Consider the following 72,089-nt stretch of genomic DNA (forward strand, 5'->3'; position numbering starts at 1 on the left):
TTAACCAGATACCCGCGAACCTGCAACTTCCCGTGATGATCTTTGCCCCCTAAACCCCCCCCCCCACCGACCACCATACACCCCTGGCCTCTCTCTTTATAGGTATTTGTAAAGAGCACAATCCACTACATCTCTGCTCAATCTCATTAAGAATGGATCTGTCAAAGTACTCACAAAATGAGCTCCGATCTTCAATTTGATTCATACAGTGCCGACATCATATGTATTTCACTCCTGTTGCATTGTTTCTTCATTTATTGTTGATTTGTTTGACCTAATTCTCACTCGATTACATTCATGTTGCATCGTTTCTTCGTTTATTGTTGATTTATTTGACTTAATTTGCACTCGATTACACTCCTATTGTTGCATCGTTTCTTCGTTTACCACCGGTGACGGCGGCCGTTATGGTGATGGTGGTGTTGGGTTTCCGGTGGTAGTGAAGGTGCTAGAAGTGGTCAGCGGTGGCGTTCGGTTGTGAGTGGTGGTGTAATGGTGCTGGATTGTTGAAAAGAAAAGAGAATGACCATAAACCAAGCAACAAATCGTGCTTCTATCTTTAAACCCAAAGTCGCCAAAGCGGGTTTACCGGTCACCGGAGCTATTGACTGTAACTACACAGGTGGTTTGGGTGGGTGGGGGTTGGGGATGAAGATGAGGTTAATATTTTTTTAAGATAAGGGTATTTTTGTAATTTCACATCCATTTAACAGAGAAAATTAACCTCCATCCACTTAAGGGACTATCCGAGTAACAACTGGTCAAATCACAGGGAGCATGAGTGTAATTTCAAAAAGTTGAGGACTAAAGGTGAAATTTTGACAAACCACAGGGACTATCCGGGAATTTTACTCTTATTTAAAATACCAAACAAACTCATAAAATTATGATATTTTAACACAACATGCCACTTAGTCCCCTAATACTTGTTTATTTTTCTCATAACCTGAATACTTACAGAAAATCACTAAAAATCATTCTTTACACCTGGGTATGATTTACAACATTCTCATGATAGTTTACGCCAAAAATCATTTAAAAATCCTTGTTAACTCTTTTAACGAAATTCCAGTGGGAGATTTTCAAAACCTCCTGGAAATATCTATGGTAAAATTTTTAGGCAATAACTCAATTCCTACGTTGAGTTATGGTATTCGTAATTAGCTGCAAATTCTGACAGAAAACACAACCTGGACCTTTGTTACGGAATAATTCATTTAAAATATCAAACGACGTAGAAAAAATGCAATTCTAGTGGTGTTTGAAAGTTATTTCCTAGAACTACGTCATATAATCAAGAAACATCAGGCTTTTATAAAATTTGACCCGATTACTCTGGACAGATTCTGATTAGTTATGCGAACCCCAAAAACGATTACCTAAAGGACCAACCAACTTACAATCATCAAGCACAACATATTTTCATCACAAATTAGATCATATAACAATTGATTTATCATTAACCGCACGATTTAACCCATCAACAAAACCTAAGAAACAAAACCAAACCCATGATCCATCATTACCCTAACAATACGATTTCCTCAACCTTTAATAGTCTAATGCATACATAATAAAAATACCCCCAAAACATTACTAATACAATCCTAAAAATGATGATAAACACGTAAACTCGTGATTGTTGTTTGATTTTCTGATAGTAGATTAAATAACCAAATATCTTAAAAAATCATCAGGTTATTAATTAAGAGTTTATTTTTGTGGGCCATTAAAAATTTATACTTTTAGACAAGCTCAAATGGATAAATAGTTATATCTTACAATCACGTCCACACATATATTGTAACACCTTGAAATTTTGTGTCCAATGATGTGTTGACACGTGTCATGAGCTTACACGTGGCATTAAATACTAAATAAAGGACTAAAGTTGATGAACCTTGAAAGTATGTAAATTCGAGGGTTAAAAATGTCAACGAGGGGTAAATATACTGTATAGTAACCCTAAATGATGGCCGTACCTTCAAACGAATAAATCATGGATCATACGGAGCGAAATGCGGAAGAAAGTGAGAGATTACAAACTACAGGGGTCAAATGTGTCAACATGTTTAATTTATACCTCTGAGTGACCCTTTGACGAACCCGAGACTTTGTAACAGTAAAATACGCTCACTAGAATATACGATATAAATTCCACGAAGTTCCGTTTTAAAACGAGAAAGTTATGATCAAATTCATATGCGAGGGGTTAAAAGCGTCAACAATGAAAGTTAAGGCTTTTCGGATAGTAATTAAACTAACCGGGGACTTAACAATGCGGGTAAAAGTCACGAGGCCCTTAATTGTAAATAATCGAGGGCCAAATCGCAAAGTTACCCCTTCGAAACCGAAAGGTCAGGTTAATGATTACAAAAGATTTGAAAATCTTGGAAATCAAGCCCCAGGCGGGCCGTGTCACACCCCCAAAATCCACCCGCGGAGTACCACCGCTTGGGAGCGTGACTGACCAGGATCAAGCCATCAATCATATCAAACATAGCATTTAATAATAATAGTAGATACGACTGATGTTCAAAACCAAACGTTATATATGTAGCGGAAGCATTAAATGTAAAACCCAAAACATAAGTATCAATGTGTGAATGTAAAAGTGTTTAATAAGCATTCACGTGTTCTTGCCCACAACGCCCCGCTTCTCCTCTGGTGCAAGCTCCAAGTATACCTAAGGTCCTGCAAGGCATGCAGCAAATAATCAACAAACTAGTTGAGCGAGTTCACAGAAAGTAAATTCATAACATAGTGCATAAGTATAACTAGTGGGGGCTTCCCATACTAGTGTGTACTAAAGGTGGGGGCTTCCCAAACCTTGTGTTTATATTACTGGTGGGGGCTTCCCACGTTTATCCTTACTAATGAGGGCTTCTCACTAATGGTACTTACTAGACTAACTTCCAACCATGTGTTCTTCTTTACCGAGAACAGGAATACGTACTGGGTCACGTAGGCTTTACGTGACGTGCCCTTCCCCGAGGACAGTGGTACGCGTGGGGGGCTACGTAGGCTTTACGCAGCGTGTCCTTCCGACCCGGAAGACAGTAGAAGGTATTGGGTTACGTAGGCTTTACGTAACGTGTCCTCCCGACCCGGGAGACAAATGGCAAATACTGGGTTACGTAGGCTTTACGTAACGTGTCCTGACTATCCTGAGGACGATGGTCTATAGTCTAGTGAATGCGTAAGTACGAGTAACTCTTTCAATATCAACATATCCAACCCAATTCCCAACCCGGGAATCCCATGCCTTGGCTGTGTGAACTCACCTTGGTTTGCTCGGCAGATACACAAATAAAAGACTCTTGAACTAAGGGTGGTCAACCACGTCCTAACAGGGTTACCACACAAGTCAGGTTCGGTTCAAATAGTGCACGTATACATCATGGCAAACACGTATGCACGTAAACAGTCAACACATTAAATACACCACTTGTGCGATTCGGATGGTTGGGCCAAAGAGCTTGTGCGAGCCCAACCATCTTGTGCGATTACATGACTAAGCCCAATCTATACCCGGCCCATCATACACATAAGCAGTTTGAACATTCACGGCCCAAAACACCAAATACATAACATTCTTGTGCGACCAAAGATATTAGTCCAACAAACAAGTAACAACTTGACATATACGGCCCAATTAACATAACAGTCAACTTGTGCGTTTACAATGAACTTGTGCGATCAGCTTTGTTATCCAGCCCAGATGTCTACGGCCCAACAGACTAACTTAAAGATATGTTGTGCGATCTAATACCCTTGTGCGAGTGAGCTGGATTGTGCGACTAGCTTTTGGGCTTGTCCGGCCCAAACAGCATAATGGCTCACTTGTGCGATTAGAGTGAGCTTGTGCGTCTGGTAACAGCTTGTGCGAGTGGGTCTTGGGCCTTACGGCCCAACCGGTAAGATAAGCCCAACAGTTGAACAATTGGACAACTTGTGCGATTGCATCAACCCTTGTGCGACCGGTGAACAGATTCCGTGAATCATGCATTCGGTTACAATTATTCCTATGTTTCCAAGTTTACCACTTACCAATTAACACAATTCCATAAATCAGTTAACCAAAATATCGATCAAACAGGCAGTTTCATCTCAATTCATATGAACCCTAGTAATCCCACTTATGAACAATAACAACAATCATAACACTTAATCATATTCTGATCCGATTTCATGAACATACGACCAGTTTAAATGTCAAATCTTAAACACTAATATGATAATCGAACCCCAACAATCAGTAGCATATCCGTTTGACTATAACATAAATCCACACGCACACACAAGCCGATTTCAAGAACACCAATTCAATGATTAATCATACATCAACACTAAATCATAAAGTAATACATGCAATCCAACATATTAACAATCATATATTCAAGGTGACACACTAACCGGTTAAGGGGTGATCCGAGAAAGGAATGATGGCCGTCGAGTTCCAAAGCAAAACGAGAGAGAGAGGGACTAGGGTTTTGTGTGTGTAAAGTATGTTGTAACAAATGAGGTGAAACCAAGTCCCTAAAGGTGTATACACGGTTTAGAGGGGTGGGCCGGCCCCTTAGCTCGGGCTGCCCTTGAGTCCGTTTACAAGTGATATGGCCCAATGGCCTTGTGCGGTCGAGTGGATGTGTGATGTTGTGCGATCGGGTTAATACATACATACATACATACGTTACATCATGCACTCAATAACGAAATATTCATTAAAACACACATGTCACATAACATTCAATAAATATTCGCTTAATCAATCAAGTTCATGTAGTCGTGTCATGTTCCTGAACGTTACACAAAAATAGGTCTAAAGTTCGAGTTCTCACATTATCCCCAACTAATTGGAAATTTCGTCCCGAAATTTGGTATGCACTCACTGAGGAAGCTAGGTAAACTGTATTGTTCACTGATTTTCCTGGGGTGTCACATCCTCCCCCCGTTGATCTGGAATTTCGTCCCGAAATTCCGAAGTAGTAGCTTCAGCCTCAGCAGTGGTTGTACTGTTCGCGAACAATTGGGGGTACTTTTCTGTCATCCTGTCTTCGCGTTCCCAGGTGTACTCTGGGCCACGTTTGGAGTTCCAACGAATTCGAACAAGAGGGATTCTCTTGTTTTTTAGGACCTTCACATCCCGGTCCGTGATTTCAACTGGTTCCTCGACGAACTGCAACCGCTCGTCGATAGTGAGTTCCTTAAAAGGAATGATGAGGTTTTCATCTGATAAGCACTTCTTTAAGTTCGACACATGAAAGACATTGTGAACTGCCCCGAGTTCAGCTGGTAGGTTTAGCTTGTATGCTACTTTGCCAATCTTTTCTATGATTTCGAATGGTCCGACGTACCGCGGATTTAGTTTGCCCCGTTTGCCAAAACGAACCACACCCTTCCAGGGTGAGACTTTCAATAAAACCCGGTCCCCGACCTGAAATTCCAAAGGCTTTCTACGCTTGTCCGCGTAGGCTTTCTGACGGTCGCGTGCTGCCGCCATGCGTTGTCGTATCTGTGCAATCTTTTCTGTGGCGTCCACTACAATCTCTGGACCCGTGATCTGACTATCCCCCACCTCTGCCCAGCAGAGGGGTGACCGGCATTTACGCCCGTACAATGCCTCGAATGGAGCGGCTTGAATGCTGGTGTGATAACTGTTATTGTACGAAAACTCCACCAAAGGGAGGTGCTTTTCCCAGCCGTTGCCGAAGTCTATAACGCATGCCCTAAGCATGTCTTCAAGTGTTTGAATCGTTCGCTCAGACTGCCCATCCGTCTGAGGATGATATGCTGTGCTCATGTCTAATCGTGAGCCGAAAGATTTATGCATCGCTTGCCATAATTCTGACGTGAATCGTGCATCGCGATCCGAAATGATAGACGTGGGCACCCCGTGCCTTGAAACGACTTCTTTAAGATAGACGTCTGCTAGAGTGGAGAACTTATCCGTTTCCTTTATAGGTAGGAAGTGTGCAGACTTGGTGAGTCGATCCACAATCACCCATATGGTATCGTTCCCACGCTGAGATCTTGGTAGGCCTGTAACAAAATCCATGGAAATTTCTTCCCATTTCCATTGAGGTATCTTAGGCTGCTGAAGTAGGCCAGCTGGTTTCTGATATTCAACCTTGACTCTTGCACAGGTCAAGCATTTTCCAACGTACGTAGCGATGTGGGCCTTCATGCTAGGCCACCAATAAGTAGTGCTGATGTCGTGGTACATTTTATCCGATCCTGGATGTACCGAATAGCGAGACTTGTGTGCTTCGTCCATCACAAGTTCGCGTAGACCGCCATAAAGTGGGACCCAAATACGCCCCGTTACCTAGTAGGCGCCGTCTGCCTTCTGTTCCATTTGCTGACGTGAGCCGTAAGGCTTCAGCCTTGACGTTTTCGGGCTTCAATGCTTCTGCCTGAGCATCTCGTATCTGTGCAGGAAGGCTAGACTGAATCGTCAGCTGTAGCGCTCGCACGCGCCGTGGTAGAGTGTCTTTCCGACTGAGGGCGTCAGCCACAACATTGGCTTTGCCTGGATGGTACTTGATGGCGCATTCATAGTCATTCAGTAATTCAACCCATCTTCGTTGACGCATGTTCAAATCCTTCTGCTTAAGAATATGCTCGAGACTCCTGTGATCGGTGTAAATCGTGCACCTGGTACCGTACAGGTAGTGTCGCCATATCTTAAGCGCGAAAACAACAGCTCCCAGCTCTAAATCGTGCGTCGTGTAGTTGCGTTCATGAACCTTTAGTTGACGAGAGGCGTAAGCGATAACCTTGTCGCGCTGCATTAACACACATCCAAGTCCCCGAATGGATGCATCACAATATACCACGAAGTCGTCTGTGCCCTCAGGCAAAGAGAGGATAGGTGCACTGCAAAGTCTATCCTTTAGGTGCTGAAAAGCAGTCTCCTGGGGCTCTCCCCAGCGATAGGTAACACCCTTCTGTGTCAGTAGCGTAAGCGGCTGAGCAATCTTTGAGAAATCCTTGATAAATCGTCTGTAGTAACCTGCCAAACCCAAGAATTGGCGTATTTCCGTTGGCGTTCGCGGTGCAGGCCAGTTCCTGATCGAGTCTACCTTGGATGGATCGACATGGATCCCATCCTTGTTCACCACATGGCCTAAGAAGTGGACTTCACGAAGCCAGAAGTCGCATTTCGAAAACTTAGCGTACAGCTGTTCCTTCCGAAGAAGTTCCAAAATAAGGCGTAGATGCTGCTCGTGTTCCTCCTGACTCTTGGAGTAAATCAGAATGCCGTCGATGAATACTATGACAAACTTGTCAAGATAGGGTTTGCACACCCTGTTCATAAGATCCATAAATACAGCAGGCGCGTTCGTTAAGCCGAACGGCATGACAAGAAACTCGTAGTGGCCATAACGAGTTCTGAATGCAGTCTTGGAGACGTCCTCATCCCGGACTCTCAGCTGATGGTACCCCGACCTCAAATCTATCTTCGAATAGTAGCACGACCCTTGCAACTGGTCGAATAAGTCGTCTATGCATGGAAGAGGATAACGGTTCTTCACCGTCACCTTGTTCAGTTCACGGTAGTCTATGCACATCCTGAACGTACCGTCTTTCTTTTTCACGAAAAGTACTGGAGCTCCCCAAGGCGAAGAGCTTGGACGAATGAAACCCTTTTCCAAGAGCTCTTGTAGCTGCTTTGACAGTTCCTCCAATTCTGATGGAGCTAGACGATATGGTGCGCGAGCTATGGGTGCTGCTCCTGGAGCGAGCTCGATTTGGAATTCGACCTGACGATGAGGCGGTAAACCAGGTAAGTCTTCAGGAAACACCTGAGGGTAATCGCGTACAATTGGAATATCCTCCAATTTCTTTTCCTTCGTCGATGCATCTAAAACAAGAGCCAAAATGGCTGTGTGACCCTTACGTAAGCATTTCTGAGCCTTCAAGAAAGAGATGATGCCGACCACTGCACCACTCTTGTCACCTTGAACTTCGAGAGGTTCCTGACCAGAACGAGGAATGCGAATATTCTTCTCGCTGCATAAGATCTCTGCTTGATGTTGGGACAACCAATCCATCCTAATCACAACGTCGAAACTACCCAAAACTATGGGAATGAGATCGATAGAGAAAGCTTGACCAGCTAGGATAAGATTACAACCCTGAACTACGTGCGTGGCTTCTAGACTTTTACCGTTAGCTAACTCTACTACATGTTTGGTGGGTAAAAGTGTTGGTGCACGTTTTAGCAGTTGACACATTTTCACAGACATATAGCTTGTATCCGCACCCGAATCAAACAAGACAGTAACGTAAATATTGTCGAGGAGAAACTTACCCATAACTACGTTGGGATCGTTCACTGCGTCGCCTCGACCTAGTACGAATGCACGACCACGAGCTTCATTGCCGTTGTTGTTGTTTCCCCCGTTGTTGTTCCCGTTGCCCTGATTGTTGTTGTTGTTGCGGTTCTGGTTCAACTGAGGGCAATCGCGTTTGTAATGACCTTCCCACACTGGAAACATCCCCGGTTTCCACGCTGTGGCTGCTGCTGCTGCTGCTGGTTTTGCAGAGCTGGTAGCTGAGGCTGCTGATTCTGATTCGCAGGCCGTGGACTCCTACAGTCTTTGGCCTCGTGACCCATCTTAAGACACCTTTGACAACGACCCTTGTTACACGGGCCATTGTGATGTCTGTGGCAATTGTGGCACTTAGGTTGACTTCCCTGATATCTCCTCTGTCTGTGACCACCAGAGGATTGCTGACTGCGGCTCTGGTAGTGGTCAATCTTCTGCTGCTGAGCTTGTGGCTGAACAGTCGCTGAACCCCTGCTGGAATCTCCATCCCATTTTCTTTTGCTTTCGCTAGTAGTAGCAGGAGTAGCTGAAGGAGTGACTGTAGCAGTAGCGTTGACACGCTTAGGCAGTTTATTCTGATCCACTGCCTGGTCGGTGATGCGATGAGCGAGACGCTGGATTTCTTGGATGTTGTCGAGGTTAGCCGAGGTAACATGGCTCTGGATTTCTGGTGCCAATCCCTTGAGATACATCTCAATGCGCTTGTATGGAGGGTCTACCATAGTTGGACACAATACGGCCAACTCATTCGACCGTTTAGTATACGCTTCGATCTCTAACCCAACCATTTTCAGGTTATACAGCTCGTCTTCCAACTTGTGAATATCTTCACGCGTACAATACTCACGCTTGATGAGTTCCTTGAAATCGTTCCAGGGTGTGGCGTTAGCAGCTGCCAACCCAAGAATTCTGCACCTGCGCGTTCCACCAGGTTAGCGCGATTCCTTCTAAGGTGCCGGTGGCAAACTTGACCTTGCGAGCCTCAGGGCACTCGCACATTTTGAATACTGATTCTAGCTTTTCAAACCAATGGAGGAGTCCCACTGCCCCCTCTGTGCCACTGAAGGAATTTGGACGACAGTCCATGAAGTTCTTGAATGTGCAGACAGGCTGCTGCGCGTGTTGACCTATTGCGTACGAATAGGACGAAGTTAAATACGAGAGTTAATGTAGGATCTAAAGATCCTAGTGTGTGCCTATACTGCAGGATATACTACCTGCTTGAGCTGCTGCAACTGCCGCAGCAACTTGAGCTTGAACGAGAGCCTCTAGCTGGGCTTGTGTCATGTTGATTCGTCCAGACATGATCTTCATTGTAACAAGTAGCGTAAGTAAGAATGGTTCGCGAATAGGGCGATGACAGAAAAGAGTAAGCACGTAGGGATTCTCATGCTATGGTATCATGTGTATCTAAGCGTAATGCGAGCAAAGTTCTAAATAGTTCTAGCAAACAGGCAATAAACATAAACCTTATTACCTAGGATGTCGAGTCTTGCACGTGGAGCGAAGCGTCGTTGTGGATCGTTGAGAGCACTGTTCTGGTTATAGTCTGGTTTTAATAAAAACATTTTCCCATATTAAAACCAAGTTCTCTATAACCAATGGCTCTGATACCAATCTGTCACACCCCCAAAATCCACCCGCGGAGTACCACCGCTTGGGAGCGTGACTGACCAGGATCAAGCCATCAATCATATCAAACATAGCATTTAATAATAATAGTAGATACGACTGATGTTCAAAACCAAACGTTATATATGTAGCGGAAGCATTAAATGTAAAACCCAAAACATAAGTATCAATGTGTGAATGTAAAAGTGTTTAATAAGCATTCACGTGTTCTTGCCCACAACGCCCCGCTTCTCCTCTGGTGCAAGCTCCAAGTATACCTAAGGTCCTGCAAGGCATGCAGCAAATAATCAACAAACTAGTTGAGCGAGTTCACAGAAAGTAAATTCATAACATAGTGCATAAGTATAACTAGTGGGGGCTTCCCATACTAGTGTGTACTAAAGGTGGGGGCTTCCCAAACCTTGTGTTTATATTACTGGTGGGGGCTTCCCACGTTTATCCTTACTAATGAGGGCTTCTCATTAATGGTACTTACTAGACTAACTTCCAACCATGTGTTCTTCTTTACCGAGAACAGGAATACGTACTGGGTCACGTAGGCTTTACGTGACGTGCCCTTCCCCGAGGACAGTGGTACGCGTGGGGGGCTACGTAGGCTTTACGCAGCGTGTCCTTCCGACCCGGAAGACAGTAGAAGGTATTGGGTTACGTAGGCTTTACGTAACGTGTCCTCCCGACCCGTGAGACAAATGGCAAATACTGGGTTACGTAGGCTTTACGTAACGTGTCCTGACTATCCTGAGGACGATGGTCTATAGTCTAGTGAATGCGTAAGTACGAGTAACTCTTTCAATATCAACATATCCAACCCAATTCCCAACCCGGGAATCCCATGCCTTGGCTGTGTGAACTCACCTTGGTTTGCTCGGCAGATACACAAATAAAAGACTCTTGAACTAAGGGTGGTCAACCACGTCCTAACAGGGTTACCACACAAGTCAGGTTCGGTTCAAATAGTGCACGTATACATCATGGCAAACACGTATGCACGTAAACAGTCAACACATTAAATACACCACTTGTGCGATTCGGATGGTTGGGCCAAAGAGCTTGTGCGAGCCCAACCATCTTGTGCGATTACATGACTAAGCCCAATCTATACCCGGCCCATCATACACATAAGCAGTTTGAACATTCACGGCCCAAAACACCAAATACATAACATTCTTGTGCGACCAAAGATATTAGTCCAACAAACAAGTAACAACTTGACATATACGGCCCAATTAACATAACAGTCAACTTGTGCGTTTACAATGAACTTGTGCGATCAGCTTTGTTATCCAGCCCAGATGTCTACGGCCCAACAGACTAACTTAAAGATATGTTGTGCGATCTAATACCCTTGTGCGAGTGAGCTGGATTGTGCGACTAGCTTTTGGGCTTGTCCGGCCCAAACAGCATAATGGCTCACTTGTGCGATTAGAGTGAGCTTGTGCGTCTGGTAACAGCTTGTGCGAGTGGGTCTTGGGCCTTACGGCCCAACCGGTAAGATAAGCCCAACAGTTGAACAATTGGACAACTTGTGCGATTGCATCAACCCTTGTGCGACCGGTGAACAGATTCCGTGAATCATGCATTCGGTTACAATTATTCCTATGTTTCCAAGTTTACCACTTACCAATTAACACAATTCCATAAATCAGTTAACCAAAATATCGACCAAACAGGCAGTTTCATCTCAATTCATATGAACCCTAGTAATCCCACTTATGAACAATAACAACAATCATAACACTTAATCATATTATGATCCGATTTCATGAACATACGACCAGTTTAAATGTCAAATCTTAAACACTAATATGATAATCGAACCCCTACAATCAGTAGCATATCCGTTTGACTATAACATAAATCCACACGCACACACAAGCCGATTTCAAGAACACCAATTCAATGATTAATCATACATCAACACTAAATCATAAAGTAATACATGCAATCCAACATATTAACAATCATATATTCAAGGTGACACACTAACCGGTTAAGGGGTGATCCGAGAAAGGAATGATGGCCGTCGAGTTCCAAAGCAAAACGAGAGAGAGAGGGACTAGGGTTTTGTGTGTGTAAAGTATGTTGTAACAAATGAGGTGAAACCAAGTCCCTAAAGGTGTATACACGGTTTAGAGGGGTGGGCCGGCCCCTTAGCTCGGGCTGCCCTTGAGTCCGTTTACAAGTGATATGGCCCAATGGCCTTGTGCGGTCGAGTGGATGTGTGATGTTGTGCGATCGGGTTAATACATACATACATACATACGTTACATCATGCACTCAATAACGAAATATTCATTAAAACACACATGTCACATAACATTCAATAAATATTCGCTTAATCAATCAAGTTCATGTAGTCGTGTCATGTTCCTGAACGTTACACAAAAATAGGTCTAAAGTTCGAGTTGTCACAGGCCGCGTGAAGGAAACAAGCAAGCTAATGCGGGCCGCGCGCCATATGAAGATCCGTTTACTGACATGAGGATTCAGGCGGCCCGCGTCCATGTTGCCTGATCTCTAATGCGGGCCGCGTGACAGTCCCAGATGCAGAAAACATGGGCAGATTCACTGTTTGAGCTTGTGAACGATCTTGTTTGCATTAATTGAAGCATGGGCGCCCTCTACATGTCCCCTAGCACTATAGGACACCTGCTGATCATCCAGGAACAATTGTAGGATGAGTTGTAATGATCTTGTGCATCATTTTTCACTATAAAAGGCAATGTGATGCACCAATGTTCAACACACCTCAAACCTGCCTTCTAGTTCACTTCTGGAGCTCTAAAGCATTTCTCTAACATCTCTAGTCGTGCACCAAGCTTCTGTAAGTATGCCTACCCTTTTGTGGCTTAGTTTTTGCATAGTTTAGCTTAAAAGTCAATCCGTCGTAATTAACGATTGACTTTGCGATAAATCACAAATGGTCCAGTGGTTTGTCGAATCAAAGGTAGTTATGCGTTGGTAATCATGTGGGCTTTAAACCCCTAAAAGGGCACCCTCTGATTCCCACTCTAACTAGTCCGAATGTCGAGTCAAACGTGCTTAGAAAAAGTCAACAAAAATGCTATTTTGCGATTTTATGCATAATCAGTAATGGAGATGGTGTGTAACCTGTTTTAACACTCATAAAACATGATAATAAGTATATTAACTAGTCTAAGCTTGTTTGATCCGACCATTTACTGTTTTGACCCGGTTCGGAGCCGAAAGTCGCAACACTTTGACTTTTGCTTTGACTTCAGTTCTGACCCGTTAAAGTATGATTTAGATATGCCTTAGGACTCTCTTAGAACCAGGTTACATGATGGTATAACCCTCTGTGACCGGTTCGTTGTTTGTCCAAGTCTTTTACACCTTTCCGTTAAATGCTTAAAAGTTGACCGTAACGCCCTTTTTTAATTTAAAACGAGAATTTCGGACACGTGAAAGGACCATAACCTTGGTTACTGATTTCTAAGCATGTCCCTAAAATTTCACGTCAATCCGAGGTCCAGAATAGGGGTTATGCTAAATAGCGCAAATTACGGAAACTTTAGTAATTAAATAGCGCAATTAGCATAACGCCTATCTAAACCCAGATTTCGACACCAACCCTTTTACACATTGATGTAAAATAATATTTTGGGATTTTTAAAGATTTTTAACCTGCTCATAACCTGCGGTTATGGCATCGGTTCGGTAATTACCGAATATACCCTTTTCGGACATAACTTGAGTTCTACAAGGTCTTTTGACCCGATTCCAGTTGCTACTGATTTTAAATAATAAATAGAGTATTTTGAACTTTATAAACTGTTCGGAAAACTCAGATTTCCTGCAGAACTCAGAAACATCTTTTACAATCTTTAAAATGACCGAAATACCCCTACGGGGCATAAAATGGATTTAAACTCGTTACGGGCATTATGGAAGGTATCCTACTGATACCACAACCTCTTTAAAGCATATTGACTTAGGAAACCTGTGTAGGACTCTTACGGTTACCCGTTACGCCTTTTGCGCGCACGGTTCGGTTTATGTAACTAGTTTACATAAACTAGCCGAAACGGGTCAAACCTTATTGTTTTGACCCCAAAATCCAGAGTGTGATTATTATACCCATATAAAACAAGTCTTCAAACTTGTTGGGTCCAAATCACATTCCATTCCCGGTTTTCGCCTTTCACGCGATTAAACCGTAACTATCCTTTGAAACTAACCGGTCTAAGCTACGGCTAAATTAAAGACCCGTTAGGATTCTAATAGGTTATTTTAAACCTTCGTTCCAGAATAGGAGACCAGTAAAAGCTATTTTCAATTTATTCGATTAAGGATTTATACTTGCAAAGGTAAATACTTTTAACTTATTTTCCGTTATACGGGCTTGGGTTACGGTATTTAAAATACCGCTTGGTCGGGCAATTGACCCTAACTCATTAGTAGTTGGGTATTATCAATGTGACCCGTTTAAAAATTGTTTTGTTGGCTTTACGCCTTTGGGAGCTTAATGACCATGTCCCGGATATCCTTGGCAGCATTTTACGAAATGTCCACGACCTTGACATCCAGGTGTAGGCGTACACCCGGCATTATGTCCATAATTATAAAGGTATAGCCGTTGGTTTTCCTGCCACGGTTTTATGCTATGTGGTGCGTCTATTAATCTTTAACCCGGCATGACCCGGGCGACCGAACGCATAGTAAACATGTAATTCGTTACAAGATTTAATTATAAATTATCCCAAGTTATAAAGAGTTTGTGCCTTGAGCATTCAAATCAATTTTATTAAACATTTTACAAAAGTGTCGGTTGAATGTATTTACCAGTGTAAACTGACGTACTTTCCCAAAAGACTAAATGCAGGTACTAAGCGTAATTGGCTGGATATTTCTCCTTAGCATCAATAAAGAGTCTCGCAAGCTTAAGATGCCTACGTCTATTGAACAATACTTATATTTTTATTTGATCCCCTGTGGATACTTTTCGACTATTCGTAATACATTGATATTACAAGCAATGGTTGAAATATAATTATCTTTATGCTTCCGCTGTGCATTCATATAATTGTGTGGTTTGACTATATTGTTGCCAACTACGTCACGGTAATCCCCCGCCGGGCCCACCGGTGAGAAACACGTGGAAATCGGGGTGTGACAGGTTGGTATCAGAGCCAACGTTGAGTGAATTAAACACTATCCTTATGTGTTTAATCTCAATGACACAATTGCACATACTTGAGTCTAGACAAGAACATAGGACAAATTCGAATTGTTATTCCAGTTGTCTTTTTATTGTTTATGGTGAATTAAAGTTTTGAAAATAGGAAATATGCCACCAGCAATTAGAAGAGGAAGAGGAGGAAGAGGCAAGGGCCGATCATTACTCACAATGATCACGACGTCGGACCTTCGAACATGCGAGCTCCTTCCAGTACAAGGAGTGAAGAACCTCAGAGACGTAGAAGAAACCTCTTTGAGCCTACAAGACATTCTACCTCGCACAGTTCAACACCTTCATACCGTCATTCTTTTGGACCAAACTCAGAAAATGAACCCAATAACCCTCAACCTTCGTTTATACCTCTCCAGCGATATGCTTCGCACCGTTCTTATGGCGATCCTTCTTCTTTCTTCGTAGGACAATTCAACCCAGCGGATTATGTCCAAGAACCAATAGGTTATAACCCTTTAGGACCAGAGGATCACTTCTCTGAAGATAACGCGGTAGATATGGATGAAGACACGGATCCCATAGAACCTGCAAGAGGTACTCCCAACCATCCAATCGAGATCTCTGATGGGTCATCCTTTCATGGAACACCCTATTAAGGTCCCGATAGTTATCAGGCGAGGTTTGACCAATGTAATTGGTACTTCACACCATCTCATCATTTCTCGCCTCATGACCAACAGCAACAACAGGATCCTTCTGAGGATTCGCGGTTTGTGGCAGTTACGCCACCACCACCAGTTCAACCAGTACTTCCTGATTCGCCAAGGCGTAGGAGATCAGGCGCGCGGATGTCCACCCGAGGAGGGGAATTCCATTTCAGCACCCCTCGCCACTCGAGTGCGAGTCACTTTCCGTCAGTGCCTGAAGAACCACAATTAGGTGAACCTTCGGGTCACCCTGCAGAGGTGAATTCTGCACCAGTTGCACCACCTCCGCCACCTTTCGGCTATGATAACCCTATACCAGCATATGGCGGTTCCACCGCATACAATCCGTTTGAGCAGCCGACTCACACGCACTACAACTATAACTTTGATGCCGATCCATACGTGGTAGCGGCTAATTACAATGCCCTCCATGGAACCTCTTGGAGACCAGATTACTCAGCTCATGGGTATCCAATACCTCCTAGACCTCCGGTTCAGCAACCGTCACAACAGCCACGTTTTTCTCCACCGGAGCAAGAAGAAATCCTCCACCGTCTAAACCGAGTGGAACGAGACTTCGAACAAGAATGTAAGAGTAATCGTGGATTCCTTAAAGGCCTAGCAAACCTACTAAAAGGAAAGAAGAAGCGAGATCATTAGTCTCTTTATGTATTACAGTATTTACTATTACAAGCAAAATCCCTGCGAGGACATTTATTTAGAGTATTTTAGTCCCTGCGTGGACATTTATCGTGTTTAGTCCCTACGCGGACAATTACTTTCAGTTCCTGCGTGAACTTATCTTTTAGTCCCTGTGCGGACATCTGTCTATGTACTTGGTCCCTGCGTGGACTTGTTTTCTGTAAACCACGGTGTAGGTATTTATTTAGTTAAAAAGTCCCGTTTAAGGCAGCGTGTAATCATTATTATAATTAATGGAATGTTATGTTATAAATTTCATTTTGTTATATTATATATGAAATAAATCAAAAATTCATTCCTTTTAAATTAATCTGCCTAAATAAAGAATCTTAATGGTGAAACCTAGCCAGGTGTCAGTATAAGACCCGGCCAAGATGGTAAGACCAGATTAAAAGATTCAGATTCCCTGTTAACCTCTGTAAACATGTTAACGTTCTTGGCAGATGTGATTCGTTAAAATCGCACGCGTCATTCTTATATAAGAATCCTTTTAAGGATTCCAAAGCCCAAATTAATGATTTGTAAATCATGGGTTAAATCGTCAATAAAGATTATCATTTATTAAACATCCATTAACGATGTAGTGCCTACGAACCAAACTATTTAAACATCCATTAGTGATGTAATGCCTACGGGCCATATTTATTGTCATATAAGACAAAAGGCAGTGGTAGTCTATGACTCCCTGTCAGAAGAGGTAAAAGGACTACGGTTCAAACTTCCATGCCTTGATTCTCCGTAATCCCGGCTTATATTATAAAAACGTCCTTGTGACCAGGGGCGGACTTAGAGAGTAATTAGCCGTAGCACGGGCTACGGCTCAACTTTATACCGGTAGTGTAAAATTTTTATTTTTTTCGATTTTTATACAAAGGACACCCCTAAAAAATTGTAAGCCCAGATTGCAGTTGTAAATAACAAGCCCAAATCAGTTTATTAAAGCCCAGTTATGAAGAGTAAGCATTCAATAATGAAGATTGTATATAATAAGCCCAACCAATTGTTATTAAAGCTCAGTTATAATTTTATATGTTAGCCCAAACCAGTTATAATGTTATGTGTTAGCCCAGTTATAATGTTATATGTCGCAGGGATACCAAACGTCGACTCAGAGGGCTGTGATTGTCAAACGGGAACACATAGTTCTTGTCCTTCAGTTTATCGGGTAGTGAAGCTAGCTAGCTTTGCTTTTACCGGTTGCAACCGCAACCGTTAAAAGATGTTTTACTTTATTTATTTATTGTCGTTTTTTAGGTATTTGTTTTATTTTATTTATTTCTTGTCGGTTTTTTTTAATATTGTATGATTGCACGGTGAAAAATTTTTTTAGGATACCCTTGAGTTAATGTTCTAGTTCCGCCACTGCTTGTGACCAGGCTTTTGTGCCACTAACAATATTATTTTGTAAATAGGATAAGTTATAATCAAATCCTAAATAAAAGTGAGTAACAAATTAACCGGATATGGTCTATGTTTACCATGGTTAATGAATTGCCATAAAAGACGATTCCATAATAAACTTCTAAAACTTTGTCATCATCTTCTGTAGCAGATTCAAGTTGAAATGGCTGACCCAAATGAAGTGAATAGTCATACGAAAGAAGATGAAAATGATAACGCCCAGATTCATATCACGGGCGCGGAATTGAAAGCTCTTGTCGACGGCGCTGTTAAGGCAGCCTTGGATCGACAATACGAAGAGTACACTGAGTCCCGGAGCAGAACCATATCTAAACCACACTCAAAGCCGAAAACCCACTCAAAATCTCACAGCAAACCACCCTCGACTCCGTCTAAGCCCAAAAAGGACGACGATAAACACTCATCTAATGAAAACAGTGTACGTCCTAAAGAGAAAGTGTTTACTGATGCATCTCGCGCTAGGGGTTGCACCTACAAGTATTTCGTATCTTGCAAACCCCGAGATTTCACTGGGGAGAAGGGCGCGGTAGATTGCATGACTTGGTTAGACGAGATGGACACTGTGGTGGACATCAGTGGTTGCGCAGAGAAAGATGTGCTAAAGTTTGTTTCACAATCATTCAAGGGCGAGGCCCTGGCTTGGTGGAGATCTTTGGTTCAGGCCTCGGGGAAGGCTGTTTTGTACAGCATGACATGGGAGGAATTTATTTCTCTCATCGAGGAAAATTACTGCCCTCAACATGAGGTTGAAAAGATCGAGTCCGAGTTCCTATCGTTGGTTATGACAAACCTTGACTGTCAAGCTTACCTCACGAGCTTCAACACAATGTCCCGGTTGGTTCCGTATCTGGTAACCCCGGAACCAAAGAGAATAGCTCGTTTTATCGGTGGTTTAGCCCCCGAGATAAAGGCAAGCGTAAAGGCTTCTCGGCCAGCTACCTTTAGATCTGTAGCTGACATATCTTTGTCCCTCACTCTGGATGCGGTCAGACAAAGATCGCTGAGGAACAAAGAAGCTGAGAAGAGAAAACGTGAAGATGATACTTCTCGAAGGTCGAGCAAGAAGCACCGTGGAAACGATGATAACAAGAGGGGGTCTGAGTCAAGGAGAGATGGGCAACAATCTGGTGAGAAGCCCAGGTGCAAGATTTGCAAGAAACAACACTTTGGAAAGTGTAGACTCGAATCGAACTCGCAGACTCAGTCGAAGTCATTTGCTTGCGGGATATGCAAGTCCAAGGAACACAAGACCTTGGATTGCAAAAAGCTGAAGGATGCAACTTGCTACAGTTGCAATGAGAAGGGGCACATTAAAACCAACTGCCCTAAATACGCCAAGAAGCCTGAAGAGACCAAGAAGACCAATGCAAGAGTCTTCAGGATGGACGCGAAAGAAGTTGTGCTAGACGATAACTTGATCACAGGTACTTTCCTTGTAAATGATATCTTTGCAAGAGTACTTTTTGATTCGGGCGCTGATAAGTCTTTCGTAGATCATAAATTTTGCAAATTGCTGAATATGCCTGTCAAAACCTTGAGTATAAACTATGAGGTAGAGTTAGCAGATGGCACCATAGAAACCGTCTCTACTGTATTAGATGGATGTGTGATATCCATTAAGAACCACTCTTTTCCTCTATCTCTACTTCCCTTTAATTTGGCCGGTTTTGACATAGTATTGGGTATGGACTGGCTATCTCACAACCAGGCCCAAATCGTCTGCAACAGAAAGCAAGTAGTGTTAAAGACTCCGACTGGTGAATCGCTTACCGTTCAGGGAGATACCCAGTATGGGCTGCCTGAGCAAGTGACTATGCTCAAGGCTTCAAAATGTTTAAAGAAGGGTTGTGTCATTTACATGGCCCAAGTGATATTTGATGAGCCTAAACCGAAGATAGAAGACATTCCCGTCATTTCTAAATACCCAGAAGTTTTTCCGGAAGATCTACCTGGTTTGCCACCAGATAGGCAAGTGGAATTCAGGATTGATATCATCCCTGGAGTAGCACCTGTTGCTAGAGCACCTTACAGGTTAGCACCAACTGAAATGAAAGAGTTGAGGACACAACTAGATGAACTACTAGCTAAAGGTTTCATTAAACCTAGTTCGTCTCCCTGGGGAGCACCAGTCCTGTTTGTCAAGAAGAAGGATGGATCGATGCGTCTGTGCATCGATTATCGCGAGCTTAATAAAGTCACGATAAAGAATAGGTATCCTTTGCCGAGGATCGACGATTTATTCGATCAGTTACAAGGGGCAAGTTATTTCTCGAAGATTGACTTGAGGTCAGGCTACCATCAACTGAAAGTCAGAGATGAAGACGTACATAAAACCGCATTTAGGACTCGTTACGGTCATTATGAGTTCCTAGTGATGCCTTTTGGGCTCACTAATGCACCGGCCGCATTCATGGATATCATGAATCGCGTTTGCAAGCCGTACTTAGACAAATTCGTTATCGTTTTCATCGACGACATTCTTATCTACTCTAAGAACCAAGCTGACCATGAGAAACACCTTCGCTGTATTCTCAAACTCCTGCATCATGAGAAACTCTATGCCAAATTCTCTAAGTGCGAATTCTGGCTTCGAGAAGTCCAATTCCTTGGACATGTTGTCAGCGAGCGTGGTATCCAAGTGGATCCCGCTAAAGTGGAAGCTGTCATGAATTGGCAAGAGCCAAAGACGCCTACAGAGATTCGTAGTTTCCTGGGATTAGCAAGATATTACAGGCGTTTCATTGAAAATTTTTCAAGGATTGTTGCGCCCCTAACTTCCTTGACCAAGAAGAAAGTAAAGTTCGTTTGGGGCCCTAAGCAGTAAGAGTCCTTTGATATTCTGAAGCAAAAGTTGAGCAACGCTCCTGTACTGACATTGCCTGAAGGTACCGAAGAGTTCGTAGTTTACTGCGATGCATCCCACACTGGCATGGGATGTGTGCTTATGCAGAGAGGCAAGGTTATTGCCTACGCTTCAAGATAGTTAAAAGTGCATGAAAAGAATTACACCACCCATGACTTGGAGTTGGGTGCCGTTGTGTTCGCACTAAAACTGTGGAGGCATTATCTGTGTGGTATCAAGTTTGTGATCTATTCTGATCATAGAAGCCTTCAACATCTGTTTGATCAGAAGGATCTAAACATGAGGCCGCGCCGATGGATGGAGACTTTAAATGATTATGATTGTGAAATCAGATATCATCCCGGCAAGGCGAATGTAGTCGCTGATGCCTTAAGTCGAAAGGAAAGGGTGAAACCCATCCGAATCAATGCCAAGAGCATTGAAGTGAAGAATAATTTGATTGAAAGGTTGTTAGCTGCACAGAGAGAAGCTGTGTTGGAGGCTAACTATCCTAAAGAAAAGCTAGGAGTAACTGAGGAGCAGTTAACTCTTAGCAAGGACAGAATTTTACGATTAAACGGACGAATATGGGTTCCAATTTACGGAGGATTTCGAGATGTCATCCTCCAGGAAGCCCATAGGTCTAAATACTATGTTCATCCTGGAGCAGATAAAATGTACCAGGATCTAAAGGCAAATTATTGGTGGATAGGCTTGAAAAAGTCTGTAGCCGCTTATGTAGCCAAATGCTTGACTTGTGCGCAAGTCAAAGCTGAGCATCAAAAGCCGTCAGGCTTGCTACAACAGCCTGAACTTCCCGAATGGAAGTGGGAAATGGTAACCATGGATTTTATTACCAAGTTACCCAAGACGAGGAAAGGAAATGATACAATATGGGTTATAGTTGATAGACTGACTAAGTCAGCACATTTCTTACCCATCAAGGAGACTTATAGCTCTGACATGTTAGCTCAGTTATACGTTGATAAGATTGTAGCCTTACATGGCATACCTGTGTCTATTATCTCTGACCGAGATACTAGATACACGTCTCATTTTTGGAAAAGCTTCCAGCAATCTTTTGGCACACGTTTGAATTTTAGTACGGCTTACCATCCTCAGACAGACGGTCAGAGTGAGCGTACTATTCAAACGTTGGAAGACATGCTACGTGCATGTGCGATCGATTTGGGTGGTAGTTGGGATAAGAACCTACCACTAATCGAATTCTCCTACAACAATAACTACCATACCAGCATTAAGGCTGCGCCCTTCGAGGCATTATATGGTAGAAAGTGTAGATCGCCCGTGTGTTGGGCGGAAGTTGGAGATATCCATTTATCAGGACCAGAGATAGTCTTAGAAACAACGGACAAGATTGTCCAGATTCGAGACCGTCTCAAGGTTGCCCGAGATAGGCAGAAAAGTTACGCAGATCCAAAGCGTAAAGATTTTCACTTCGAAGTAGGTGAAAAAGTGTTACTCAAGGTATCACCCTGGAAAGGGGTGATGCGTTTCGGTAAGAAAGGCAAATTAAGCCCGAGATATATTGGACCATTCGAAGTAATCGAACGTGTCGGATCGGTTGCCTACAAGTTAAACTTACCGGAGGAGCTCAGTGGAATTCACAATGTGTTCCACATCTGCAATCTAAAGAAGTGCTTCGCTGATGAATCACTGGTAATACCACATACAGATGTGCACATAGATGAGAGCTTAAAATTTGTGGAAAAACCTGTGTCGATTGAAGATCGACAGGTGAAGAAGCTTCGAAGGAAGCATGTACCTATTGTTAAAGTCAAATGGGATGCCCGTAGAGGTCCCGAATTCACGTGGGAGGTTGAATCCACGATGAAAGAAAAATACCCTTATTTGTTTCAGTAAATCTCGGGTCGAGATTTATTTTAAGGGGGTGAGGATGTAACACCTTGAAATTTTGTGTCCAATGATGTGTTGACACGTGTCATGAGCTTACACGTGGCATTAAATACTAAATAAAGGACTAAAGTTGACGAACCTTGAAAGTATGTAAATTCGAGGGTTAAAAATGTCAACGAGGGGTAAATATACTGTATAGTAACCCTAAATGATGCTCGTACCTTCAAACGAATAAATCATGGATCGTACGGAGCGAAATGCGGAAGAAAGTGAGAGATTACAAACTACAGGGGTCAAATGTGTCAACATGTTTAATTTATACCTCTGAGTGACCCTTTGATGAACCCGAGACTTTGTAACAGTAAAATACGCTCACTAGAATATACGATATAAATTCCGCGAAGTTCCGTTTTAAAACGAGAAAGTTATGATCAAATTCGTATGCGAGGGGTTAAAAGCGTCAACAATGAAAGTTAAGGCTTTTCGGATAGTAATTAAACTAACCGGGGACTTAACAATGCGGGTAAAAGTCACGAGGCCCTTAATTGTAAATAATCGAGGGCCAAATCGCAAAGTTACCCCTTCGAAACCGAAAGGTCAGGTTAATGATTACAAAAGATTTGAAAATCTTGGAAATCAAGCCCCAGGCGGGCCGCGTGAAGGAAACAAGCAAGCTAATGCGGGCCACGCGCCATATGAAGATCCGTTTACTGACATGAGGATTCAGGCGGCCCGCGTCCATGTTGCCTGATCTCTAATGCGGGCCGCGTGACAGTCCCAGATGCAGAAAACATGGGCAGATTCACTGTTTGAGCTTGTGAACGATCTTGTGTGCATTACTTGAAGCATGGGCGCCCTATACATGTCCCCTAGCACTATAGGACACCTGCTGATCATCCAGGAACAATTGTAGGATGAGTTGTAATGATCTTGTGCATCATTTTTCACTATAAAAGGCAATGTGATGCACCAATGTTCAACACACCTCAAACCTGCCTTCTAGTTCACTTCTGGAGCTCTAAAGCATTTCTCTAACATCTCTAGTCATGCACCAAGCTTCTGTAAGTATGCCTACCCTTTTGTGGCTTAGTTTTTGCATAGTTTAGCTTAAAAGTCAATCCGTCGTAATTAACGATTGACTTTGCGATAAATCACAAATGGTCCAGTGGTTTGTCGAATCAAAGGTAGTTATGCGTTGGTAATCATGTGGGCTTTAAACCCCTAAAAGGGCACCCTCTGATTCCCACTCTAACTAGTCCGAATGTCGAGTCAAACGTGCTTAGAAAAAGTCAACAGAAATGCTATTTTGCGATTTTATGCATAATCAGTAATGGAGATGGTGTGTAACCTGTTTTAACACTCATAAAACATGATAATAAGTATATTAACTAGTCTAAGCTTGTTTGATCCGACCATTTACTGTTTTGACCCGGTTCGGAGCCGAAAGTCGCAACACTTTGACTTTTGCTTTGACTTCAGTTCTGACCCGTTAAAGTATGATTTAGATATGCCTTAGGACTCTCTTAGAACCAGGTTACATAATGGTATAACCCTCTGTGACCGGTTCGTTGTTTGTCCGAGTCTTTTACACCTTTCCGTTAAATGCTTAAAAGTTGACCGTAACGCCCTTTTTTAATTTAAAACGAGAATTTCGGACACGTGAAAGGACCATAACCTTGGTTACTGATTTCTAAGCATGTCCCTAAAATTTCACGTCAATCCGAGGTCCAGAATAGGGGTTATGCTAAATAGCGCAAATTACGGAAACTTTAGTAATTAAATAGCGCAATTAGCATAACGCCTATCTAAACCCAGATTTCGACACCAACCCTTTTACACATTGATGTAAAATAATATTTTGGGATTTTTAAAGATTTTTAACCTGCTCATAACCTGCGGTTATGGCATCGGTTCGGTAATTACCGAATATACCCTTTTCGGACATAACTTGAGTTCTACAAGGTCTTTTGACCCGATTCCAGTTGCTACTGATTTTAAATAATAAATAGAGTATTTTGAACTTTATAAACTGTTCGGAAAACTCAGATTTCCTGTAGAACTCAGAAACATCTTTTACAATCTTTAAAATGACCGAAATACCCCTACGGGGCATAAAATGGATTTAAACTCGTTACGGGCATTATGGAAGGTATCCTACTGATACCACAACCTCTTTAAAGCATATTGACTTAGGAAACCTGTGTAGGACTCTTACGGTTACCCGTTACGCCTTTTGCGCGCACGGTTCGGTTTATGTAACTAGTTTACATAAACTAGCCAGTGTGATTATTATACCCATATAAAACAAGTCTTCAAACTTGTTGGGTCCAAATCACATTCCATTCCCGGTTTTCGCCTTTCACGCGATTAAACCGTAACTATCCTTTGAAACTGACCGGTCTAAGCTACGGCTAAATTAAAGACCCGCTAGGATTCTAATAGGTTATTTTAAACCTTCGTTCCAGAATAGGAGACCAGTAAAAGCTATTTTCAATTTATTCGATTAAGGATTTATACTTGCAAAGGTAAATACTTTTAACTTATTTTCCGTTATACGGGCTTGGGTTACGGTATTTAAAATACCGCTTGGTCGGGCAATTGACCCCAACTCATTAGTAGTTGGGTATTATCAATGTGACCCGTTTAAAAATTGCTTTGTTGGCTTTACGCCTTTGGGAGCTTAATGACCATGTCCCGGATATCCTTGGCAGCATTTTACGAAATGGCCACGACCTTGACATCCGGGTGTAGGCGTACACCCGGCATTATGTCCATAATTATAAAGGTATAGCCGTTGGTTTTCCTGCCACGATTTTATGCTATGTGGTGCGTCTATTAATCTTTAACCCGGCACGACCCGGGCGACCGAACGCATAGTAAACATGTAATTCGTTACAAGATTTAATTATAAATTATCCCAAGTTATAAAGAGTTTGTGCCTTGAGCATTCAAATCAATTTTATTAAACATTTTACAAAAGTGTCGGTTGAATGTATTTACCAGTGTAAACTGACGTATTTTACCAAAAGACTAAATGCAGGTACTAAGCGTAATTGGCTGGATATTTCTCCTTAGCATCAATAAAGAGTCTCGCAAGCTTAAGATGCCTACGTCTATTGAACAATACTTATATTTTTATTTGATCCCCTGTGGATACTTTTCGACTATTCGTAATACATTGATATTACAAGCAATGGTTGAAATATAATTATCTTTATGCTTCCGCTGTGCATTCATATAATTGTGTGGTTTGACTATATTGTTGCCAACTACGTCACGGTAATCCCCCACCGGGCCCACCGGTGAGAAACACGTGGAAATCGGGGTGTGACATATATGTATGTATGTTTGTGTTTTATTTGAATAGGATCGAATAACCGAAAATTAAATTCAAATTCGACTTATTTGTTCGATTCGAATGAGCAGAAACTCGAATTCAACTTGTTTATGCAAACTCGAATAGAATATCGAGTTATTCAAGTGCGATTCGAATAATCAACACCCTCATTCTCGGCCGAGGGGTAAATTTGTGTGCACAAATATTACATAAATATGCATATGGTATTATAAATAATTGCACAATAATATATAACCAAATACGCACAACAATTACGTAACATATTTCGCAAATTATTCGAATAATTATGTAACACACACACACACATATTTATAGGGTAAGGATAGTGTAAAAAGGGCCTAATGTGTTAGAAGTGTATTATAACACAATATATAATACTATATAACACCATATAAACACCGTATAACAATATGTAACACCATATAATACCATATAACACTATGTAACACTATATAACAAATATAACACTATACATCTATCATAGACATGCTATCAGACAAACTATAGTGTTATATTTGTTATATAATGATATATAGTGTTACATAGTGTTATATGGTATTATATGGTGTTACATATTGTTATACGGTGTTGATATGGTGTTATATAGTATTATATATAGTGTTATAATACACTTCTCACACTTTGAGCACTTTTTACAGGATCCTCTACCTATATATATATTGATGTGTGTAAAATGAAACATATAAATTACATCAAATAAGGCATAAAACTAACCCTTTTTAAGTACTAATGTTGGAAAAAGTGTGTTTTTGTCTTCCATTTGTATTTTCAGGATTAAATGAGCTCTAATTAACAAAAGAAGCAAAAAGGCAGCTAAATTGAACATAAATACAAGAAAAGGAACAAAAGTGGATTGCCCGACCCCTCGACAGCATCCTCCCAAGCAAAACAGAGAAGGCAGAAGACTGAACACGCCCCGTGCTCGGCGAGCACGGGGCCGTGCCCAAGAAGCAGCAGAAAAGCCAAACCTATAGAAGCTTCTATTGCTCACCACGGGGGCGTGCCCAGTGAACACGGGGTCGTGCCCAAAGTACTGCATGCGCATTAATTGTAATTGCGAATTACAATTAATGAGGAGAGATAGTGTCAGACAGGCACGGGGTCGTGCCCAGGCCTCTGTTCAGCCTATAAATAGGAGTGCTTGGCTTCATTGCAACTCATCCCTTGGCACCACCTCTCTCACACTTCATCCACCACCATCACAACACCATCATCCACCACCATCATCCAGTGTCCATCATAGAGTGTGTGAGTCGTCTCGGGATCCAAGATTGATCGTAAGAGTTCTTGACAATCAAGGCCATGTTTGCCTAAGTCTCTTACATCACTTGGTGAAGACAAGTGTTTAGTATAATACTTTTTAGTTTTAGTCTTTTGCACTTTTTATTTGGTTTTGTATTAATGACTTTAATAACTAGTTGCTTATGTTGAAGGTGACTTTTCCTTATCGTTTGTCCGTGGTGTCTTGGCATTATTTTACTGTCTATATAAAATAAAAGATTTTCACCATTCATATCTCCACGGTCTATATGGAGGTATGTTGGCTACCTGGTCGGGGGTTAAGGGAACGGTTTGGTAAGGGTCTTGCCCTTGTTCAGCGTTTAGAGGTCCTGCAAGGGACCTGGGTAAAATTTAGTAGGATCTCCTTTAATACCCAAAGGTATTAGATGGCAGGGATCCAAACTCTTTGACCCCCTCATAAGTTAACTACTATTAATACTATAACCCGTCTATTTAGGACTGTATCCCAGCTGACTCAGACTACTTAGTCGAGGGTAACGTCACCTCCAAAAGAGGGGCCTACCATAATTTGCATTAATAACTTAATTCATTATCTTTCAATAATCCGACCCTTTAGGATTGTATCCTTGCTGACTCAAACTACTGGGTTGAGGGTAACGTCGCCTTCAAAAGAGGGGCCTACTACAATAACTAAGATAATCTCTTAAACAAGTGCAAAAGTGCGAAAATAATCAAAGGTTATACTAATATACGAGTTGGATCCAAGTGATTCATCTTGTCTATCTGTTTTTATTTTTATTTTATTTTTCAGCATTTAGTTAATTTTATTTTCTTAGTTAAAATCTTTTTTCTAACATTTTGATTTCATTAGACGTTGAGGATAAACCGGTACTAAAAGCTCTTGTGTCCTTAGACGACCTCGGTATCTTACCAACACTATACTACGTCCACGATGGGTGCACTTGCCCATATGTGTGTTTAGTGTTAGTAAATATCGTGTTTTATAAATTTAAAACTTGGCTAAAAAGTGTAAAAGGGCTTAAAATATATACCAAAAATATATTACACTACACGCACATCAAGTTTTTGGCGCCGTTGCCGGGGACACAAGGATTTTAAGAAAGTTAGGAATCAACGGCCTAATCATTTTTTTATTTTCTTTTTACGATTTTCTTAGTTTTTCAGCTTCTGCAGAGCTCAGCACGGGTCGTGCCTGGTCGGACACGGGCCGTGCCTAGCGTTGTTACTGGCAGTTTTTAGTTTTCCAAGTTACAGAAGGCTGACCACGGGGCCGTGTCGGTGCAACACGGGGCCATGTCCAACTCTCCAGTAACTGGGATCTGGAAAACAATCACTGTAACTCCGACCACGGGCCGTGTTCATTGAGCACGGGGCCGTGGTGAACCTTCTGACCAGCATTCTTTTCTGTTTTTGTTGCAGGACTTGGAACCAAACGCCAACCCTACGTGGTGTATGGGCTCCAGTTCTAATAAGGACATAAAAGAACCTCTAGAAGAACCCGAACGCTTTCTCAGAAAAAGACTAAAAGCCAAAAACCAAGAGAAGGTTTCGGGAAACCCACTTCCAATGGCGGACCAACGTACCCTCATGGATTATCTACGACCCACCGTAGGTAACCTCGGCGCCGCCATCAATGCACCAAATGTTGAAGCCAATAACTTCGAACTTCGGCCGCATTTGATACAAATGCTTCAGAACTCCGCAACCTTCCATGGGCTTGCGGACGAGGATCCCCATCTACATATTACTAATTTCTTAGAAATATGTGATACCTTTCGGATCAATAGAGCATCAAATGACGTCATCCGCCTCCGAATATTTCCTTTTTCACTAAAAGACCGAGTAAAAGCTTGGCTTAACGCCCTCTCAGGAGGATCGGTAAACACCTGGGATGAACTAGCCCAAAAATTTCTATATAAGTATTTCCCTCCCGCTAAAACGGCTAAATTAATGACTGAAATTAATACATATTCACAAGAGGACGGGGAATCCTTGTATGAAACTTGGGAAAGGTTCAAGGAGCTATTGCGAAAGTGTCCACATCACGGCCTTGCGATATGGCAACAAGTGTCCACTTTCTATAATGGGTTGTTGCCACACACAAGGCAAACACTAGACTCTAGCTCCGGGGGACTTTTAGGTAATCGTCGCCCGCATGAAATATATAATCAAATTGGGGAGATTGCTCAAACCAATTTTCAGTGGCACACTCCCCGAGGCAATAAATCCATTGCCCCGGGCGCCCATAAGGTTGGTGAAAGCACTTCTTTACAAGCCCAAATCGAGGCCCTTTCTTCAAAAATAAAAAAATTGGAAATGACAAAAACGGTCTCGGTTATGGCTTGTGAAGGGTGTGGTGGGCCACATGAAAATTGGAGTTGTATGAAAGAAACAAACGATCAACAAGAATCGGTAAACTACATTGATAATAGACTTAGGCCGTCGGGTCCTCCAACGGGCACCTACAACCAAGGATGGCGAAATCACCCTAACCTTGGTTGGAGAGAACCCGGCAATGGTAGTAACCAACAAAACGTAAACTAATGAACAAACTTTCAACAACCAAGAAATGAGTCACAAAATTTCCCTCAACAACAGAGTGGACGAGAAAGGCTTGAAGATACTATATCTCGCCTCATCTCCGACACTGAAAAGAAAAACTCGGATAGATTTCTACAATTAGAATCAAATTTTAGAAATCAACAAGCTAGTATTCAAAACATCGAAAAAAAAACAAGTCAACTAGCACAAAATTTCTCCGAGAGACCACAAGGCGCGTTACCAAGCAATACCGAAACAAACCCAAAGGCGCAAGTTCATCTCATAACACTACGGAACCGCACCGTGGGTCCTACGGAAAGCCCGCCGCCTACCGAGGAGACCGTAACACCGCCCTTACAAGAGAAAGGTTCCCCTCCCTCATCAGAGCCTACCAAGACTCCTCGAGTTCCGTACCCCGGTAGGTTAATCCGACAAAAGACCGATGAGCAATTCGCAAAATTCGAATGTCTACTAAAACAATTGCATGTCAATATTCATTTCATTAATGTCCTAACCCAAATGCCTAAATACTCTAAGTTCATGAGGGACTTCCTCACTCATAAAAGGAAAATTGAAACATTGCAATTAGTTAACCTAGGCGAAGAATGCTCTGCCCTCGTACTCAACAAACTCCCCCAAAAGAAAATCGATCCCGGAAGCTTCACAATTCCTTGCTCAATCGGTGACTCCCCCGTTCGTAATGCACTAGCCGACCTTGGAGCTAGCATTAACCTCATGCCCTCATCAATGTTCAAAAGACTCGGCCTAGGAAAAACGAGTCCTACAAAAATGAGTATACAACTTGCTGATCGATCCGTCAAATTCCCGCAAGGAATCATTGAAAATATCCTAGTCAAGGTCGACAATTTCTTCTACCCGGCCGACTTTGTCATACTTGATATGGAAGAAGACACCGAAGTCCCCCTTATATTAGGGAGACCATTTCTCGCCACCGAACAAGCAGTGGTAGATATGAATGACGGAACACTTACTTTGAAATACGGGGATGATGAAGTAAAGTTCGGGGTTGAGAAGAGAATAGAGGACGATGACCCGGTCAATTACATGAAGGTTATTGATTCAAGTTTGGATGATGCTCTCCGACGGTACAACATGGGATGCAAAACATCCCGCTCAGAAAACATATAACCTTGCCTTGGGTCTAGCCAAGGGCCCTTATAAACGTGGCGCACCACGGAGGCAATCCGCGGAACTATCCTTAGTTTAAGTTTAATCTTTTAGTTTTAATTTGCAGGAATAAAACACACTCATGGTGGTCAAGGATAACAAGGGAGACGAGAAACATAAACCCATGCACAAAAACAAGGCCACCCGACAACAATTTCTCCATTACAGTAAGTTCAGCACGGGTCGTGCCCAGCCAACACGGCCCCGTGCTGAACACCCTGCAGGCAAATGCCCAGTTCAGGTAACTGGACACGGGCCGTGTTCACCGAACACGCCCCCGTGTCCAGGCTTTTGTTTCTTTTCTTTAATTATTGTTACTGGCACCTGAACACGGGGCCGTGTCAGGTCCCCACGGGGCCGTGTCCAGACTGCCAGTAACATAAATTTTTGCTTTTAAACACAATGTTACACATTCAATCAACCTAAAAATTTATTTTTGAGACACATTGAGGACAATGCGTAATTTAAGTGTGGGGGGATGCTAAAACCTTGAATTTTGCAAGTCCTAATAACAAGCCTTACACAAAACTCTATTGGAACCGCTAATCACCCCAAATTTTTTCAAAATTTTTTTATTTTATCTTGTCTAAGTTTAAGTTGGGAATTCTAAGACTAACAAGGTTATATTTTTATAAGCTTACAACCGATAGCGTCGTGATAAAAAGAACCAACATAAGAAAATTATTAAACGGCATGACAAGCTTAGTTAAAATTCGATTATATATACTCGATCACATAAAAAAACCTATTCCCACAAAAGTGAGTTTTTGAGCCTTTATTGAGCATACAAATATACATCTTTACGCTAAATGCTCATTTTTCGTTTCTTGTGTGAATAGCCACTTGGTTCTTACGACTCTAGAACTTGCCACACCAATTCATTCCCGGTCCTTACCAACTTAAACCCAAGTAAGTAAATGATGGAGGCATTAGGACTAACCCTTTTTCTTTCAACACCATTATTTTTATTTTTCTTTTCACCTACCCAAAAAATTCCCCCTAGTTAACCCCTTTGAGCCTAAACCTTTTCATTTCTTAACCCAAAACCCTTTTTACCCACCAAAAAACCCTTTTTATTTTTACCTTTTATTTTAAGTAACAAGCTCGGTTTTCATGTGACTAATATATATATATATATTACAATGAAGTTAGAAATAAGCAAACAAAGCTCCTCAAACAAAAGCTTGTTTGGCTAAATACTTCATTTAAAATAAAAAGTCACAAAAACAAAATGTTTTACGAAAACCGACGCTTTTTACGACTTTCGCCCTTTTCTACTAACCACTAACCCAACTACCCACCTTTAACCCAAGCCTAACCCTTCACCCAAAAAGTCCTCTTGATATTTACAAAGGTATAGAGTTAAAGAGGAGGAGGATTGATTGTTTGGCAAGCTTATGGTAGGAATAAGTTCCATGCCGCTCTCGAGTGATTCACTAAAAATACACCTTCGGCCGAGTGTGAGTGATTTCTCCCGTGAGGTATGTGAACTTGAATATAAATGGAATTTTAGAAAGGCATGTTATGCCTTAATAAGTAATTTACATTATGAAAAGTTCTTAATAAACCATGACGAATAGGATTGTAAATAAGTAAAAATAAAACCTAAACCATCTTGGAAAATCCCGACACTCTATGACAAACCCAAAACCTTCTCTTCTACCCATTCTATTTGGGAGTGTAAGCCACATTAAAGAGTTTTGCTTGAGGACAAGCAAAAATTCAAGTGTGGGGGTATTTGATGTGTGTAAAATGCAACATATAAATTACATCAAATAAGGCATAAGACTAACCCTTTTTAAGTACTAATGTTGGAAAAAGTGTGTTTTTGTCTTCCTTTTGTATTTTCAGGATTAAAGGAGCTCTAATTAACAAAAGAAGCAAAAAGGCAGCTAAATCTAACATAAATACAAGAAAAGGAACAAAAGTGGATTGCCCGACCCCTCGACAGCATCCTCCCAAGCAAAACAGAGAAGCCAGAAGACTGAACACGCCCCGTGCTCAACGAGCACGGGGCCGTGCCCAAGAAGCAGCAGAAAAGACAAACCTATAGAAGCTTCTATTGCTCACCACGGGGGCGTGCCCAGTGAACACGGGGGCGTGCCCAAAGTACTGCAGGCGCATTAATTGTAATTGTGAATTACAATTAATGAGGAGAGATAGTGTCAGACAGGCACGGGGCCGTGCCCAGCGGACACGAGGCCGTGCCCAGGCCTCTGTTCAGCCTATAAATAGGAGTGCTTGGCTTCATTGCAACTCGTCCCTTGGCACCACCTCTCTCACACTTCATCCACCACCCACCACCATCACAACACCATCATCCACTGTCCATCATAGAGTGTGTGAGTTGTCTCGGGATCCAAGATTGATCGTAAGAGTTCTTGACAATCAAGGCCATGTTTGCCTAAGTCTCTTATATCACTTGGTGAAGACAAGTGTTTAGTATAATACTTTTTGTTTTTAATCTTTTGCACTTTTTATTTGGTTTTGTATTAATGACTTTAATAACTAATTGCTTATGTTGAAGGTGACTTTTCCTTATCGTTTGTCTGTGGTGTCTTGGCATTATTTTATTGTCTATATAAAATAAAAGATTTCCCACCATTCATATCTCCACGGTCTATATGGAGGTATGTTGGCTACCTGGTCGGGGGTTAAGGGAACGGTTTGGTAAGGGTCTTGCCCTTGTTCAGCGTTTAGAGGTCCTGCAAGGGACCTGGGTCAAATTTAGTAGGATCTCCTTCAATACCCAAAGGTATTGGATGGCGGGGATCCAAACTCTTTGACCCCCTCATAAGTTAACTACTATTAATACTATAACCCGACTATTTAGGACTGTATCCCTGTTGACTCAGACTACTTAGTCGAGGATAATGTCACCTCCAAAAGAGGGGCCTACCATAATTTGCATTAATAACTTAATTCATTATCTTTCAATAATCCGACCCTTTAGGATTGTATCCTTGCTGACTCAAACTACTGGGTTGAGGGTAAGGTCGCCTTCAAAAGAGGGGCCCTACTACAATAACTAAGATAATCTTGTAAACAAGTGCAAAAGTGTGAAAATAATCAAAGGTTATACTAATATACGAGTCGGATCCAAGTGATTCATCTTGTCTATCTGTTTTTATTTTTATTTTATTTTTCAGCATTTAGTTAGTTTTATTTTCTTAGTTTAAAAATATTTTTTCTAACATTTTGATTTGATTAGACGTTGAGGATAAACCGGTACTAAAAGCTCTTGTGTCCTTGGACGACCTCGGTATCTTACCAACACTATACTACGTCCACGATGGGTGCACTTGCCCATATGTGTGTTTAGTGTTAGTAAATATCGTGTTTTATAAATTTAAAACTTGGCTAAAAAGTGTAAAAAGGACTTAAAATATATACCAAAAATATATTACACTACACGCACATCATATATATATATATATATATATATAGATTGAGGATCCTGTACATTAATCCAGAAGTGTGAGAAGTGTATTATAACACTATATATAACATTATATAACACCATATAAACACCGTATAACAATATGTAACACCATATAACACTATGTAACACTCTGTAACAAATATAACACAATAGTTTGTCTGATAGCATGTCTATGATAGATGTATAGTGTTATATATTGTTATATAGTGTCATATAGTGTTACATAGTGTTATATGGTGTTATATAGTGTTACATATTGTTATACGGTGTTTATATGGTGTTATATAGTGTTATATATAGTGTTATAATACACTTCTCACACTTCTGGATTAATGTACAGGATCCCTAGCCTATATAGATATATAATTAAACATCATATGTTTATATTTATGCACACTCGTAATTACGCACATTGCATCGAGCTCAAATGAACAAAAGAAGCAAAAAGGAAGCTAAATCTAACATAAATACAAGAATAGGGATAAACGTGGCATGCCCAACCCCCCGACAACATTTTCCTAAGCAAAAACAAGAGAACAGAAGGCTGAACACGCCCCGTCCTCAGCGAGCATGGGGGCGTGCCCAAGTGTCTGCAGAAAAGACAAAGTTGTAGAAGCTTCTATCACCCACCACGGGGGCGTGCCCAGCGGACACGGGGCCGTGGTCAACTCTAAGATTCGCAGAATCTGAGGAAATCTTGATAGTACAGATACGCTTCTGCACACGGGGTCGTGCCCAGCGGAGACGAGGGTGTGGTCAACTAATGCAGACAAACTGCATTTAATGAAGAAAGAGAATGAGGATGGACACGGGGTCGTGCCCGAGCTGCTATTCAGGCTATAAATAGGGGTGCTTGGCTCATTTGCAAACCATCCCTTGGCACACCACCTCTCTCACACTTCACCCACCCACCACCACCACCATCACAACACCATCATCCACCACCATCATCCATCATCCATCATAGAGTGTGTGAGTCGTCTCGGGATCCAAGATTGATCATAAGAGTTCTTGACAATCAAAGGCCATGTTTGCCTAAGTCTCTTACATCACTTGGTGAAGACAAGTGTCTAATGTAATACTTTTTATTTTTAATCTTTTCGCACTTTTTATTTGGTTATGTATTAATGACTTTAATAACTAGTTTCTTATGTTGAAGGTGATTCTTCGTTATCATTTGTCTGTGGTGTCTTGGCATTATTTTACTGTCTATATAAAATAAAAGATTTTCACCATTCATATCTCCACAGTCTATATGGAGATATGTTGGCTACCTGGTTGGGGGTTAAGGGAATGGTTTGGTAAGAGCCTTGTCTTGTTCAGTGTATAGATCCTGGAAGGACCTGGGTCAAATTTAGTAGGACCTCCTTCAATACCCACCGGTATTGGATGGCGGGGGTCCAAACTCTTTGATCCCCTCATATGTAAGCTATTATTAAAACTTTAACCCGGCTACTTAGGACTGTATCCCTGCTGACTCAGACTACTTAGCCGAGGGTAACGTCACCTTCAAAAGAGGGGCCTATCATATTATGCATTAATAACTTAATTAATTATCTTTCAATAATCCGACCCTTTATGATTGTATCCTTGCTGACTCAAACTACTGGGTTGAGGGTAACGTCGCCTTCAAAAGAGGGGCCTAATACAATAACTAAGATAATCTCTTAAAAAGTGCAAAAGTGCGGAAATAATCAAAGGTTACACTAAACATGAGTCGGATCCAAGTGATTCATCTTGTCTATCTGTTTTTACTTTTATTTTATTTTTCAGCATTTTAGTTAGTTTTATTTTTCTAGTTTAAAAAACCTTTTTCTAACTTTTTGATTTGATTAGACGTTGAGGATAAACCGGTACTAAAAGCTCTTGTGTCCTTGCACGACCTCGGTATTTTACCAACACTATACTACGCTCACGATGGGTGCACTTGCCCATATGTGTGTTTAGTGTTAGTAAATATCGTGTTTTATAAATTTAAAACTTGGCTAAAAAGTGTTAAAGGGCTTAAAACATACATTAAAAACTATATAACACTTCACGCACATCAAGTTTTTGGAGCCACTGCCGGGGACACAAGGATTTTGAGGAAGTTAGGAATCAACGACCTAATCGTTTTTTCTAATTTTTCTGTTTTTTAGGATTCTCTTAAATTTTCAGCTTCTGTAGAACTCAGCACGGGCTATGCCCACTGAACATGCCCCGTGCCCAATCTTTAGAACTGGCAGTCCTGTTTTAAGTCAGACAGTAAGCTGAACACGGGGCCGTGCCCACTCAACACGCCTCGTGCCCAAGTTTCAGTTACTGAAAACAGAACCGTAAGATCCCGACGGTTGGTAATTTCTAACACAAACATGAGTGATACTGATATTTTTTACTTTCGGCACTCTTATGGTACGTGGTGTCAAATATGTGGTGGCCCTCATAAAGATTTAGAATGTTATTTTCTAAATTATAAGCCCCATTATATAGACCCATTGTTTTCCTGTAGCCTTAAGAGGGGCGAAAGTAAAAATAATCCTTATCTCTCCCTCGAATGCTCTCAACCGGACCTTCTAGGAGAAATGCTTCTCGATGAACTTTTTCAATTGGAAGATCTAATTCTTAATTGGTTAAAAGAACTTAAGATGGATAACACTAATTCATCTCAAGACGATACCCAATAAGAATTGTTGGGATCACATTCGAATAAAAACAACTTCGTTGTTCCCGATATTACCTCTAACTCTAGCGAAGACTTGGGCCATAGTCGTCCCTGTGTCGATTGTGCCGTGAAGGACTCTCCATCGACTTCGTTCGATGCATACATAGACCTGAGTGATTCGGCATACACCTTCTTTAACAAGAGCCCGGGAAAGGGTTGGACTTGTCCACCTACATTTAGCATAGGAATCACCCTCACCGACAACCTCTTGCGTTCTCGTCTTAATATAGAGCAATTAAGGTATCTCAGGCACTTTGGGGTTGTTCCATCCAGTAAGGAACCGCCCGATCCGGATAAGTTCCTTAGAAATAGACGGAACTTCATAAACAACCTCTAGACACGGGGCCGTGTCCAGGTCAACACGCCCCCGTGTCCACCAAAAGATTCCTTTCTGACTTTTTTCAGAATACGGATAAAATGTGTCAGGATCCTGTCTGCACACCGGGCCGTGTCCAGCCGACACGGGGCCGTGTGCAGCGTGCTGTCGTTTTCTATAAATGCAACCAAGAATCCTGCACATTTGGACCATTCCAGGGACAGAGATTTGGGGGGATCTTCACACATACCATCCTAGGTATTTTCTAAAAGAAGATTCTCAACAACCATCTTGTCCTTTCCTCTTTTGTCCATTACCTTCTTCTCCATTTCTTTTACCTCAATACCTCCATTAGAGCTTGAGATCACCATGATTCCAAGCTTTAGCGTGATGTTTGTTAGGTTTTTGTTCAAGGAATCTTGTTAAAAATAAGTTTTGCAACATTGTTTTAAGTTAATTCTACTGAAAAATGCTTTAAAAGTTGGAAAAATAATTTAAAACTTCGAGATTCCTTGTTCCAAAAATATGCAAAAAGGTGAACACGGGGCCGTGCTCATTGAGCACGGGGCCGTGTCCGAGGTTACTGTTTCATTAAAATGAACTCTTTTCTGTTTATTTTAGTAGAATGTCGAGCCAAAACAGTGGAACCTCTTCTGCGCACTCCAGAAACAGTCGAAGGGAAAGAAGGTCCTCGATTGAAGCAACTCTCGTACGCTACGTGATGGCATTACGTGAGGCTCTTGATGAGATGACATCGGTAGATGAGGTCCTCATAGACCGTATAAATTATCTTACGGTGGGGTTGGAAAACAGTTTTCAAGAAATCAACCTCTTGCACCAGAGGTTGAACATTCTTGTGACACCTCCCATGGAACCAATCCTCCCTCAAGAGGATTGGAACCTATCACTTGGAATCAACAATCCTACCGGATGGGATGACATTCCAGCGGAGCCTCCTCTTGAGGTTCTACAAGAAGTCCCGGTGGAGGTTGCACCCCCTCAAACCGATGCCAATGAGCCCGCTTTTCTTCGCCCAAGGGAGATAGAGGAGTGGCTCGCCGACGTGTGAGGGACCCATGTCCGGAGGAAGAAGTTCTTCAAGCCGCATCCAACCGAGATAATTATCTTTTCGGAAAATTTGCTAATAGAATAAATTTTAGGCTAGAACTTCTTGGTTTAGACTTCTTGTGCTTCTTTTAACCTATTTATCTAGAATTTTAACTTATTAGGAATATTATGTAATTCTCTCTATTTAATGGAATGATGGTTTTAGTTAATCTGGTGTTTGGATGATGTTGTAATGGATAAAACACACTCGAGATGGTGAAGGATACCAAGGGAAACTTGAACCAGCACCCCATGCACAAAAACAGGGCCACCCGACAAATTTTTCTTCATTACAGCAAGTTCAGCACGGGGTCGTGCTCACCCAACACGCCCCGTGCCCAACCATCTGCAGAAAATGCCCAGTTCAGGTAACTGGACACGGGGCGTGCTCACTGAACACGCCCCCGTGCCCAGGCTTCTGTTTCTTTTTACTAATTTCTGTTACTGGCAATCTGAACACGGGGCCGTGCCCGGACACCACGGGGCCGTGTCCAGACGCCCAGTAACATAAATTTTTGCGTTTTCACACGTTTTTACACATCCAATCAACCTAAAAACTTATTTTGGGGACACATTGAGGACAATGTGTAATTTAAGTGTGGCGGGATACTAAAACTTTGCATCTTGTAAGTCCTAATTACAAGCCTTACACAAAACTCTATTGGAACCGCTAATCACCCCAAATTTTTTTTCAAAATTTTTTTCATTTTTTTTTTACTTGTCTAGGTTTAATTTGGGAATTTCAAAGTTCTAAAAAAAATTATGTTTTTACAAATCTGCAACCGATAGCGTCGTGATAAAAAGAACCAACATAAGAAAATTATGAAACGGCATGACAAGTTTAGTTAAAATTTGATTATATATACTTGATCACATAAAAACCAATTCCCACAAAAAGTGAGTTTTGAGCCTTTATTGAGCATACAAATACATATCTTTAAACTAAATAGTCATTTTTCGTTTCTTGTGTGAATAGCCGCTTGGTTCTTACGACTCTAGAACTTGCCACGATGATACATTCCCGGTCCTTACCAACTTAAACCCGAGTAAGTAGATGATGGAGGCATTAGGACTAACCCTTTTTATTTCTACACCATTATTTTTCTTTTTTTTACCGCCTACCCAAAATCCCCCTAGTTAACCCATTTGAGCCTAAACCTTTTCATTTCTTAACCCAAAACAAACACCCTTTGACCCCCCCCCCCCACCAAAACCCTTTTTCATTTTAAACCCTTTGTTTTAGTAACAAGCTCGTTTTTTCTTATGACTTCCTTAAAAAAAATGATGAGGATGAAGCCAAAAGAAATAAACAAACAAGTTTATCAAAAAGAACTTTGTTTGAAAAAAGTGCTTCATCAAAATAAAAAGCTATAAAATAAAAAGTCTTTCGAAAACCGACGCTTTTTAAGCCTTTCGCCCTTTTACTAACCACTAACCCAACCACCTACCTTTAACCCAAGCCTAACCCTTCACCCCAAAATTCCTCTTGATATTTACAAAGGTGTATAGTTAACAAGGAGGAGGATTGATTGCTTGGCAAGCTTATGGTAGGACTAAGTTCCATGCCGCTCACGAGTGATACACTAAAATACATCTTCGGCCGAGTGTTGAGTGATCCCCCGTGAGGTATGTGAACTTGTATATAAATGGAATTTTAAAAAGGCATGTTATGCGCTAATAAATAATTTATCTTATGTAATGTTTTCAAATAAATCATGACGAATAGGATTGTAAATAAATAAAAAAAAAAACTTAATAAAGAATCTTGGAAATCCCGACACTCTATGACAAGCCCAAAAACCTTCTCTTCTACCCATTCCATTTGGGAGTGTAAAGCCACATTATAAAGAGTTTTGCTTGAGGACAAGCAAAGATTCAAGTGTAGGGGTATTTGATGTGCACAAAATGCAACACATAAATTACATCAACTGTGGCATAAAACTAACCCTTTTTTAGTACTAATGTTGGAAAAGTGTGTTTTTGTCTTCCTTTTGTATTTTCAGGAATAAATAAGCTCAAATGAACAAAAGAAGCAAAAAGGCAGCTAAATCTAACATAAATACAAGAAAAGGGATAAACGTGGCATGCCCGACCCCCCGACAGCATCTGCAGAAAAGACTAAGTTGTAGAAGCTTCTATCACCCATCACGGGGGCGTGCCCAACGGACACGGGGCCGTGGTCAACTCTAAGATTCGCAGAATCTGAGGAAATCTGGATATAGTTGACGGTGGTGTTGAGTTGTAGAGGGTGGATGTTGCAACGGTGGATGTTGAGGTGGTTTGAATGAGTGAGAAAGAGAGAGATGGAGAGGGGTTGAGGTAGCAGATAAGGGGTGGGTCCATATGTTTGATCTTTTTACCTTTTTTATTATTTGATATTTAACCATAAAGACGATTAACTGAAATGACATTAATACCCTCATATGCATTGCATGTGAGGGCGGTTAACCAAGAAAACCAAACGCTATTAGTGGTAAAAGTTGAACCTGTAGCAAAACATGAACATAAAGGTTGGTTTTTGCTGATTTCATAGTGAAAGGTATAAAGTGCAGTCTGAGGCAAACATAAAGGTTGTTTTCTGCAATTTTGTCTACTTTTTATTTTTAATCTTTTCGCACTTTTTATTTGGTTATGTATTAATGACTTTAATAACTAGTTTCTTTTGTTGAAGGTGATTCTTCCTTATCATTTGTCCGTGGTGTCTTGGCATTATTTTACTGTCTATATAAAATAAAAGATTTTCACCATTCATATCTCCACGGTCTATATGGAGATATGTTGGCTACCTGGTCGGGTGTTAAGGCAATGGTTTGGTAAGAGTCTTGCCTTGTTCAGTGTATAGATCCCGCAAAGACCTGAGTCAAATTTAGTAGGACCTCCTTCAATACCCACCGGTATTGGATGGCGGGGGTCCAAACTCTTTGATCCCCTCATATTATTATTATTATTTTTTAAATTGCACCATAAGATCGTAGATTTTTTTTTATCTTTCGTTCGAGTATATTCGAGCATATTTTTTCGACATAAAAAAGATTTAATGTACCGTACTTTTTTTCAATATTACTATTTTAGTATATTACACATATGCAATACTACTTAGACTTAGGGTTTAGGTTTTAGGAATTAGAATTAAGTTTTTTGGGAGGTTTAATTTTTAGGTGGGTGGGGAGGGGGCTTAGGTTTTTGGGGTTGGGGTTAGGGTTAGGGGCGGGGGTTTAGGTTTTTGATGGTGTTTAAGTTTAGGATTTAGTTTTTAAGTTTTTGAGAGGTGGGGTAAGGGGTTAGGTTTTGTGGGGGTGGGGAGTTGGTGGGTTAAGTTTTTTTGTAGTGTTGCATATATGTAATATTAATTTTTCTGTACATAAAAATACTAGATTTACAGTAAAAAATGTATAAAAAATTAGTATGTTTTTAAGTGTTTTTTTTGAGAGTTTTCGAGTTTTCTTAATAAAATGAGTTTTCTCTTGAACCTTCCACTATATATACTAGGATTTTGCCCGCCGTGCGTTGCAGCGGCGCGCGACGGGTGGGAACATAGAGTAAGACAAAACACGATTCGTAAAACGCAGTACGTAAAAGACAATTAAAAAGTGTAAATCGCAAAGGAAGACACAAAGCGTACAACACAGTGCCAAAGACATTTCGGAAAACACAATGCATTGGTATTTGAAAAAGTATGAGTTGTAGTTTAGGGGTTACAATTGCAATTTTTTTAAGTCTGGCGGGTGTAAAAATGGAGTAATAGTGCAAGGGGTAAAAAAGCAAAGTCTTAAAAGAACAAAGTGTAATGGTATAGGGGTTGAAGAGGGTTGGTGGCGTAACTGTGTAAGAACTAAGGGGGTGATTGTGGAAAACCAAAGTAGACAGTTGGTGCTGACAAAGTTTGAAAGATGAGGTTGTGGTTTTGGAAATCCAAAGTAGAAGGTTTAGGGACTAAATTTGCAATTTTATGAAACTTTGAAGATACCAAAGTCAAGGGGATAAAATTGCAACATCGTGAAAGTACGGGGGGCAGGGAAGCAAAGCCAGTGGGAAACCCGCGTGCGTTGCCGCGCGAGTACATTGCAAAGATCGAATAGATTAGTCGAAGCGTTATGTAATGCGTTAAACATGTGAAAACGCACATTTTTGTCACACCCCAACCGATGGCGGAAACATCGGGATGAGACGAACAAATTGCTCAAAACATCATAACACTACATGTGACAATATAATTAAATTTCATTTATTAAAATTGCAAAGTTTCATACATTGTCATAAAAGAAAATAACAAACATTAAACATAGTTTATTTCAAAAGTGGGTTTCTAGGCCATCCTATTCATTTCTTCAAATCTTGACTTCCTCATCCTGCAGTATGCATTTAAAATAAAGTCAACAAAACATGTTGGCGAGTATACAAGTTTGAATATAGTATAATATGTTGAAATAGTTTAACATGCTCAAATCCACGTGACTACATGAGTTCGTATTAACACTTATACTCGTAACGATGAAATCTATGTGTTCAAACCAAAGTTTAACGCAATTAACATAGCCTAACCCTAGAAGGGTGGTAACATGAGTAACATAGAATAAACCTAACAATACCCATAATATTATGGGAGGGGCGTTTCTCAACCTACAGCGCTGCCATTGTTAGGGGAGGCTTGCAAAGTTAATGAACACACAGTCATAAATGTTTAACAGTAGCATAACATGATTAACATGAGTCAAATAGATTCACATGAAATGTGGATTGATAGTGCAAAAATGTTTAACATAGTGTGTTTGATATAGAAATGCATACAACGCCCAAAATGTGATAAAATAGAAAATGGGTCATGTATACTCACCTTAGGTTGCGTTGCGTTTTTCTTGGAAAAGATTAAGAATCAAGGGATTGTCCAAGAGGATGTGCACAAGAGATTTACCCTATTAATTTTGAGGATTTGTTAATTATTGGGAATTTAGAGATTATTTAAATAACAAGGCATTTATAGAATAATATTAACATTTCTAAAATAATAATCATATGTCTCATTTTTATAGTTTGTATTTAACGAAATACATGTCAATTTATTTATAATTAAGTGAGTAAAAATAAATACTGATTTTTATATACTATTAAAATAATATTTCTGATTTTACCAAAGTATTATAAATATTATTACTAAAATTCTGGATTATAAATAATAATTCCTGATTATTATGTACTTAAAAATAATAATTCTGATATATATAAAGTAAAAATTCTGATTATTAATAATATAGATTAAAAAATCTGATTTAAAATAATAAATCTGATTATTATATATAAAATAATAATTCTAATCTAAATAAAATAGTAAATCTGTTTATTATATAATAATTCTGATTTAGATAAAATAAAATAATAAATCTGATTATATAAAATAATAAATCTGAATTAATAAAGAATAATAATTCGGATTTAAATAGTAATTTAAATAATAATTCTGTTAAATAAATTCTGATTTTATATAAAAATTCTGAAAATCTAAAAATAATCTGATTATATAAAAAAAATAGGAAATGAATTTCTATTATAAAAATCTGATTTAATAATATTTATAAATCTGATTAATAATATCAATAATAGTAAAAATTCTGATTTTTATATAAATAAATCTGATTGATATAATTATTCTGAATTATTTTATTAATATTATAGTAATAATATATTTGTTTAATATCGTTAGATAAATCTGATTATTATTAATATAGATAATTAAATAAAGATTATAATAATTATATTAATAATCTAATAATAATAATAAATAATAATAATAATAATAACAATAATAATAATACAGAATTACAATCGTAAAAGAATATGAAAACGGAAACGAAATCGGTACCGGAATCGTCAGTGACGGACAACGAACACGCGGTGGCGATTAACGGTGAACTCCGGCGAAGGTGGTGGCTCCGGTGGTGGTGTAGTTCTTCCGGCGAAGGTGTGAACGAGTCGGTTTCGGTTTGCTTCGGGGATCGAGAGTGAAAGGAACGATTATGTGTTGAGGTTTGATCGTTTTATAAAGGGAATGTAGGCCGTCGGTTACGAACAGGGGAGGTCACAAGCTTTCCGGTCATAAATTCGAAGTCGGAGAAGACGAACAGGTTGGCGGGTTTTTTTTTTATTTAAATCAGCGTATTTAATTTGATGTTAAATACAATTTGGTTTCAATATATGTCGGATGTGGCATGCCCGGCCGAGTGGTAAAGACGCGTGTGTGTTATGCGAGAGACCCGGGTTCGAACCGCACAAGGGCCGGTTCTCACCCAGGAGACCCCCTTTTTTACTAACAGTTAGTCTGACTAACTGGGTTAGTCACTAACTGAGTTTTCTAACTCAGTTAGTGCTGCCCTTTGATAAAATTAACCCAGTTAGCTGATTTAACTGGGTTTTCACTAACTGAGTTAGTTTAACTAACCAAAACTAACAAAATCATTAAAATTTCAGTTTAAAATATTTATTTATTTAATTTTAATTATTAGTTTACTTATTTAAAATATTAATAAAATAATATAAAAATTATTTTAACCCAAATTTTGATATTTTTACCGAATTAACGTATAAATTTCCGGTTTTTGTACGGTTTAGGGTAATCTCTTGGCAATGATGAATTTGAGAGCTGAGATTAAGATGTAATTTCACTGTTTTTACGTGTTTAACATAGTTTCAACATGTTTTTAATTGTTTTGACGATACATAGCATCCAAGCACAAATATGAATAAAGTAATGCACTTTCATTATGATTTCAAGTCTCGGGTACAATTTGGGAATAAAACCAAATACCACCAAGGTACAACTTACAAAAATAGAAAGTACAAGTAGACTTGCCAAAAATGGAAAGATTGAAAGTACGAGGTGTCACAGTCTCCCCTACTTTAGGAGATTTCATCCCCGAAATCTTAAGAAGAAGACTGATCGAAGAGATGTGGATACTTTGCCATCATGTCACTTTTGAGTTCCCAAGTAAACTCAGCACCACGCTTGCCTTCCCATCGTACTTTTACAATGCGAATTTTGCTGCGTCTGAGCTGCTTGGTACCTTGATCCACAATTTCAACTGGTCTTTCCACGAAATGAAGCGTATCGTTGATTTGCAAGTCGTCGACTGGGACATGAAGTCCTTCATCAGCTAGACATTTCTTGAGATTTGAAACGTGAAATGTCGGATGAACGTTACTCAGTTCCTGTGGTAGATCCAGCAAATACGCCACCTTGCCAACTCGTTCGAGGATTTTGAAAGGTCCAACGTAACAAGGGGCAAGTTTACCCTTTTTACCAAATCGAACAACCCCTTTCCATGGGGATACTTTAAGTAATACTTGATCCCCAACATTGAATTCCATGGGTTTGCGCCCTTTATCTGCGTAACTCTTTTGTCGATTCCTGGCCTTGAGTAAATTGTCACGGATTTGAAGAATCTTGTCCGTGGTTTCTTGAATAAGCTCAGGACCAGTAAATTGCTTATCACCAATTTCGTGCCAACTGATTGGTGATCGACATTTTCGCCCATATAACGCTTCGAATGGGGCCATTTGAATGCTGAGTGATAGCTGTTATTGTACGAGAATTCGACCAGAGGCAAATGCACATCCCAACTACCACCAAAATCAATGACACAGGATCAAAGCATATCTTCGAGAGTTTGAATGGTACGCTCAGTCTGTCCATCTGTTTGAGGATGGAAGGCTGTACTAAGATTTAAATGAGTACCCATGGCTGATTGAAAAGTTTTCCATAGGCGAGACGTGAAACGACCGTCACGGTCTGAAATGATGTCACGAGGTATGCCATGACGACAGATGATTTCATCAGTATAGACTCGAGCAAGTTTTTCAACTTTGAAGTCTTCCCGAATAGGTAAGAAATGGGCTGACTTGGTCAAACGATCAACGATGACCCAAATACTATCATTACCAGATGAGGTTCGAGGAAGTTTAGTTATAAAGTCCATTGCAATACTATCCCACTTCCAAACAGGAATTTCTGGTTGTTCGAGCAAACCAGAGGGACGTTGATGCTCTGCTTTAACCTTCGAGCATGTAAGACATTTTGAGACATACAAGGCTATATCATTCTTCATACCAGGCCACCAATAAGATGTTCGAAGATCATGATACATCTTATCAGCACCAGGATGTATTGAGTATTTAGACTTATGAGCCTCATTCATGATAAATTCACGAAGATTGTCGCGATTTGGTACCCAAATGCGATTAAGATAATATTGAAGTCCGTCTGACTTCGTCACAAGTTGATCCATAGAGGCACCACGGATTTCGACGAGCAGACTTCCTTCGTTAGCTGACGCAAACTGTGCCTCACGAATACAAGTGTGAAGGTCACTTGACACTTGAAAACAACGCATACGATAGGAATGAGCCTTACGACTCAGGGCATCAGCTACGACATTCGCCTTTCCAGGATGGTAGCGAATCTCGCAGTCATAGTCGTTAAGTAATTCCACCCAACGACGTTGACGCATATTTAGTTCTTTTTTATTGAGGATATGTTGTAGACTTTTGTGATCAGTGTATACAACACATTTCGTACCATATAGATAGTGACGCCATATTTTTAATGCGAAGACGACAGCACCAAGTTCAAGATCGTGAGTAGTGTAATTTTTCTCATGAATCTTTAATTGGCGAGAAGCGTACGCAATGACCTTGCCTCGTTGCATAAGGATGCAACCAAGACCACGATTTGATGCATCGCAATATACTACGAAGTCATCATTACCGTCAGGTAGGGTTAAGATAGGAGCATTGCAAAGCATGTCCTTGAGGGTTTGAAAAGCTTCTTCCTGCTCGTGACTCCAAACGAAAGGTTTTTCCTTTTGGGTCAACATAGTGAGGGGAACAGCTATCTTAGAAAAATTCGAGATGAATCGACGGTAGTAACCCGCCAATCCTAGGAATGAACGAATTTCTGATGGGTTTTTAGGTGCGATCCAACTTTTGACTGCTTCAATTTTAGCAGGGTCGACATGAATACCTTTTTCGCTAACGACATGTCCAAGGAATTGGACTTCCTTGATCCAAAATTCACACTTTGAGAACTTTGCGTATAAACGTTCACTTCGCAAAAGTTCGAGTATGAGACGTAAATGACGCTCGTGATCGACTCGAGATTTTGAATAAATTAGGATGTCATCAATGAAGACAATCACGAATCGATCTAGATAAGGTTTGCAAACACGATTCATCAAATCCATGAACACGGCAGGCGCGTTAGTCAGACCAAAAGGCATGACCACGAACTCGTAGTGTCCATAGCGCGTTCGAAAAGCTGTTTTTGGGATATCCTCTTCGAGGACACGAAGTTGATGATAGCCAGATCGAAGATCGATCTTGGAGAAATAACTTGCACCTTGGAGTTGATCAAAGAGGTCGTCAATGCGAGGTAGTGGATATCGATTTTTGATAGTGAGCTTGTTGAGCTCTCGATAATCGATACACATTCGAAATGAACCATCTTTCTTTTTAACGAATAGAACAGGAGCACCCCAAGGAAAGGTACTGGGTCGAATGAAACCCTTGTCAAGAAGCTCCTGGAGTTGGCTGGAAAGCTCTTGCATTTCGGATGGTGCAAGGCGATAGGGAGCTCGTGCAACAGGAGTTGCACCAGGCACAAGGTCGATACGAAAGTCAACTGACCGAGAAGGAGGAGGACAAGGTAAATCCTCAGGAAAAACTTCTGGGAATTCACGTACAACTGGAACATCGCTTATGCATTTTCCCTTGCCCTTTTCTTCCACTACATGGGCTAAAAAGGCAAAGTACTTTTTACGTAAGTATCTATTCGCTTGTGTGCACGACATTAGCTTTAGACCTTTGGAAGGTCGATCCCCATAAACATGTAGGGTATCGCCTGATGGAAGAGGCAAACGAACGTATTTTTGGAAGCAGGCAATTTCAGCATGGTTCTTTCGAAGCCAATCCATACCTACTATGATATCGAAACTACCCAACTCCATGGGTATGAGGTCAATTGAGAAGGCATGATCATTCAAAGTGAGAGTACAATTACGAAGAACAGAATCGACACGAATAGACTTGCCATTGGCAACTTCGACTGGGAATGACTTAGGTAGTTTTGAGCGTGTGCATTTTAACAATGGTTCAAATTCTACAGATACAAAACATTTATCTGCACCAGTATCAAATAAAACAGAGGCATACAAATTATTAATGAGGAACGTACCATTCACGACCTCATTGTCGTTGCGCGCTTGCTGAGCATTGATAACAAATGCTCGGCCTTGTGGTGCCTTCTGCTGTAAATCTTGCCTCAATTGAGGACACTGAGGTCGTAGGTGAGTTGGGTCCCCACATTTGAAACATGCCCTGACCACATTTGCTGGCTTTGAGTTTTGGGCTGTCGTTGGGTTATTGCGACAGTATGCTGCCAAATGCCCATAACGATTGCAGGAGGTAGAATGTCTACATGGGCTCGTAGTTGGGTGATGAAAGTGGCAAGTGGTGCACTTAGGGTTTGTTCCTGTGTATTGCTTCTTTTCTGGGTTTGCTGGGTTAGGTTTTGGATTTTCAACTGGTGTAATAGCGTTGCAAACTGAGGATTGGTGAGCACGCTTCTTTCCCCTATTGTTGTGGGTGATTTGATGAGCGGGTTTTGAGGAGGATGTAGGTTTAGATGCTGCTGCGACTTGTTTATCACGAACTCGATTATTATTCAAACTTGCCGAGAGGCGGTACACGTCCTCAATATTATCCAACCTAGCCGCCTCGATGGTATCACGCATCGTAGGAGGCAACCCATTAATATATTTCTGAATGGTGCGTTCTGTGGTCAACACCAAATGAGGCACGATAAAACACAACTGCTTGAACCGGGTAGTGTATGCAAGGTTTTCATCCCCAATTTGTTTGAGGGTCCAGAACTCTTCTTCTAACTTCTGCTGCTCATGAGGAGGGCAGAATTCCTCCATCATAAGCTGTCTGAGCTCTTCCCAAGACAACGCGTAAGCTCGCTCATTGGATCGAATGTTTCTCTCGTTAGTCCACCAGTCCAGTGCCCTGGATTGGAAAACACCAGTGGCACTTCGCACCTTGAGCTCCTCTGGGCATTCACTATTTATGAATGTGACTTCCATGCTGTCAAACCATTCCAACATAGTTGTCACTCCATCCTTCCCAGTGAAAGTTTTGGGGTTACAGGCAGTGAAGTAGTTGAACGAGACCGGTTTAGGCTGTACTACGTGAGAATCGCCAGAATGATTTGGAGTGCTGGAGGCTTGAATCTCAGACACTATCGTTGGCACGATTCTGGCAATCTGATTTGCCATGAACGTCATCATTTTCTTTTTGGAATGAGCCTTGGATTTTCTGGGAGAGTGAGAGAACTGGCGAGATGACGACATCTAGGATTTCAAAACAAGAAATGGATGAGACTTTAATCATAATGTTTTTGTTTAGGAAAATTGATTTCATGTATGCACCACATAGCACATTGTTACATGAATTGTCAAATAGTTTCACATAGAATAACATAGCATTGCACATAGAATAACATGATGTTACACATAGAATATCATGTATAATGAAAGCAAGATAAATTTAGTTTGTTCACGATGGAGTAATTATTAATTGTTTTAGATTGCGATAATAACGTGATTCGTGTTCCCAAACTTGAAATGAAGGTAACGCTCAAATGTAAATCACATGATAATTGAGATAACATAAAAAGAGATTTATCATAAAAATATGGATTGTCACGGAACGTAACATAAGACTATTCCAAAGTGAATCGAAATCCTTTTCGAATCAAGGAGACGTGCTTTGGCCTAATAGACAAATACTCTCATCGAGGAGCGACTAACGGTATTTGTCCTTCCAGTTACTACACGTCCTTAATCGATTGGGAAAATCGAAACTTTGGCGAGATTGAAAATCAAGGAATGGGACTAGTTAACAAGATGCGAGTTTCACCTCTAACTTGATAACATCGTACCCTGATGTGGTTAGTACTCATCCAAAGATGAGGGTCCACTAGAATATGAAATGGAAACTCCCCTCAAGGTTTGGATGTCACTCCTAACTTGAGGGTAGGTTTCGTGCAAAAATCAAATTTAAGCTGAATGAAAATCATCACCAAATATGGGAATCACCCCTGTTTTGATGAATCATTTCGATTGTGTTACATGAGTGTCTTCACAGCTTCCATGTGTGTATTGTGTTAGCCTTAGGAAAGGCTTGTATATTAGAAGTCCAAAAGAATAGAGGGAAGCAAGGAAGAGAGAAGGGAATATTGTCTTAAACAACAAATAAATGAGAAAGCTCCTAAACTACAGACTAGGTAAAAGCATTCCTACTTTTCCTAATTCCCTATAGTTATGGCTCTAATACCAATCTGTCACACCCCAACCGATGGCGGAAACATCGGGATGAGACGAACAAATTGCTCAAAACATCATAACACTACATGTGACAATATAATTAAATTTCATTTATTAAAATTGCAAAGTTTCATACATTGTCATAAAAGGAAATAACAAACATTAAACATAATTTATTTCAAAAGTGGGTTTCTAGGCCATCCTATTCATTTCTTCAAATCTTGACTTCCTCATCCTGCAGTATGCATTTAAAATAAAGTCAACAAAACATGTTGGCGAGTATACAAGTTTGAATATAGTATAATATGTTGAAATAGTTTAACATGCTCAAATCCACGTGACTACATGAGTTCATATTAACAGTTATACTCGTAACGATGAAATCTATGTGTTCAAACCAAAGTTTAACGCAATTAACATAGCCTAACCCTAGAAGGGTGGTAACATGAGTAACATAGAATAAACCTAACAATACCCATAATATTATGGGAGGGGCGTTTCTCAACCTACAGCGCTGCCATTGTTAGGGGAGGCTTGCAAAGTTAATGAACACACAGTCATAAATGTTTAACAGTAGCATAACATGATTAACATGAGTCAAATAGATTCACATGAAATGTGGATTGATAGTGCAAAAATGTTTAACATAGTGTGTTTGATATAGAAATGCATACAGCACCCAAAATGTGATAAAATAGAAAATGGGTCATGTATACTCACCTTAGGTTGCGTTGCGTTTTTCTTGGAAAAGATTAAGAATCAAGGGATTGTCCAAGAGGATGTGCACAAGAGATTTACCCTATTAATTTTGAGGATTTGTTAATTATTGGGAATTTAGAGATTATTTAAATAACAAGGCATTTATAGAATAATATTAACATTTCTAAAATAATAATCATATGTCTCATTTTTATAGTTTGTATTTAACGAAATACATGTCAATTTATTTATAATTAAGTGAGTAAAAATAAATACTGATTTTTATATACTATTAAAATAATATTTCTGATTTTACCAAAGTATTATAAATATTATTACTAAAATTCTGGATTATAAATAATAATTCCTGATTATTATGTACTTAAAAATAATAATTCCTGATTATTATGTACTTAAAAATAATAATTCTGATATATATAAAGTAAAAATTCTGATTATTAATAATATAGATTAAAAATTCTGATTTAAAATAATAAATCTGATTATTATATATAAAATAATAATTCTAATCTAAATAAAATAGTAAATCTGTTTATTATATAACAATTCTGATTTAGATAAAATAAAATAATAAATCTGATTATATAAAATAATAAATCTGAATAAATAAAGAATAATAATTCGGATTTAAATAGTAATTTAAATAATAATTCTGTTAAATAAATTCTGATTTTATATAAAAATTCTGAAAATCTAAAAATAATCTGATTATATAAAAAAAATAGGAAATGAATTTCTGTTATAAAAATCTGATTTAATAATATTTATAAATCTGATTAATAATATCAATAATAGTAAAAATTCTGATTTTTATATAAATAAATCTGGTTGATATAATTATTCTGAATTATTTTATTAATATTATAGTAATAATATATTTGTTTAATATCGTTAGATAAATCTGATTATTATTAATATAGATAATTAAATAAAGATTATAATAATAATATTAATAATCTAATAATAATAATAATAATAAATAATAATAATAATAATAATAATAACAATAATAATAATAATACAGAATTACAATCGTAAAAGAATATGAAAACGGAAATGAAATCGGTACCGGAATCGTCAGTGACGGACAACGAACACGCGGTGGCGATTAACGGTGAACTCCGGCGAAGGTGGTGGCTCCGGTGGTGGTGTAGTTCTTCCAGCGAAGGTGTGAACGAGTCGGTTTCGGTTTGCTTCGGGGATCGAGAGTGAAAGGAACGATTATGTGTTAAGGGAATGTAGGCCGTCGGTTACGAACAGGGGAGGTCACAAGCTTTCCGGTCATAAATTCGAAGTCGGAGAAGACGAACAGGTTGGCGGTTTTTTTTTATTTAAATCAGCGTATTTAATTTGATGTTAAATACAATTTGGTTTCAATATATGTCGGATGTGGCATGCCCGGTCGAGTGGTAAAGACGCGTGTGTGTTATGCGAGAGACCCGGGTTCGAACCGCACAAGGGCCGGTTCTCACCCAGGAGACCCCCTTTTTTACTAACAGTTAGTCTGACTAACTGGGTTAGTCACTAACTGAGTTTTCTAACTCAGTTAGTGCTGCCCTTTGATAAAATTAACCCAGTTAGCTGATTTAACTGGGTTTTCACTAACTGAGTTAGTTTAACTAACCAAAACTAACAAAATCATTAAAATTTCAGTTTAAAATATTTATTTATTTAATTTTAATTATTAGTTTACTTATTTAAAATATTAATAAAATAATATAAAAATTATTTTAACCCAAATTTTGATATTTTTACCGAATTAACGTATAAATTCCCGGTTTTTGTACGGTTTAGGGTAATCTCTTGGCAATGATGAATTTGAGAGCTGAGATTAAGATGTAATTTCACTGTTTTTACGTGTTTAACATAGTTTCAACATGTTTTTAATTGTTTTGACGATACATAGCATCCAAGCACAAATATGAATAAAGTAATGCACTTTCATTATGATTTCAAGTCTCGAGTACAATTTGAGAATAAAACCAAATACCACCAAGGTACAACTTACAAAAATAGAAAGTACAAGTAGACTTGCCAAAAATGGAAAGATTGAAAGTAAGAGGTGTCACAATTTTGACGTATTCAATTTAACTCAATAGCATTGTAGTTGGATAAAAATGTAAAGTATATCGTATTTATATGTGACCCGACTCATACATAGGAAACGTACAAAAAGGCATAATCTGTGTATCAAGGGAAAAATAACACGTGTAATAAAAAGTGATATTCATATCAACAGAAAAAATTATACCCTTAGAGTGTTGCGGTAGAGTCGAAATGTAGAATTGGAAACGTACATAACACAATCAAAAAACAAAATATATTTGACCTGACTTGTTCCCCAAAAAAGTTTACATCGAAACGTATACCAACTCGAATTTATACCAACACATTAATATTCATAATACAACCCGCGGGCGATACGTCGTGGGCATATTGCAAACAGATTAGTCCAAGCGCTATGTCATGCGCAAACCATATGAAAGCGTATGTCTTGACGTATTCAGTTCAACTAAATGTATGGTTGAATCCAAACGTTTAGTTTTTTAAAAAAGAAATTTAGTGAACGAAAATAATTAAAGAGAGCAATAAGCTAAAAATGTATATATATACGGTACAACGATAAAGTTGAAACATTATAAAATTTTGAGATTAAACCTCAATGGTCTAATATTGCAATGTAATTGAAGTTTAACTTGGAAAGGAAATGGACTCAAAACACAATTTAACAAAACTAAAAGCAAAGGGTCAAAATGTATTTTACTCAAAGTATGGGTAAAAAATTGAAGTTTAACTTGGAAAGGAAAGAGACTCAAAACGCAATTTAACAAAACTAAAAGCAAGGGGACAAAATGTATTTTACTAAAAGTACGAGTGAAAAGAGTTCAAAATGGACTCAAAAAGCAATTTAAAAAAAAAACTAAAAGCAAGGGGCAAAAATGTATTTTACTCAAATTATTGTGTGAAAAAGGGTTATTGCGATTTGCAAATTATTTAACCGTACCAAAAACTATTTGATTATATTTACTCTTATAATCAGAAAATCCCCAACATAATATTTGAAAGGATAACATGCAAATTTACTTGGATTTTTGGTTTGTCTGGACTACAAGCCCATCAAAGTAAGAACTAGAACCTGATTTCCACAACTGGGCCCAATACGAACTGATGGCAGTATGAATGAAGACAAAATCGGAGAGATGGTCGGTGGCAAAAGCCACCGAGTTTTTCTTTTAAGATGTTATACAATATATATATATATGTATGTATATGAGTTGGGTTTAAATGCCGTATGAATGAGTTCAATCGGAGTTCGCTTATACTCTACACATGACTTCCTATTTTTAGGAGACTATGTATTTTATCCTAACTATGGATGAGATTTTTTACTCAAATACCGGTACTGTACCGTATCGATCATAAACTGTACCATTACCGGTATTAGATTTTTTGATTTCGGTATCGGTATCGGTATTTTTCCCGGTAAAAACTGATATTGGTACCGAATTTTACTAAGGAATTTCAAGGGTTATTTTTGCCACTATTTCATTAATATATCCTTCAATTTATATTTTAAATAATTACAAATGAGTTAACTTGGGTGATGTGCTTTTTGTATAAACCAATTGAATATTTGCCAGATTATCTTGTACTCATTCATTATTAATTTTTCATTATATTGTACTTTTCTATTTAGATTTCAATTCCAAACCAATATCCCATCTCTACAGTTTTTCTTCTAAGTTGTTCTTGGCAACTTTATCATCACTAAAAAGCATGACCCAAGTGTACTCATTCATGTCATCTTCTAATATGATAATTTAAATTTGTTTGTAATACAATGGTTCGTATCCATCAGTTATGGATATTAAGTAAAACAATGGAAAATACCAAAGCGGTACCAATGCGGTAAAGTACCGAAAAACCGATACCGGTACCGAACCGATATATGTGGTAAAGTATTTGATATCCAATTTTCCTTAATTTTGGTATCGGTATTTTCGTTATTGGTACCGGTATGACGGTATGGTACCGATCTCATCCCTAATCCTTACCCTTGAAATATAATGCTTATTAATCTCTTAAAAATAAAAACAAGGAAAATAATTGTTCATTAAAAGCTAAAAGAAAAACATATAAACAAATTGTTTTATGCGTGTATATGGGGAAAATGTCTAAAAGTGTGAAAACAGAAAGAACGATTTGTGTGTTGACATGTGGTGTTGGTGTTAACTTACGCCAATGGTAATGTTGTCAAAAGTTCATGCACATGCCACTCACATGTCAAAGACCATCCACATGCAAGTCACATGCATATTAAACCATCTCTTTTAAACTCCCGTAACTTTTTTATACGTGATTATTTAAACAAAATGCACCATAAAATCGAGTGTTTTATTCTCTTTCCAACAGGTATACTATTGTTATACTTTTGAAATAAAAAAATGACTTTAACTGGGTTTTCAAATAAAAACGTCATAAAACACTCAATTCAGAAAAACGCCATGAAAATACTCAGTTAAAAACGCCATAAATATTACATGTGTAGATTCTATAAACAAACAATTATTTTCCTTGTTTTTTTTAAATTTTAATAGATTAATAAACATTATATTTCAAGGGTTAGTATAGAATACATAGTCTCCTATAAAAAGAAAGTCATCGGAAAGGTATAAACGAACTTCGATTGAACTTATTCAAGCGGCATTGGAACCGTCTCATCAAACTCTACGACATGAGATTTTAGGTTTTCGCTTTTAGAATTTTTGCTTGTAGATTTTAGATTTTTTGTTTATATCATTGTGTCATTTTATTTAGTATTGTGTCTTTTTTATATTTACTCGACTTTTTGTTATATTTTTCTGCATTGTGTTATATTTTGATTGACATTGTGTTAAATTTTGCCATCTATATGTCTTTGTACAATTGTACCCATCTCATTTGTATGAGACTTTATAGGATAACTTTACACTATATTTTAATCATTGTTTTTATATTTTAAGATATTTATTAAATAAATTAATAATTTATTTTGTTTTTTCGTGTTCTATAAAAACAGTGTTTTACCTACAACCTCCCATCTATACATATAATAAAAGAAACCATGTTAGGGACACATGGCGTTCTTTGAGGCAGTCTTAATTATTTTTCTAAATATTTATTATGAAAAGTCATTTATTGGTAATATTAAATTTAAAATTTGTAGAAGAGATTTTAATGATAAAGACAAAGATAACTGATAATAATATATTAATTATTATAATCATATATTAATTATTAAAATCTAAAAAAATGTATTAGCATTTTAAATATTTATAAAGATAAAGATTTTATTTAATTGGTAGTTTTAATTGTTTTTATATTTTGATGATAAGAACAAGGATAACTGATAATCACATATTAAAATAAAAATATTTATTTTAATCAACTGTTTCGTTAAAATTATTTATTCAATACATGTATAACATATATATTTTTTATACATGGTATATTTAGAATCCTATTTCTAATAAAGGATCTCATTATCCCGTTTTACACTCCAATGAAATAATAATATTAAATCATAATATCCAGCTTATCTCTTGTATATTTAATATTTTTTACTAAAATATTTCTTTTCTTTTTATTTTGCTGATTATCCAACATCAGGTAATACGTAAGTTTCTAACCTAATAATAAAGAGTAAATTGCCATTTTAGTCCCTGAGTTTTGTTCAAATTTGACATTTTAGTCCAAATAATTTTTTTTTGCCTCTAAGTCCCTGACTTTCCCTTTTGTTGCCATTTTTATCACATACACTAACTCCATCCAAAAACTCTATCTTTAACCAGGGGTATTTTGGGGATTTTCATTTTAAATGTTTTCAATTGCCATTTTGATCGAATTCCAAAAATTCCAAAAATTCCAAAAAATCAAAAAAATTCCAAAAAATTCTAAAAAATAATAAAAATTCTAAAAAAATACAAAAAATCCATTTCGGCGCAAACCGTTTCGAACCCGAACCGTTTCGAGCTGAACCGTTTCGATGCGAACCGTTTCGACCCGTACCGTTTCGACCCGAACCGTTTCGAGCTGAGCCGTTTCGATGCGAACTGTTTCGACCCGTTCCGTTTCGACCCAAACCGTTTCAAGCTGAACGTTTCGACGCGAACCGTTTCGACTCGTACCGTTTCGAGCTGAACCGTTTTGACGCGAACTGTTTCGAGCTGAACCGTTTCGAGCCGAACCGTTTCTAGCCGAACCGTTTCGAACCGAACCGTTTCGAGCTGAACCGTTTCGAGTTGAACCGTTTCGACCCGTACCGTTTCGAACCGAACCATTTCGAACTGAACCGTTTCGACCCGTACCGTTTCGAGCTGAACCGTTTCGACCCGTACCGTTTCGAGGCACGGTTCGCGTCGAAACGATTCAGCTCGAAACGGTTCGGGTCGAAACGGTACGGGTCGAAACGGTTCGCGTCGAAACGGTTCGGCTCGAAACGGTTCGGCTCGAAACGGTACGGGTCGAAACGGTACGGGTCGAAACGGTACGGGTCAAAACGGTACGGGTCAAAACGGTTCAGCTCGAAACGGTTCGGCTCGAAACGGTTCGGCTCTAAACGGTTCGTGTCGAAACGGTTCGGCTCGAAACGGTTCAGCTCGAAACGGTACGGGTCGAAACGGTTCGGCTCGAAACGGTTCGGCTCGAAACGGTTTGCATCGAAACGGTACGTGTCGAAACGGTTCGCGTCGAAACGGTTCAGCTCGAAACGGTTCGGGTCGAAACGGTACGCGTCGAAACGGTACGGGTCGAAACGGTTCGGCTCGAAACGGTTCGGGTCGAAACGGTACGGGTCTTCGGGTCGAAACGGTTCGCGTCGAAACGGTTCAGCTCGAAACGGTTCGGGTCGAAACGGCTCAGCTCGAAACGGTTCGGGTCGAAACGGTACGGGTCGAAACGGTTCAGCTTGAAACGGTTCGGGTTCGAAACGGTTCGCGCCGAAACGGATTTTTTGTATTTTTTTAGAATTTTTATGATTTTTTAGAATTTTTTGGAATTTTTTTGATTTTTTGTAATTTTTTGGTTTGTTGGAATTAGATCAAAATGGCAATTGAAAACATTTAAAATGAAAATCCCCAAAATATCCCTGGTTAAAGATGGATTTTTTGGATGGAGTTAGTGTATGTGATCAAAATGGCAACAAAAGGGAAAAGTCAGGGACCCAGAGGCAAAAAAAAAACTATTTGGACTAAAATGACAAATTTGCACAAAACTCAGGGACTAAAATGGCAATTTACTCAATAATAAATAAAAAAACAAAGTTAAATGTTAGAAACCATGTAACACACAACTCTCTAACCTAATAAAAAATAAAGTGAGATGTTACACTAAGTAAATAGTATCTCAAAGTTTATTTTGTTAGAAAACACATCTTGATGACTAAATATTTTAACGGATTACATTATTCGTGTAAGACATGTGTTTATTCAAATCGTGCAATATACGAGTTTTTAAAAGATGTAACTATTTTATTACTTAGTATATAAAATTATATTTATTCAACCCGTGTAATACATTGGGTTCTAACCTAATGTATATACATATAATATCGGTGGTCAAAAGATATAAATTCCTTTATCATTTCAAGGCTATTTCAATGTTATATTTTATTTATATATTTATTCCAATGGCCATAAATGGAAGTATTAAGAAAGAAAAAGTGCCATTAGTCCAGTATCATCATTCATTTGTGCCTTTGTGGAACACCATTCTTTCATTAAGTTTCTTTTGACTTTGACCCAATTTAAATCTATTGATAATCAGAGATAATATTTTATTTGATACAATCGGTTGATATAATGGTTTAGTTTGTAAATATATTTAATTGTATTACTAAAAAATAAAGTTACATTAGCGTGAAAACCGGAGGCTTGTACCTTAGTTGTATTTAGTGTATAGTAGTCAAAGTTTTAGTTTTATAGTGGATATGAATCTTTCAAGAGAAGTTTTAAAGGGTGTATGAGTTGGCGTTATTAAAAAAAATATATTTGTAGTGGATCTAAAAATATGATCAGTGGTTGTTATTCATGCGTCAATTAAAAAATCTAAACTAGTAAAATTACTCGCGTATTGTGGCGGGAATTCAGTCGGCATGGATACGATATCAGCACTCAGTATAACAACAAGAAGGAGAAAACCCAGAAAGTACTATATTAAAGTTTAGAAGTTATGTGACAAGTCTATTAAAGTCTAGGATCTAAAAATGTAAATTAGTAAAAGAAAGAGAAAAAAAACAAGGTGTTAAAGGTCTTAAAAGTTAAGGGGAAAAAATTAAAAGGTGTGGCTTACCATTCATCAAGCAACAACTTTAATAAGGTTGTTCACGAGTTGAACCGAGCGGACATTTGCTCGTGCTTGACTCGTTTACAAACTGAACCAAGCGGAGTGATTCATTTAAAAACGAGCCTCAAATTAAACAAGCATTTTCCGAGCAATCATCGAGTGAACTTCAAGCGCTTTCGACAACTATGTTGCCCGATTTACATTTGCGAAGAGATATAGTGACAATGTTGGGTCTGAAGTTTTTATGTCTTTAAAAACAAGCACATTTCATGGCATAATATTTTTCTTATGAATAATAATGCTGTGGTTGATAAGGAGATGATCATATTCCACGAACAATGATGTTGAGAGCAGGAGACGATCGACTTAGGGTAACAACATGAGACATTGAGGCGATGAGCAGACTGTCATTTAGCGTTTAGGGTTTAACTTCATTTGGTGTTAATTTGTATAGTAGCGTGATTGGGCTAGTACGTATAAATATAGTTGTAAATTTGTATGTCGTGGACCAAAATCTAATAGAGTGGTATATATAAAACTATAAATTTAATCTATATTTATGTATATATGTATGTGTGCATATATAGGTGTGTGTATATGTATAATATATATTTGTGTATATACGTGATTATACATGTATGTGTATATGTATATATATATATATGTATATGTATATGTATACTAATTAAAAATAATAATCCAAGCCGAGTGGACCTTTGTTCATACTTGGCTTGTTTACAAGTAGAACCGAGCAAAGAGGCTCGTTTACAACCGAGCCTCAAATCGAATAAGCATTTTTCGAGCAATTTCTGAACGAGCGACGAGTGGCTTGGACGACCTACCTTTTAATATGTGTGTGTATATATATATATATATATATAGGGAAGGGTTCTTTTCAGAACCCCACTTTTAAACAGAACTCGCAGAACCAATTAGGACCAATCATTATATTTTATTTTTAAAAATTTAAAACTAAATAGAAAGGGTATAATAGTAATTGTTAAAATATTACACTTTTATTAATTAATTCCTTAATTTCTCTTACATGATGATCATTAGTTTCAAACTAATTATTTGTTTACGTGATCAAACCTTTGTAGATCAAACTCATCATAAATTTATTTGAATGTTTTATCTATATATATATATATATATTTAATCATTAGTTTATAAAAAACATTTGCTTACAAATGTGTAAATAACAAAAAGACATATGTAATAAATTTATATTAACCGACACACAATTCAAATCTATATTTACACGTATGTTAATGGATGTTCATTCGTATTTGTAAATTAACTATTAACATATATGTTGTTGTTCAACAACATATGTGTAACTAAAATATTTACATATATGTAGATATTTAATCAAACACTTTGCATTTAAAATTTACATATATGTAATCTTTTATTACATATGTATAAGTTATGTATTTACGTATATGTAATTAAACTATTTACATATATGAAGTTAATCACAGCACCATAAAATAATCATATAAGTATAATCATAAAATTAATTAGTGTTTATAAAAAATCTTGATTGATAATTCAATCAAACTAGGAAAGTAATCATATCCGTTTGTTATGTGAGTTTGAGGAACAAAATCAAAGTAGTAAAGTAATAAATAAAAAACGGAAACAGAGTACCTTATAAACTTAACATGTATTTACAGAAACCATCACAATTATATAATAAACTAATACTTCAATTCACCTCTATAATCATCACATTTAAATACCAAATACCACCTTCCGATGACGATGCAAATATTTCAAAATTATGATTTTAACAGGATGAGCGTGTGAATTAGATGATGTGGGCTAACTATGTAGGAACATTTAGGGTTATCTGGTTTTCAACGTTTACCGTGATTTAAGAGAGAGAAGTTAAGAATTATAAGGAATTTTTTATAATTTCAACGTTTACCATGATTTTAGAGAGAGAAGTTGAGAATTATAAGGAATTCTTTTTTATAAAATTCCAGTAACACCCTTATCTTTTTTAATTAATCTTCTTACTCTTATATATATTTACAATAAGGTGATTATAATTTTGAACCATTGATTAAATTAAATGATCTAATGGTCTAGATAAGTTCTGCAAGTTCTGAAAATATATAGGGTTCTGAAATGATCTTGATCCTATATATATATATATATATATATATATATATAGAGTATGCAGTTATGTTCTTTTTCGACATTACCACATAAATTTTATTAATATGAAGTTTTATTCGATATAAGTATTCTTTTAGCATCATAAACTATACTGTGTTCCGTTATCATAACAAACTGATACCGCCGAACAACATCAGTATCAGTACCGATATTCATTTTATAGTTTCCCTTTTTGATGATGATTCAGTTATCATTGAATTTTCTTTTTTCAATAACTTGTGTTCGTTAACTTGTTTAGTCATATTCAAATGTACATTATGATTACCTGTAACTCGTATAGGACTTAACAAGACAAAACATCATATATCATATTCAAATGATAATAACATCACCATTTGACTCGTTTGACTCGATTGTCCATTTGACCCATTTTTGGCTCACCCTTTTAAGTGTCTCAACCTAACCATATATTGGTTATTGCTAAAAAGATGCTTATTTACCCATCTTCCCAATTTGACTTCTATCGCTAATCAATCATAACAAGTATCTTAAGTTATCAATGATGTTATGAGGAAAAAAATAGCTTCACTTTTGGTTATTGATGACGTTAGGCAAATGTTTTTGTTTCATTTTCTATCTAATTAAACACTTAACAAGATTCTAATTTTTTCATATATCAAAATTAAAGAGCAAAATCCCCTTACGATTATTTCATACACAAGTGATTAGACTGGAAGGTATGGTGTGGAGAGGATGGGCCGCTACGTCACCGTCACGTAAGCGGGTGTGAGGATGGGCCTAAGGGGAGGGGGGGGGGTGGTTACTAGTGATAGAATTCTATCACTCACAAGCACCAATCAAGTTCCGCCATGTCATCAACCATTTTTCCATCACTCACAACCTTTTTTAGTGGGGGTGGTCATCACTCACCACCACACCCAACAATTTCCCTCCAACCAACAATGCACTCACAAAAAAAAAAATAATAACGGCGTGATAAAAATAACGAAAATGGAATGCGTGATGCTATAACGCGTTATAGTTTGGACCGGCGGTGGGAATTAACGAGTTATACATATGTCCGTGATAATATCACGGAACCACCCCGTTAAGCCTAAAGGGGATGGACCTAGGGGGTGGGGGATGAACCCCTTTATATATATGTATGTGTGTATGTATAGGTGTGTGTGAGTGGGTGAGGCCCGGCTTGGGCATCGAGCAGGGGACGGCTGCGACGGGGCTGGGGCGGCGACGGAGCAAGGGGTGGAACTTTTGGGGCGGCGGCGGGAGGACGGGCATGGGGACGACCCCATACCCTCCAGTCTAACACTATAGGGGTGAAATCGAATTTCAGTTATTTTCTTGATCTGGATTTGACTTTCATTAATGACGAATTTATTTGCCTATGAGGAAAATAGGTGTAGCATGCATAGGAACAACATTAATTGTAACTGAGCGGTAACAAGATCAAAATAGGTAAAAAAAACAGACAAACAACGTAACAAAATAATTAAAAGATCGACTAGATAAATTGGATCCAAACAAAACAAAAATATCGAAGGAGAACAAAACGAATTAGTGAAAAAGTAAGCAATACAAGTAGAGTAACAATAGAAACGGTATATGCATCAACTGGAATCCCAATATATCACAAATAAATGCAGACATTGGATATATATAGAACGTTGAGATAACACATGTGCTATCGTTAAAAAAATAATAATATAATATTGTCATTAACAAATCATAAATCAATAAATCCAAACCATGCAATATAATCCTTATGCATAAGTGAAACATATAGATCATGCACTATGGGCTCACGCACTATCCTTATGCATAAGTGATACAGTTCGACCATGCACTATGGGCTCACGCTCTTGCCAGGCGACTCAGTGGCTGGCGTGAACCGACGTGGAACATCCGAGGCGGCGTGAGGCGGGAACATGGGGCTAGCCACGGCATGAGAAGAGGGTTTTGAGGGGGGGGGGGGTCCCCATTGGTCACATGACCATTCAACCAAATATATATAGAGGAAGCTTATGTACATTATGGCTTAACGTACATCACGTACGACAGATAATTACGCATGTTCATTTTAAAATCACGCACGTTATAACTCAAAAATCTAAAATTATGCATGTTGAAACACAATAATCACGCATATTGAAAACATTAATCACGCATGCTATAGAACAAATCACGCAGGTTGTTGTACGTGAAGTACGTTAAGCCGTAATGTACGATATACTTTTTCTATATATATATATATATATATATATATATACATATATATAGAGGAAGGTGAACGTACATTACGGCTTAACGTACATCACGTACGACAGGTAATTACGCACGTTCATTTTAAAATCACGCACGTTATAACTCAAAAATCCAAAATCACGCATGTTGAAACACAATAATCACGCATATTGAAAACATTAATCACCCATGTTATGGAACAAATCACGCACGTTGTCGTACGTGATGTACGTTAAGCCGTAATGTCAGGGCCGTCTCCGAAAATCATTGAAAAATTTTAGGCCCGGAGCAAGTAGAAAAAGCGGGCCCATATAATATAAAGTCAATAACTTAATTTTGTAAAGAAAAAAATACATATATTTTAATTAGTACATATTTATATACTAGAAAACATAATAAATGAAAAAATGAGCCACTAAAATATGACTTTTTTTAATAATATATAAAAAAACTATATATACATATACACACACTAGTGGGATCAAAAATGTATGTTGCGTCGAGTTGAAACTTTGTTTTTGTTTCGATGCATACACTATAGCAAACGAAAGTGATCAAAAACCCAAAAGATATAGTCGTAACATGCTAAAAACATGTTCGTTTCTTTAGTTTTTGTATCATAAATTGTTTTGTTAAATTTAGTTTCAATAATAAACTAAATAATAATAACTAAATTAAGTTTTAAACAAAAAAAATAAACTTAACGTTGAAATAGGAAAAAAAAAAGCGTAAAAACAAAATGATGATAAGAGTAAAAACAAAAGGATAAGAATGATAAATTAAAGTTGGGAAAAAAGATAGTTAATGATGACAAAGACTGGAATCGAACTTTTGACACCCTTCTTCCATCGAAACTCATACCGCGGGTAATGAAACCACCAGACCAAACTTCCTTTTGATACACATGGTTGAAACAAAACAGTTATATATACATTTATTATATATTTTCGTTTTCAGAAAAAAAAAACTTTCGGGCCCCGGAGGAGTTTGGGCCTTGTGCGGTCGCCCGCCCTGCACACCCTCTAGGCCGGCCCTGCGTAATGTATTACGGCTTAACGTACATCACGTACGACAGGTAATTACGCACGTTCATTTTAAAATCACGCACGTTATAACTCAAAAATCCAAAATCACGCATGTTGAAACACAATAATCACGCATATTGAAAACATTAATCACGCATGTTATAGAACAAATCACGCACGTTGTCGTACGTGAAGTACGTTAAGCCGTAATATACGATATACTTTTTCTCTTTCTCTCTCTCTCTCTCTCTCTCTCTCTCTATATATATATATATATATATATATATATATATATATATATATATATATATATATATATATATATATATATATATATATATATATATATATGATAAGGATCCGTTAGGAACCACCCTTTATTGCGAGAACCGTGAGAACCAGTGTGAACACATGGCATTTTTGTAATTAAAGTGAAATTCCATCTAACAGGGTTTACATCTTCCATCTTCGTTCTGTTCAAATAGTTAGGTTTTACATCCTCATTCAAATCATCGTTCATTGCTACCACTCCCCTGACAACCGCCGCCGCCGTCAACACATCACCTCCGCCACCACCGCGACACCACCGCACCACCACCGTGATAACTCCTTCGCTGACAAGTGCTCCGACGACAACTCATCCAGTGACATTCATACATCTGCTCATAAGTCACCACTGCAATAACTAATTCAGTTTGTCCTTCTACGATTACTCGGTTGAATACATCATTTATCCGGTAATCACAACAAATTACATACTTTTTTATTACATCCATTCTGTTACCAATTTCTATGTTGTTACCAATTCCCACTGTAAGTGTCCTTTTACGATTACTCGGTCCGATTATATTGTTATTTGTCATCTACTTACAAATAAACATGATTTCACTTGTAACCCCTTTGTGATACATATGGCATCTTCTAATTCATCACATATATACCCTCCTCGTCAATCTGATGGGTTCACAGTTCAAGGGGCTAGAAAAGTCCTGGAATAAGCTTGCTTTGGGTCGGATTTTAAGGTGTCCGAGTGGCTTAACTAGGTCCCTATTAAAGTTAATGGTTTCATATAGAGGTTGCTGCAGAATTAGGTTCTGGTTGGGGAAAATCTACGTGCGGGAGGAGTTAGTACCATTACTGGTTGCTGCATAAAGTGTGCGGGGGTTTCGGAGTCGGTCACGCATGTTTTTATTGAGTGCCCGATAGCCAAGGCGGTGTGGATGAAGATCTTTGTTTGGTGTAACTGGGACCTCACAGGCCTCTCATCCTCTCATCCCTGAAGCAGCTTGTTTAGGAGTATACGCGACTAGATTCTTATGTCAATAGTACATTGCTTTTGGGTATAATTTACTCCACTTTATGGGTAATTTGGAAGGATAGTAACAACAGACTCTTTAAGGGGGGCAAGCGTGCTTTGGAATCGGCTTCCGAGGATGTTATTAACCTCTCGTTCGGATGGGTAAAATATCGTTCGAAGTTCTATGTTGATAGCTGCGAAGGCTGGGTTAATTTGTTTTTTTTTTTGTTATTTTATGTTTTGTATGGCTGTGTATGTGCAGAGTATGTTCTGCACTTTTTTGTCCGAGTGGTTGCTGCTAGAAAAGTCCTGGAAGAAGCTTACTTTGGGTCGGATTTTAAGGTGTCCGAGTGGCTAAACTGGGTCCATATTAAAGTTAATGGTTTCATATAGAGGTTGCTGCAGGATTGGGTTATGGTTGGGGGAAATCTACGTGCGAGAGGAGTTAGTACCATTACTGGTTGCTGCATAAAGTGTGCGGGGGTTTCGGAGTCGGTCACGCATGTTTTTATTGAGTGCTCGATAGCCAAGGCGGTGTGGAGGAAGATCTCTGTTTGGTGTAACTGGGACCTTACAGGCCTCTCAACCCTGGAGCAGCTTGTTCAGGAGTATACACGACTAGATTCTTATGTCAATAGTACATTGCTTTTGGGTATAACCTACCCCACTTTATGGGTAATTTAGAAGGATAGTAACAACAGGCTCTTTAGGGGGGGGGGGGGGGCAAGCGTTCTTTGGAGAGTCAGCTTCCGAGGATGTTATTAGCCTCTCATTCGGATGGGTAAAATATTGTTCGCCAGGATGGGTAAAATATCGTTCGAAGTTCTGTGTTGATAGCTGGGTTAATTTGTTTTTTTTTTATGTTTTGTCTGGCTATGTATGTGCAGAGTATGTTCTGCACTTTTTTGTCTTATTTAGATTTTTACCCCTTGTTGCTGTTTTACCAGGTAATCGTTGTTTTACCAGGTAATCGCTGGTATTTCTTTTGCGGTATGAGAAGTTTTGCTGTTGTTCAACAAAAAATTAACATTTGCTTGATTACTCAATGTTCCTGTATCATTGTTTATTTAACATTGTTCATTTTTTTGTTTATCTGATTGATCAATACAACAATCATGCACATGTGCATTATGTTGATAACACCCATACTCGTCACCAATCGTACACATGTGCATTATGTTGATAACACCCATACTCGTCATCCGTAAACTGTTAACCATCATTAACATGAACATGCACACGTGCATCACGTTAACAACACCCAATAATCATAACTAATCATACTGTTAACCATTAATACATAACCGTGCACATGCGCATCACATTGCCACCACTCTTTAATCATCTCCCTATAATCATATGTTAACCATCAGCACATTTCCCATGCACATGTGCATCGTAACGCTAACACCCTGTAATTATCACTCTAACACCCTATAATTATCACTGATAAACTATTGACCCACTATAATCATCACTGATAAACTGTTGACCCACTATAATCATCACCGATAAACTGTTAACCATGTATACATGGTTGACCGATAAACTGTGGACCATGTATACATCGTTGACCGTTTAAACATTGTGCGTACACATTCCATATGTTTTATTAATTATGATATTTATATCCTCTTTTTATTCATTTTGTTTTTTGTTTATATATAGGAACAATCCTACATTGAGCGTTGTACACATCTGTACATATTATGTTCAAAAGAATGGTACATATTATGTTCAGAAGAAGGACAACCAAAAAATACTTGAACTACTTATAAATTAATTATCACTTGTTTTTTTGTTTACATTCCTTGTTTAGACTTATTTTTATCTACTTAGCAGTGTAGTATTCGCTGTTGTATTCATGACAAATTAACATAAATTACCAACATGTCCGCGGTTTCAACATCATGCATATGTACATTACCCGACGCGTGCATTTCAACATTAAAACCATACCATCTAAACTTATCGATGCACGATTTTTAATGCCATTATGTTTTAACTACATGTACTCCATTTTCAACCCACCTATTATACATTGCAACGTATACAATATGCACATGTGCATTCCCACCATATAATATGTCAACCAACATTATATATTACTACCTCTACGTTATGCACATGTGCAATGCCAACATAAACTATGCCACTCATCATATCACATCAATAGGTAAATGTGCATTTTCCAACATATACTATACCATACACCATACACCATACAACATTGTAAACTACATATCTTATACCAAACACCATCATACATTACCACTATGCATAATAATATATAAATATGCACATGTGCATTTGCAACATAATCATTTATGTCACAACAATAAACACTTTTGTATTTCTAACATATACTATACTAACCACCATATAACATTTGAAAACATTGTGAACTGATTATAATCATCCGGAAACACATCATATATCACCACTGTGCATACTAATTCACCTTATGCACATGTGCATTTCCAACATATACTATACCATATTACATCAAATTACTGAATTAATGATCGTATAGTCGTCATCGTCCAATAAACAAATATAAATTATCAATAAAAAATAACTAACATATAAACCACCATACAAAAACAACAATAATTTTCAATATAACACATTCTATGCAACTTTCTTTCATTAATGGTGGAAGTTTTCCACCGTCTCGTCGCCCTTGTCATCCATCACATTGTGCTTTTTACTTGTCATATTCCTTGTATTTCTTTCTCCTGCAATAACTGCACATGACATCAAACAACATCGTTCAACATGAAAGTAACAATTGGATGCACATGTGCATATACTACCAACTGCATCATCGACTAATAACCAACCTTTTTTGGCTTTTGGTTACACTTTTGTATTCACCTTCCTTATCATCTGGCAGTTTTGTTGCCCCTTCGTCATTCTATCTCAACACAGGTGTTATTTTCTTCGCTTTTTTCCCCTTTTTTTACCTACAGTAATAATTGAAACATAATATAACCAAAATGCAATCTCAATTAGTATGTGCATTAAACACCTTTTTCATCACCGTAAACGATATGCGTTTGTTCATCTATATGCACTTTGTGCATTAATATGCACATGTGCATCACATGTCATTTTCATTATGCACTTGTGAATCAATATGCACATGTGCATCACATATTCTTATAATGATATTTAAAATCAATCCATATGTAAAGTTCAATGTTATGTGCTCAAATTCAATATGCGCATATGCATCACTTTAAACAGCAACATCAACAGAATCTAATTACACAAAATCATAAACACGTATATTAAACAAAACTGCTCATGTTCGCTATGCACGTGTGCATCACATGAAACAATAACATCATCATATTCTAATTACACAAAATCATAATAACACCATCATATCCTAATTACACAAAATCACGTATCTTACACAAAACTGCCCAAGTTCACTATGCACATGTGCATTACCTAAAACAACAACACCAGCATATTCTAATCACACAAAATCATCTACACGTATCCTAAACAAATCAACTCAAATTCACTATGCACTTGAATGATATTATTAACTGTATTTGCTCAAATTCACTATGACACACTCATTGAATCATCTATTCTTATAATCATGTTGCCCTAATTACGAATTGATGAAGAATGTATGATCGATGATTAAGTTCATAATATTATACGACTAATTTTGGACGAACTTTGGGAACTAACCTCGATTATATGACTATCTGCTAGTAAAATCTCAGATCTGAGATAAAATCTCAATCCAGATGCTTCAATATCCCGAACTGATGACGGTGAAGTGATGATGTATTCGAGACGATGATGTAATCGATGAACTGTTGAGTGTTGTTGAGAGATTCTGTAACACCCTTGCTTCTTTTATACAATATTTTATGTAAGTTTCGTATAAATACATGTTTATACGATTACACATACGTATGACAATACGAGTTTACTAAAACTTTTACAATTTAAAAAAAAATAGTACAACATAATGTAATTGAGTTCGTCGTTTAAAAGTTACGACGTAACGCCGTGCGGAAGCTTTAATCTCGTGTGTTCGGTTCTTCTTCGAGCTTGATCTTTAACCGGGCACTCTTGGTTATCACCTATAATCAAAACCAACTTAAAAGTTAGCTTTGATAGTTAAATAACAAGTTTAAACAAGTTATATGGGTCAAACAACAAAAATTAAACAATTTTCGGAATCAGGAGGGGCTAGACGCTACGCCTAGGGGCTAGACGCTACACCTAGCCCTTTTTTTGACAGCAAGTTGCTTAATTGCTGCTGCATTTGCCCAGCTCCATTTTCGGTCGAAATTCTAACTTCAATGCTTCATAACTTTTTATCTAGATGTCCGTTTTACGCGATTCTTTTTCCTACGCGTTCGTAATTTAATTCTCCATCTCATGGAGTAAAGACCCGACATCTGAATTCTAAAAATTTTAGATTCCAAGCTCTCGGCTTGAAATTCAATTATGACACTTTTTGACCCGTTTAGAGCGAATTATGTACATTTAAGCATCAAACTCTCTCTTCTCTTTCTACACTTCATATTCTCATTTTTAAATAGCCTCTTATATTCCACCACAACTATTTTGTGGTGGATTTAACATAATGGACCGCTATCCTAATTTTTACCTTTAGGATAGTCATTTTACGTGATTGACCCGTTCATAGGCATTTGACCCCCAAGGTTGATGCCTACAACTCTTACATGTGTCTAAGAGTTACACAATGATAATACTAGTATCTAAACGACCTCTAAGGGTCGTTTGCCCGATTTACCTATCAAGGGCATTTTCGCCAACTTATTTCCTCCTTTTACGACATAGGTCCTTTTGCTAAGGTATTTGACCAACATTGCATTTTTAACTATAAATCTATATATATACGTACCTGGCTCGAGTCAACATATAGACCCGTTTTATACCTCGCGTTAATTAACCAATATTCTATGGCGTCGCAATTATCCAAATTGCTATTCGCTCCTGATAACATATGACTTGACAACCACATTAGTCGATATTGTCAAATGGTGTTATCATCACCATTTGACCCGTTTGGACTATAAGACCACACATTTACATAAATTAGAATAAAAGCATGGTTTTAAATTTCCAAATTCACCCATTTGCCCCATTTACCATAAACCATGGTTTTTATCATTTATACTTGTTCCGACTTGTATCAATCGTGTCGGAACCCTTATTTCGGATATTACCTCATTCGCATTTATAGTTTATAAAATAAACACGTGTCCTACAAAAAGGGTGTAAGTTTTACTTACCTCGTATCCGAGCTACGCTTTTCTTTTCCTTCTTGATCCGTTTGACCCGTTTCTTCCCAGGCC

The 72,089-nt window shown here is 38.6% G+C and overlaps 1 non-coding gene across 1 annotated transcript; it reads right to left on the reverse strand.

Annotated features, from left to right (window-relative positions):
- Positions 1-29,257: 29,257 nt before the first annotated feature.
- LOC118489506 lies at positions 29,258-29,364 on the reverse strand. The gene has a single exon (XR_004887526.1). It is a non-coding gene; the product is annotated as a small nucleolar RNA R71 (small nucleolar RNA).
- Between the last annotated feature and the right edge of the window lie 42,725 nt (positions 29,365-72,089).

This window comes from Helianthus annuus, chromosome 17, assembly GCF_002127325.2.
Source record: "Helianthus annuus cultivar XRQ/B chromosome 17, HanXRQr2.0-SUNRISE, whole genome shotgun sequence".
Taxonomy (NCBI): Eukaryota; Viridiplantae; Streptophyta; class Magnoliopsida; order Asterales; family Asteraceae; genus Helianthus; species Helianthus annuus.